Source organism: Mytilus trossulus, chromosome 3 (assembly GCF_036588685.1).
Source record: "Mytilus trossulus isolate FHL-02 chromosome 3, PNRI_Mtr1.1.1.hap1, whole genome shotgun sequence".
NCBI lineage: Eukaryota > Metazoa > Mollusca > Bivalvia > Mytilida > Mytilidae > Mytilus > Mytilus trossulus.
In genome coordinates, this window is record NC_086375.1 from 69,272,203 (window position 1) to 69,332,042 (window position 59,840).

Here is a 59,840-nt window from a genome sequence, read left to right on the forward strand (position 1 = left end):
CACAGAAGGAATGTGTTCAAAGTACTGAAAACATTGGGCTTTTACCTATTTATATTTCAATATAAAATATCTAAATACGCAGTTATTCATGAACATCAGAATCTATTTATTTATGTATTTGATGGACATAATAAGCTAACTTTTTAAAGGGTTCGGCCGTCGCCTCCAAAAAAAAGAAATATATAGCATTCTGCAAATCAAAATACACAGAATAACGAACACACCTACCATGAAGTTCATTAGATAAATTATAGAAAAGTGAGAGAAAAAACACTTTCAATTATATCATTCAAGATAATACAATGCCTTCGAAAATCTATATTTTTTTCAAAATATATGATATGAAGGAGTGGAGATGAACAGTTAAATTATTTATTTTAATGACGAACAAGAAGACTGATTATATTACTGACCATTGATGTTATGTTAGAAGTCTTAATGATAAAAGTTTTAAATAAAAATAACATAACCAATGTCCCACAAAGCAGTTGTGGCCAAATGAATCTTTCCCGACAGACATGTACAACTTAAAATCATTCCATTATATGACCTTTTGCCACAAGAAACAGACCAAACCACGAAAAACTAATTAAACAGGACAATGAGGCCAAGGTCAGATAAATCTTACTGACAGACAAGTACAAATTAAAATTATTCCATTAAATGAACTATTACTAGAAGAAACAGACCAAACTACGAAAACTAATGAATCATGACAACAAGGTTAAGGTCAGATATATATCATCCGACAGACATGTACAAATTAAAAAAAGACCAAACCACGAAAACTTTACATTGACTAATAAACCATGACAATAAGGTCAAGGTCAGCTAAATAATTCAAAACAAGCATGTGCACCTTAAAAGCATTCCATTTACCAAATATATTATGTAATAGTTGACCTTTTAGATTGTATCTGAGAAAAATACCAAACTAAAGAAACTTAAACATTGACCAATAAATCGTAAAAATGAGAACATTTTTGTCAGATGAAACCTGTCAAACTTACATGTACACCTTGCAATAATTTCAAACACCTGTTTGGTGCCCTTTTTAGCCTGTTGTTCGGTGTGAGCAAAGGCTCCGTGTTGATGGCCGTACATTGACCTATAATGGTTTACTTTTTTTTTAAATTGTTATTTGGATGGAGAGTTGTCTCATTGGCACTCACACCACATCTTCCTATATTTAATATATTTGACCTACTGCTAACAGTATCTGAGACACGGCCTAAACATGTAACTTTAGCAACCTTGACCACTGATCTATGAAATGAGGTCAAGGTCAATCGAGGCCCATATACTAATGCATACCTAAAAACGTTATGATCTCTTTGAAAATTAGACATTTTTTTCTGTATGTTGTGAATAGAGATTGCTAGGGTGCTCTTATTGATCAATAACAAACAGTAATTGGGTAACCCATGAACAGTGCAAGTTACACCACCTGATTGAAATCATGGTCATAATCATTTTGTACAAGTTTTAGAATATTTGGTTGTGGCAAGGTAAAGTTAAGTGCAGAAACAACAAAGTTGCTTAATTTTCCATTTACAAAGGAACATTACTGAAGAGGAGTGAAAGTGACGCAACCCAAAATAGAGCTTATATCTGTGTTTTGTGGCAATAAACATTATGTATAAGTTTCAGAATATTTTGTTTAAGAAAACTTAATCAAGTTCACTGAAGGGTATAGATAGCTTTAACTTATCAGTGGGAAGTAAAATTAAATATTGCATTGTATAAAGTTGTGTATATAGTTTTTGGACAAAGGAAGATAACTCCCAATTTTTTAAAGATAAATATTGATTTTTTTTTAAAATATAAATTAATTTCCAGCACCTTGCAAAAGTTATGTAATTTCTTGACAAGTTTATTATTATGTTGTGACTTGAATAACAAATATTTCATTAATTAATTTCTGGAAATAGCATGGAAATGATGTATAGAACGTTATGATCAATGCAATATATTTTTGGTTTCTAAAGGTAGTGGTAAGCCTTGAAAGATAAAAGATATCAAGCCAGTACCATAGGATTTGATTGCATTTCATGCAACCTTTACCCAAAATGAAACCAGTTTCAGGAGAGACAAAAGCGACAAGGGTAAACCTCAATACCAGTACCACTATGTAGGAACATTCTTTCAAGTATTCACTGAACCATAACAGTTAGGTCAAGGACAACATAAAAATGATAGATTGATTGATTGTTGGATGCTTAACATCAAGTGGCAAATATTTCATGCATTTTCAGGACTATACATATGAAATGACTGAAACTTCATAACATAAGGTATCTGTTTAAAAGGTATAGGGATATGAAATATAAAACTATATTCAAATATCTTATGGAACCATTGAACTGGGTTGCAATTCCCGGTCTAGCATTCTGTTGCAGACACATACTAGTAAATGATACTGCCTGCCTTTAGTATTCCTCTTACAATGCTAAGTATTGACCTCTATATTGCAGACAACTTTTAAATTTGAAACTAAGTTTGTGACCTGGACTAAGGACATTAAAATTTTATTTGTGATATGCAGAGCAACAATCCCTAGTATCATGAATTTATAAATCCAACAAAATTTTGTATATTTGAATGTCTGTTTAAAATGTTAACCTTCAAGACAGTCATTTCAAGTTTATTCAGGACACATTCTATGGTTAATATCCAAGGCTTTCAAAGTTTCTGAACCATTAATGACCTAAACAGACATCCTATATAAACACAACTGCAATACAGACTTTAGATATAAGTGTGTACTTTTGATTCCACTAGTCAATTTAGTGGTAAGGTATAGTGCTCTTAAATTACCGTTACCACTTAATCCCTGTGCTCAGGAATACTTTTTGGCATCTATTCCAAGTCAGGATCCTGTGACCTTTGTTAGTCTTGTAATTTTTTTTTAATTATAGTCCATTTATATGTTTTGGAGTTAAGTATGACTTCCATTTTCTCTGAACTAGTACACATTTTTATTTAGGGGCCAACTGAGGCTTGCCTCCCAGTGCAGGATTTTTAAGCTGCCTTGAAGACTCAACTGTTTTCTGCTCTTTTGTCTATTTGTTGTCTCTTTGACATATTCCTCATATCCAGTCTTAATTTGATTATCTATATATTTAAACTACTTCCTTATCCCTTTACATGTCTTTGTGGCAGCAAGATGGCAAGACAACAATAAAACAAAATTTTCAGCCCAATTTTTTTATTTAGATACTTTTCTTGTGTAAATCTGTTTAATTCATTTGTATGTGGTATTTGCATTCATATCTACATAAAATTTCCTTTTTCACAACATCAACTAAACAGTAAATTCTTCTGAAGTACCATACTAACATCCATTCAAACTAATTTTACTCGCATGCCAATAAAATTAAAAAATAAAAGGAAACAAAATAGTAACAATAGAGGTATCTCTGTCGACTAACCCTTTTTTGTCATACTTGATTGCATAAAAACTGTACCAGAGGGATATTTTTATGAATGAACATTTTCATATTATATAATATTAAAACATTAGAGAATTTATTCTGCAGTCTGCTAATTCTTAAAACTATTGTTGGTAACATTGAATGTGACTTAACAGTCGGTCTGTGTTTATCTAATCTGTCAATTTGACAAATCAGGCAAAATTTATTCTGGTGTGCAGATTTTTAAATCTTATTCTGGGACACAAATTACATAAGTATTTTTTTTTCTTTCTCTGCCATGCTAAATGAGCAATGGTCTTACAAATTTTGAAAGGCATGCCAAACCAAATTTAACATGTATTTGCATTTTGTAGTGTTGTTAAATTGATTGCTCACAAATAAAAATATCCCTCTCCAAACTGAACATCTTAATTCTTCATATTTTCTTAAACTCAGTATAATTATTCAGTGTTGGTCAGGTAAGCTTTTACACGTATGAACAAAAATAGTCCTCTACAAACTGAATGAAAACACTTCATAATATTTCTTATTAACACAACTATACCCAATACATTTTTTTTTTAATTTCAGCCACGTAAGCTGACCACTCCATTTTTTTGTTACTTAAACCAAAGTTTATTTACTTGTCAATGCAAGTCAGATAAATAGATTTTTTTCTTTACAGATTTAACATACATGTCTGAGTAGATAACTTTACAAAATCTATACATTAACAGAAGATTACTTTTTATTCAAATAATCTTTTAATTTGTTCAACAAATTCAACAATAAAGTGAACTTATTTCAAATAAATTAAAATTTAAATAATATACTCTCAGAAAACAAGAAAATAATAACAATATTAAGTATGGCATGCGTTTATGCACAATAAATAACACAAACTGATCACTTGAATGTGTCAACTAACCACACTAGCGTCCATTACACTTGTGTCTCAGTTGATTACATCAACGTGACAGTGACACACGAGATCATCACATTTGCTGTAGAAGATCTATACCTTTAAATAAATTATTTGGTGTATGACAAGGTTCAATTCATCCCCTCTTTTCTTCATGATAGTTTTGAACTCAATATGTTTGGGATAAAACAGTTAATATCCATGGTATAAAACAAACTTCTGTAGGTTAAAAGACAAATAAAACAGCTGATCTTTTTAAAACTAAGTTAAGATGTATTGTTAAAAAAATATTTCTACAAGATACAATACCACTTTCAATATTTTGGATGAAAATTACTTTTCAAAATCTTTTTTTTTTTAATGCTTCAGTATTCTTTTGCTGCATTCATCTCTTATGAACTGTTAAAAACGTTTGTTTTGAAGTCTGTTTGAAATAAATAATGATGATATAATGAGTATCACAGCACTTATCGGAGGAATATGATATAACCATGTGGAGCCCTCTAAGAGCAATTTGATGATTTTGCTTATTTCAATTTAAATAAATTAAACATTATGTGTGTTTTGACATAATTGCACATCACATTAAATTAATACATGACCAAACTTCAAATATCATGTCAGAAAGACTTTAAAATTCATGACAGTATGTCATAAATGAACTGGCTACTTCTCAACTTGTCTCTCTGCCCTGCTTAAAATAATCTGGTTTACAGGAATGTTTCTAGCTGAACTAAAAGTTGTTCATACCCAAAGTCTTTAAATCACATGATCAAATGTCCTATTTACAAATTCTCTCACGCTGCACCAATTACATCACCTGATGATTCATGATCATACTATGGAGATATCAAAGCAAATACCAACAGTAACTTATGCATACATTACATCTAGTGGCCAAGAGTACATACTTGTTAATGGTATTTAGATATAAACAAAGCAAATCAACATACTGAACAAATAAAGTCAAGTAATGCAAAACTATTATTTGGAGAACCATGCACACAAGTTAAACACTGCTTCTCTTTCCTTGTTTTTTTGGTTTTGAGTTTTCTTATACAAATTCTACAATGAACTCCAGTAAAATATGTACTCTTGGTTTTATCTAGTTGATTTAAGGTTACAAACAAGGACTTTCAGTGCTGAACTCATATAAATCCCTAAACCAACTACAGATTGAACAAAAATAACAGGTTTTTCTTACCAAATCATGAAATACCTTCAGACCAAGGAATTTATCAACGGCATTAACAGTTGAAGTTATACGAAATAGTGTAACAGTTAAATTTACACATTTTTTTTGTGGAATCACCGATTAAAAAACTGACAAAAGATGAAATTTTGCACTCTGTAATGGTATAATGTTAAAACACATGGAATAAAAACTAAATCTACTGTGATTCTACGAGATATATATACAAAATGGCTGAATGATATCACAGACATTTGAATAACTAAATTCATCTCCTCAATCCATAAATAAATAATTAATAATAATATATATTATGTATGTATATATATATATTTATATATAAAGTATCACCTTTTCTCATCAACTCAAAAAAGCACTCGGCAAAATAAATGAAAATTTCTAAAACTGTACAGAAAATAATGACTATGCGAAATAGGCTTAGCTTGAAAAATGGTGATTCCACGTTACATATAAAAAGTTCTATATTTCTAATCTATTTATAATGACTGAAGGTATTTCATGAATGGGTCCTATCAACTTTTCTTCAAAGTTATTGACTCTCTACTTAGATGGTGTTATTAAGAGTCCAGTTTTTGTATCATACAATTGTACCATAGACATATAAGTTAATTAACAACATAGAAATCACTAATTTGCATATCTTCATTAATCAACAACATTACCCATTACTTAAGAGGTAGTAGACTAGATTTCACTTAATGATTTTTGTAACAGATGAAACAGTAAACAAAATTCTCATGTTCTTCATATAGAATTACATCTGCAGTTTCTGTGCTTTGAAACAGTAAACAAAATTCTCATGTTCTTCATATTGAATTTCGTCTGCAGTGTCTGTGGTTTGATACACAGCTTTTTCTTTGTAATTTTTTTTAAATTTCCAAAGTAAGATGGGTTTAATATTTAAAATGTCAAATAGTAAAATAAATTCAATTTGAATTGTTACAGATAAAATTGTTTAAAACTGCAAAAAGTTTTTGATGTTTTTCTCGATTCTAAATTTTTACTCGTTTAAAACTTTAAATTTTTGTCTCAATGTCTCAAATTTACAAAAATCTTGTTGTGTAAAAGAAAAGAAATGAAATTTCTCTTCTGAAAATTTATCAATAATACTGAAATATATATAAAATAAATTGATACATTTAACTATACAGTTAATGTCCAGGTCATTTAAAATGAAACAAGTTTACCTATACAATATGGTCTGATGTAAAAAAAATCTGTAAAAGTACTTATTTTTTGCAGAATGAACGGTATTGTCTGAATGTTGTTTGCTAATGTTGAATGAAAAAAAATCAATATAAAAAGAATAATCAAATAATTGTCATCTTTTGGCCAATTGATTTTTACAAATAACAATATGGATATGTATTTCAGAGGGAAAAAAAATTAGATTGTTATATTTTCAGTCCAATTCAAAGCAAGCTCTGTTATTAGTCTATAAGACATGCTATTTGTGTGTAGGTTCTGTTTCAACAGTATAATAATTTTCATTAGAGCTCACCTATTTTACAGTGAATATAAATTTGATGATTTTCCAAGTCAATATCCTTTCATTACAGCAATAATAAGTACTTTTACAGTGTCTCATTAAATAAAAAGTTTAAAAACACCAGAATCATTCTGTTTCTTAAGTTACATCAAATATTTTTCAGATCTTTTATTCTCAACAAACAAAATTAGGTCACCATGACCATATTTTGGCCACACCTCAACTTAAAAACTTCCTATAAAACATAACTCGTACATCAGTTAAAACATACAAAAATAAAACTGCTGAACAATAAAAATCTCTTTCATAAAATGCATTTCCAGTAGAAAGTATGACATGCTTAAACTGTATAAAACTTAGGGTTTATCTTAAAACATTTGATCTAGTATAAACCTTGAAATGAAATGGTTATAATTTACACTGAAACTAGGATTTCATTACATAAAAAAGTGATTAACTGTATAAGGAATTTTCTTCACTACACTACACAAATCAAAGAAATTTGAAAGTGAAAGACAAAAGAAATGATGGATGATCAAGATCAGTGACCAAATTCTATGTGGTATCACAGATTTAAATATTCCATGAAATGAATGGTCATTTGAAAATGCTGTATGTTCTGCATTGAATACTTGCACCAATTTGATTGGCTGGAATACATTTGATAGATGTAAACTGTTAACATACAATTACAGGAAAGTTTTGACTTTCACTGTCAAATTTCATGATTTGAGAAGTATGAGTGAATATGGAAATAAATACTGTATGATATTGGCTAGTCTGGGGTTATATTAACCATGAAGTTTTGTACAGGAAACAATAGTTTATATGGTTTGAGATCAAAATTTACTAATCTAAAGAAGAAATGAATAGGATCCCTGCCATTTAAAAAAACGATGGTTGGTCTAATATTATGTTGATTTCCTACTGAGAATGAAAGTAGAATGACTAATAAGTTTTGAAAGTTTGAACATGTCATGCTTTTTAATGAAGATGTATGAATATGAAATGAAAAATTATATGCAGTTGCCTCGACCTAGACATTCATTGAATGCTCTATCCAACAATATAAAATGATAAAAAATTGTATCACTTTATGATCTTAAAGTTTTACTTCTGTGCCTACATAAAGGCTTGAGTAGCTATATTTTAAAGGTGAACATTATTTCTTTAATGTGAAAGTGTTGATGTTAACTGAAAATTGAAAGATTCAAGTTAAAGCCAACTGCACAAATTTTCCTGGACATTTAATTTCTGGCATAATTTGTATAAATAATGTACAATGTGAATGGGTAGAGTTTTTGAGTATATCTGCGATAACTCATCTGTCGTGAACAATATGGGAAAGATGATTCTCTTTTCAGTGTGCGAAGTTAAATAAATTATCACAGTTGTCAATTTTTCAGCACCCAAGTATTGACTGGTGAAGATATGAAAATTATGAAATAACTATGGACAATGTACTGATATAACAACTGGTCTCCCAAAAACACACACTTCATACAAAAAACTTAAATAACTAGGTCATAAAATCTCAGTGATTAATTAAATAACTATTAATTATCAAATCATCATCACCACACACTAATAAATAATAATAAATGAAAGTTGTTTTATTTCTGAAAGTAGGGTAATTATTTGAAAGACTCCGTAGCTGGCACATCATTGAAATAACGAAGAAAACCCATGATTGATGCCAAGATGATCTATATTCATACAATGGGGTGACAATGCACAAGTTTGAGTTTTGAGTACAAGATGCATAATATAAAATCGGTGAAAAAAAAGCATGCTCAATTTTCTTGTGATGATACACTTTGACAGATTTTTTGAAAGACTTGTCTTCACACAATGGGCTGAATAATGACAAAATATTTTATGTATTCAACAAGCACTGGGCAGGAAAACTCAGAGAGCAAAGAGAAGATAATAGATAGATCAGAAAATTTATACTAGCTCAGTTCACACCAAAAACAAAAAAATAAATATAATAACTAATTGTACCCGTTATTCAGGTAATTTTACACACATCTAACCTTCCACTGAATATTTTTATTTTATAACACAGCTAGCACAAAAAAGAAAGCTGTGAAATTCATCACCTACCACGCTAGTACAAATTCTAGAAAGTTATTCCTTTCCAGGTAAACCTGCCTTTTCTAATACATGTATATCTATGTGGTGTTATGGTATAATAAATTAAACGAAAAAATAATTCTCCATTGAACAGCTACAGATGTTAAATGACACATACATATAACACTACTTTAGTGTTAATAATTTTAATCCAATGATTTCAAATAACAAGCAAAAAAAGAATCTGTTCACCTTTGTACATAGGTAAAACTCTATCATCACTATACCTACTCGATGAATCATCTACATGATCAATATTAAAACTTATCAAAACATCTGTCACCTTTCAATGGAAAAATCTTTTTCAAAGACCATCAATCATTTGCCAGAAAATATTCTATAAAATAATCATAAAAGTAAATCAGACAATTTTACAAGACATTGTTTTCATTGTCAAATTGATTAAATCTAAGGATGTGGATAGAAGCTGACAACTTCATTTTCTTTCATTCAGTCTTGTTTAAATGATTATGGTGAAGTCAGCATTTTCAAATTTTACTGAATTGAATTGTGTTTTATCTATTTACAAATTTCATATTTACTGTCAGATTCTAAAATAAGCTACCTATCCCTGCAAGGAAGTCACTTATATGAAATATGTTTACAATGATCCATTGCTATCAATTATTTAATCAATGATTAATGTCAATTAGACAAATTTTATTCTTACATGCAAAATCATAGAGGCCAACCACATAATGTCATTATAATCAACAATTCTATTTCATGTAAACATTTTAGAGCAAATTTCCTCTGATTGAATAAAATGTTTTGAAATTTCACTTGTGCAACATTAATTAATTTCAAATATAAAACAAACAAAAAATTCTGGCAAATAATCAATGGCTTTCCTTTTTATAGAAAAATGTGAACATTATGTTCAAAGGGTGTTTTATGACTATACACACATACATCTATATAGACATATACATACAAATCGTTAACAACTTTTGAGTTAAATAATAATAACAATCAAATTTGACTAAAACATATGTCAACAAATCTTATCAGTCTGTCAAAAAGTTAATATAATATATATATAATTATATAATATTACAATATATCCTAATCACAATATAAATAGGGGAAACATTCATTCATTCCAATATAACCATAATATATAAACAAAACGTATCACCCTCCACGTATTCCATATCGTGCAATGTCTTGCTTTTATTTTTACTCCCTAAAAGAAACTTTTGAAAATCTCCATTCTGTCTTGTCTCACTATATATAATTTCCAATGAATTGAAATTCAACAAGAGTTGTGTCCCCTTGATCACCACACTCATTATCGAAAAGATCAAGAGACATTTTCTTTCACAAGTAAAATTTTGCAAAACATTGCCAAGATTGAAGTTAACCAATCACATTACTTCTGTTTCTAGCGAAATGCAATAAATATCAATGCTCTTCTGACTTTCTACATTTGAAATGACAATGCATGTATCACAAATGTGCTGTACTTCTATTTAGTATGCATGACTGTATCAGTAAATATATATATATATACAAAAACAAACACTAAATGTTATTAAGATGTTTCCTACATGCTTTAAAAATCCCATAACTTGGGAAAGAAAGACTTAAAAGTTCATGAAAAAACGAAAAACAAAAACACGTTAAAAAACAAATATGGGCATGCAAATTTCGTGTGAATTGTGATTGTTGATCAAGTCCATGTCTGAATACTACTAACATCACAAATGGGTGCTGTTACATCTCTTCAACCACAATAATAAAATATTAACTTAATAAAATTTAAAAAAAGAAAACAACAACAGTCTTTTTGGGGGAATAATAATAAATTTCTTAAAGCCACTAATTTCAATTAACGAGACGCTTGTCTAGCACGTTTAAGTTCTTCTTGTTGTATACGTTGTTGTATAAGATACTGTGCTTTTCCTATATTTGATGGAGTACCAGTTACTGTGACAATACGATTTCTGGTACCAGGTACGTAAACTCCTTTCTTGGAAATCTGGATGTTGGTTTGTGTAAACTGCTGTAATTCAACAATTCCTTTTCCACCTGGACCTAAAATAGCCCCTACTATACTTTCTGCTACTTCCAAATCCTGTTTAATGGTTTGTTGTTTATCCTCTGTTGGACTGTACATACTTGTTCCTAAACCAAAAGAATTTTGATTCAGTGCTATGTTTGGCGGTTTTTCAGTCTGCATGGCTGGTGCGGCAAATGCTGTTGGAGTGCTTGTGTAATTTGTTGCTCCTGTAAATGAGTCATTCAACATGGGGCTCCCAACGTATCTCTCATTGGCCATACTTGGTGAGGAGCTCCCAAACAGACTAGAGCCAGCTCCAGTTGATCCAGAACTCCCCAAACCAGATGACCCACTACCAACAGGTCCAAACAAACTACCAGCACCAGTTGAGCTATTGCTCGTATTGAGATAAGAATTATTCTGTGCTGAGCTGGCAGGCGTGGCAGCCATCATTCCTTGAGCTCCAAGGGAAGAGTTCATGTTCATTCCTTGCTGCATAGTAGCCTGCATATTCTGCATGTTCTGCATATTCTGCATATTAGCCACACCTGCTGTCATCCCTGGAGTAGGCTGTCCCATATTTGCAATCGTTCCCATATTATTTACTGTTGGAATCTGATTCAGTCCTATCATTCCTAGAATGCCATAACTTGCCAACACGTTCATAGCGTTACTGATATCCTCTGTAGCCTGTTCGGAATACCCGTTTCCACGTAATGTCATTTTCAAATTTTCCAATGCTGAACTGGTCATTTGTCCACCTGGTTGCCCTAATGCAGCATTTAAATTCAAATTTGTAATTCCGTTTCCTAAACTATTGCTAAAAGCAGTGTTCCCATTTATTCCTATGCCAAAAGCACCTTGGGTTGAATAATTGGTTGTGTTGACAACCATTTCTTGTCCTCTGTTTTGTGCAACATTAGGGTTTGCAAATGGGGAACCAGTAGGATTAGCACTTGCAACAGGACCAGTATAATCTGCATAGCTGATATTTGGACAACTCCCACTTTGTGGATCTTCAACAATTTTCTGTAAAATTAAGTCTACTGCTTTTTTGTTGGATTCAACATCACCTGAAATGATAAAATAAACATATTTGTGTCAGCATTAATATTATTTAGTAACAATGTTCACATATAACAAAATAAGCTTTGAACTGTATGTAGCATTTTACATTTCATAGTTGTTATACAATCTGAATAGAACCACAGTCTCATGTCCAATGCTATACTTTCTGTACATTCGATTAGCTGTAAGACTATTTCTTTTAACTAATACACCTTCTTTGGTCCACTGAAACTTAATATATTGTGAATTTATTTTGGATATAAATATTTGCAACATGTGACTTAACCACAATCCACTAATCAATCGCTTGTGTTATCGTTTGAACTTTGAACACAAAACCCTTTAGCAGGAATTTGATGAGTAACTTTTTTGTCTGGTCATATTTTTGGTTGTCAAGAAAGAAATGGAAGAATTGTAGGTGAGCACTTTTTGTCTGGTCATATTTTTGGTTGTCAAGAAAGAAATGGAAGAATTGTAGGTGAGCAGTGTTTTTCTATAGAAAGACAGTGTTAATCAAGTATGACATAGGATTTTTATAGTTAACTTGAAATATTAACCAAGATATATTATGTAGACATGTTCAACCTTACAGTGGCCAGACAAAGTAAGAATGAGACAGACATTTTCTTACCAGCTATTGTAACACATCTTTCTGGTAAATTAATTTCTTTAGACTTCTGTGATATCTGTATGTAGGCCCCACTTTCTTCCTTTATCTGTTTTATATAGTTTCCTGATTTTCCTATAATCATTCCCGCTGTGCTGTTTGGCACTAAAATTTTAACCTGTTCAGAGAAAGACAGATTTTTAATATATTTTCATTATAAGTTATGCAATATTTCATTAAACTGGAATTATAACTTGCACTTTCAAAAATAACTAACTTATAGCATTAAACCAATTTAAAACTACCATAAAATTAATTCTATAATTAAAACCAATTGAAAACTATCATAAAATTTATGCTACTATCAAAAACAATTTTAAGCTATCATAAAAATTAATTCTATCATAAACTTTCTTTAAAATATATTATAAGTTGATTGTAAAGTGTTCAGCTTTATTTTCAAACTGTATATCATCTTTAATTTCAACAAATATAAAATATGAAGGGTACTTAAGGTCCCCCATGATGAATGATGCATGATAAGGCTGAAGAAATCCCCTAATGAGGAGAAAGTTGGCTCATTTTTCACAATTCTCTGTACAGAACTCTATAAGGTCAATTTTCTGTTTTTTTCCCCAATATAATCTTAATTGGCTTCCACAACTACGGATAAGTATGAATATAAAAGAAAATCATTGAAATATATTAACTTCAGATATGGAATTTGAGTCAAATTTACCAGTTATAGAGTAAACTAGTCGGATCCTTTAAAACTTTTTTTAACTTTTGATTTTTGTTCCATTGTAAATATCTGACTTTGAACCTTTAAATATGGAAAAAATGCTGGCCTTATATAAAATACATCATTCGTGACATATTTGCACCAGATAAAATTATATTCTCGGGTAGAAAACTTGAGAACTGGATAAAATACTATCCCCATAATAAGATTGTCACAGAAATACATTCTTCCTTTTAACACAAATAGCCTTTAATGAGGCTTTTTTAGGGGATTTCTTCAGCCCATAAAATTAATAATGATAATGATATCAAACCGTGTTAATTGGACGATAGATTACTTCATTACAAACCTGTCTGTGCCTCTCAAAGTTTTTATTTGTTTCTTCTAACTTTGGGTTGGGGTCTGGCTTTTCTCTAATTTTTTCCATGATGAATGTGTGTATTTTTCTGACAGAATCTGCAGCACCCATTATTAAGCATACTCTTTCTGTTGTGGCTGAAATGAAAATTTACAATATTAAGTTTGATATAGAAACATAGCTTTTACTGCATCATCAAATGCAAGATTTGCTGTTTTATCTAGAGACCCCCCCTCAAACTTTCATTTAAATGTACAGATTTATGAGCTCTGCCTTTGAACAAAATCTACACCAACCCTTTTCCAGTTCAGTAACAGTAACAGAAATTTATATTAACTACAGTCAAACCTTTATGTAAAGATCACTCTTTGGACTAGAGACACCTGACCTTACAGAAGAGGTAACTTTTTTAAAATGTGCAAGTATTTCTAAAGCAGATCAAGAGAATGACCTCTGACAAAACTGGTTTCCACTAAAAAGAGGTGACCTTTAGAGCAGGTTTAATTTTAATTATTCATATATGTGGGCCTTGGATCTAGTGTTTTGGGATGGCATTAAAGTTTTTTTCCTGCATTTCAAATTAGTTCCTTTAACAAATATATCTTGATTATACAAATTCAATATACAAACTTTTAAAAATTTGATAATCATAAATCACATAAAGGCTATAATTTTCTCATAAGCCTGTAACCAATTTTGGACCAAAATTTTCAGACAACCTAATAATACTTCATCATTATATTAGCGAGCCATACTTAAGTACCCACATACTGAAGTTCAACCTCCTCACCTGCTAGATCAAAGGATTACCTGTGTAAAACCTCACAGGTAAACAATTTATCATCTATCTATGTGCCGACACCCACTTTATTTTACAGTATTAAGTAGTATACATTGCTTTTGGCAAACACATAGACAAGATCAGATGAGGACTACATTATTTGTAGATGTAATAAGTGAAAGAGGAAATCAACATTCATTCTGAATTATAGACTAACACTTGGCAATATAATTAACATAATTGAAGGTGGAATTAATTCTGAATAGGTAGAAAAACAAGCTTGGAAATTTACAATACTGCTGCATAAACAAATCTAATACATGTATTATAATGACACTAGACTATATGTGCATTTGATACTCTTCAGACAACATGATGAGATATATTAAGTTATAGAAAGATCCTTAGCAGCCCTGTTTGAAATGTTACACCAGATTTGTGTGGTTTGTGTCATATGAAGCCTCTCCATGTCAATAGCTTTCCCATGTACTATTTTGTCACCCTTGAATAGTCATTGAAACTTACATCACTAATATTATTATTGCATACAAGTATATTGTTTTTCCTTCCTGGTGAATTGTACAATATGTAACATATAATAGGTATATATACAAATCTATGCGACTATTCCATTTCAATGGATTCAGTCTGGATTTATTCAAGGAAATAGGTCCTTTGTAGATGATGTTCCTGTCAACACTCATTATGTGTAGCAAGGATATAATTTTATACATCAAGTCAGTTTGCTAGAGCCAGCCAATATTTCTACTCTGTCATGTGAGCTGAATATATACTGGATGTATAATCTTATGCCTGATTATGCTCACTAATTAATAAATAGTGTTGTATGTATTGTATGATTCATCAAATATCAAATTATCATCTAATACACTTGTTTTTCTTATTATAATAATGTTTTGTGTCCTCAAATCAGGCTTTCTCAAACATGCAACCAAAAGAACTCAAAAACAATGAGTATTGCTAATCTTGCAGACAAAAACTTGATAACACGGTCACCCAAAATAAGAATTTAAATTACCCTCATCTTAAAAAAAAAGATGCACAAAGAAAAATTAGCATCTAACCTAAGTGTAAAATGAGTGGGAAACTTGAGGGATATATTTGTTGTACTTCTTATCAATTGTTCCAAAAAGCAGTGAGCACTCATATGCACAAGTTAGATGTATGATGATCTTCCTACCAGTAACCAGAATCTCAATATACATGGGATTGTCTAACATATTATAGCAACATTAAACCTTCTAAGCTTGAACTAAGGAAAACTTGAGAACGTAACATATATCTTTAGGGAATATAATATGTACTGCACCAAACCACTTCACTCAAATCTGGTTGGGAGTAAATCCTGAGGTACACATGTTTAACATGAAAGTAACAATATTTCCACGGTTTTATTTTTTGTATTTTCTAATCCTATTGAAAACGTAACGTCTATGAAACCACTGCAGTAAGACTAATGAATGTTGAAAACATAATCTGCAAAGCCTGAAGTTATAAATTTCAACCTCAAAAATCTGTAAAAATAGTTAAAATGCTATTATTGATCAAAGGATGTTTTAACATACCATCTATCCAGGCAATTATGAATAGATAATTTGAGTTTATATACTTTGCCATCTTAAGCTTGCTCATGTGCAAAGGTACCAACACACTTGTAGGATATTCCCCTATGACACAGATATAACCTCAGTCTTACAAAACACAAAGGTTGGATAGCTTTGATGAGGAGACAAAAACATATTCCAGAATTAGACATCATATTCTTCTCTTGTCATTGATTCAACATTTCTATCTAATCAAATTAATAGCAAACATTTGCTTAAAACCTTTTAGCCGACATTCTCATGAAACTTCTTTTTTATCATTTCAACTGCATTTAATCATTTTTCCTGATTGAACATGATATTTAATCTAAATCTACAGGAAAGAAAAGACAGTTGGTTGATGCATGTAGACAGACAGACTTGCAACTAGAACTTTACAAACAAGGTTGAACAAGGGTATCCAATCTTATTATAATATAGTAAGAAGTAAAGCTTTTGATATGAATCACATTCTTCTTCCTTTAAAAACTTTTAATCACCAGAATACAGGTTTGAGTAACAAGTTTCATTAAACCTTTGTATTAAACTAACAGCTTGTGATGTAAGGGTTTTGTCTTTCAATTTGACTTACTATCAGTCAATTGTCACAGTAGTACATATATTTAAGGAGGATTATAAACTTTGAATATTTTGAGACCTGAAATTGTGAAACTTTAACCCTTCAATATTTAGTGAATACAGGAAGTTTCTTTAAACTAAACTGACGAAGCCTTTCCTCGTAATTGAAAAAATAACCAATTAATAAAATGACTGACGAAAGATCCAATTTAAAAACATTGGCTAATTGACCAACTTTACAAGTTTTAAGATACAAAAGAAATGGACATAATTAAAAATCTAATTAAGCAAGTCTTTCAGGTGTCAGAATGTCAAAATTTGTTCGGTGGATCATGACATAGGCTTTGTCCTTCCGTCTATACAGCTGTGATCTGATATAGACATTTAAAATTTATTACATCTCGTTGACCAGAATGGGCTAACACCTTCCAAAACATTACATATTTACCAGTAATGAGTACCCATTTTCATTTAACAACCTATTAGATAACCTTATCCTCCTTTGACATCAGTATTCAATTTACAAAATCTCCCGAACCTTATATGTCCAGAGCTACAAAATATTCAAGTATAGAACATTTAGTCTTGTTTTGCCACATTATCACACTTTCCCCCTTTTTTTTGTTCAAATGTAAATGAAATTACCTCTTCTTATGGAGGTTTTAATTTTAAATTTTGAAGGTCAATATCAACTTAGCAACTGGCATCCAATTAAATGCTAACATGCTCCAGCTTACTAAAATGTCATACTGATCCCATGGTTTGAAATGTCAGTTAACCACCAATACAATAGAAGATCTGATTTAGATTCAATTAAATTGACCAAGACAATGTTTTACATGGAACAGCCATAAACCATATCTGAACAAGTCCAATGCACAATTACAATGGCTACTACTAAGCAAATTCATAATTTATTTTCCAAATAATTTTTTAGGACATGCCCCCCTCCCCCCCCCCCAAAAAAAAAAAAATGCTTTAAAATTTTAACAATTATAAGAAAAGGTAAAAAAATGAATTGATGGAAATATTTCTAAGGTTCAATATTTCAAATTTCAATAAGGTTTATACTTGGTATGTGTTTCATTGGTTGCTGTTTCATGATTTTCCTATATTATCACTTAATTCCTATGATTTTAGAATTTATTTGGATTTTAATTCAAACATGAAATTATTTTTTATTTCATAATAGTAGTATATCGCTATAAATATCTTAACGAAATAAAATTGTTCAAGAGTTCAAGTTATTCAGACCAACTTATCCATGAAATGTTTTAAACTAGACAGATCTCGAATTTCTTTAAATTATACCCCTTTCAATCATAATTTCACAGAAATAGATGAAACCTACATATTTTTGTAGAGAAGTGAGATGTAAACAATTACTATTCACTTGTCAACAAAAGTGTGTTAACAGTGCATACTACACAGTCATTGTTAACAAAGTGTCTCCAGTAATACACACCATAAACTTTTACACCCCTAAACAATGTGTTATTGGTTTAAATGTTTCAATATTCTGATAAGATAAATAAAATATGTAGTTTCGGAACAATAACTGTTCATTTAAAAGAAGTTTTATGTATAATTTGCTGACATGAACGACTTTTAATTTTGGGACAAGAAAGCATTCATTATATAAATAGGCCTTTGTTAAGTTTTACTTAATTTAATAACAACAGATGGTAGTTTGTTATTTGTATTCAATAAATCTTTAAACTAGCAGTTATTGCTTATTAAGAATGCTTCTTTAGGCACAAAACATTATATATATATATTAGTTTTAAAACCCAAACAATATCTCAGTACTCATGGGAAAACAAATTCTGCAAGAAACCAGTCTAGCTTATAACTCATTGGCCACAAAATGTTCTCTGGGGGCCAATAGCTTGTGAGTTTTAATTTCAAATGTTTGAAAGAATTTTTTATTAAGATTTGAAGAGCTGCCACCTAAATTTGAACTTGATCTCCGTTTTGTGGTAATGAACATTGTGTATAAGTTTTATTGCATTTGGTTGAGGCAAACTGAAATTGGAGAATGTAATTAACCCTTGTCGTGCGGGGGCCGTAATATTACGGCCGTACCCAGAATACCGTTATTTTGGCATCAATGGCGCTCCATACATTTAAAGGTCATCGTAATACCATTTATTTCGTAGTGTATGCACGTTTCCTCAATCTGAAACTATTCATGTCATGTTTCTCACTTTAAATATTCATTTTGAGCTCAAATACGAACTTCAAAATTTGATATCGGACAAAATTGGGTTTTTTGGAGGGGTGGGCTTACCTTCAAGGTCTGAATCACGGAGTTCAGAGGACTGAAACCTTGACAAATACTGTTAACCTAAAGGCACATAACGACTGGTCGTGTCTATTATCAAAATACGCCGAGGAAACGACTACTTCCGGTTGCAAGTCCAGTTAAAGTTCAAAATTGGAAAAATTCCGAAATTTGGTGAATTTTGGTGCAAATGACCTTCTTTACACTGATGAACCCAGATCAGTTTCACTCCCACCTAACAACTGTTGTGATAAAAGTGTTCACTGGTGTCCACGCTACATGTAAACTACAGATGGATGCATCTATTAGCATCTCTCGGACTTACAGGTCGAGAAAAAGAACGAAAAAAGGTCAAAATTGACGCTTTTTGTACCTGAGGACCAACTTTGGGGCAAATTCCCGCCAAAAAAATTCTGCCTCCTCACCCCGACCACCCCACCCCGTGATCACCTATTTTAGATTTATTGTAATCAGTATGCATCAGCATCAGGGTACAGCTCATTTGCATATCATTTGCATATTTTTGCAAATACTCGTAATTTAGACAATTTCTGAAAACAACTCAGCATGGTAAGGGTTAAAATTTCAGCAATTTTATATATAGGGACATAAAAGTGATGTCACCTAAATTCCAACTTGTTCTGTGTTTTATGGTAATAAGCATTGTGTATAAGTTATAACATTTTGTAAGAGAAAGGAAACTAATTTTGGGATTAATATACAGACTTACACTGGTAACAGTTATTGTCCCCTCTATTACATTCATACAGTTGAATAAAACTTGTTGCTGTGGAAGATAAGAATATTGTTCACTATTCTTACTAAACTGATATGTTCAGCCAGTGGAGTATCTAGGGGGAGGGTTCTGGGGGGTAGAACCCCCTTTTTTTTTGACGATCAATGCATTTGAATGAGGACATATAGTTGGAACCCCCTTTTTTTAAATGGCTGGATCTGCCTCTATCAGCCATATTATAACAATCTAGTTACATGTGAGACAGTTAGTAGCAAGAAATAACATCGTAACTGGATACATTTCTGGTATTACTGTGTCTTCACCCTATCTATTCTTTGTTCTTACTCCTGAATGCTGTTTACTAAGTAAAGAACTGGCTAATGCCAACAAGTCTTTTGGATTATATCCCCATGACCTCCATTAGTCTAGGTTAGCAAACTATGACAAGAGCATCCAGGCAGTTGGAACAAATAGAAATTAAATGGCAAGACAATTCCATTCTGATAAGGAAAAGTTATAAAGGTGTAAATCAATATTAAGAAACATTTTCTAAATTGTTTTGTGCTTATAGAAGCATGCTTAATAAGCAATAGCTGTTAGATTTAAATTCATTTAAAGGTTATAAAGGAAACTACCAACTGTTCATATCAAATTAAGTAAAACTTAAAAGATTGCGTAAGAAGACAAAATCTATGCCAATTATTTGTTCTGCATTCTAATATAAATCACAGGTTCTCTTAGACTTAGAGATTTCTGAAATCCCAGTCATCTTCTTTAATTAATTCTAGACAGGGACAATTTGGACATGTCTTTACATCAAGTAAGGATGTGTAAAACAAGACAGAATGCACTGTATCCTTGAAAATTGCAACATAACTAGAAACACTAGCATATCAAGCCAAGAAAATTAACACCATAAGAATGAGTCAACTGAACAACATCAACATTGAAGGAAGCATGGCCTTGTTTAGTTTCCATTCTGGTTTAAAAGCTAGCAATCAAAAAGTCATACATGTACTTTTTTGAAGGCAGCCTTATATTTGTCTACTTTGTGGAATTCCAGACCATTCAAGTTCAATGCAGAAATTAAAGATAATATCATTATCATGTTATTTTTGTTGAAATTTACCTTCTAAAAATTTGTGTGAGCTTTCATTTAAACATAATTTTTTTGCTTTTTTTTTGGTTTGCTGTGTGCTGCATACCTGGATAAAAGTCATTAGCCTTGGACATTTTAACGCGGGCTCCAGCCTCTTTTTGTACTTGAGCGATGGTTTCTCCTCCTTTACCAATGATGGCTCCGGCGGCAATTGACGGCACTAAGATCTTTAAATGTATGTTGTCACCTACAAGAGAAGAATAGATCCATTAATGTTATATTCATGTGTACAAGTTTTACATACTATATAATTTAAATGATATATATGTATAATGTATGTATTTTTTACATTACTACACTGGTCCAACATGCTTGACATTCTTTCCAATGCAATGTACTTACACACAATAACATTGGGTTATTGAACATATTGCTAAAATTCTTTTTGAAATTAAAACCATGCAATAAATTCATAACATATTTTTGTTTTCAACCACAAAAGGATTCTCATGTGTTAAAAAATGGAAACTTTTTCTGAAACATTTGAAGTTTATTTATTTTTCATGCAATACATAAAACCAAGCCTTAGAATTTATTATCTGATGAGATAGGATAAAGCATCATCAGTAATGAAATGCTTCAAATCATCAGACATGTTTCTATAACCACTGCAAAGCATATCACATGATTTCAAATGTGATATTTATAGCTATAAACCACTACTTTATCATGAAATGTTCTTCAATAATCATATTTTCAACACATTAACCAGGACGAGATTTTCATTGATCAATAATATACAAGATTTCATTTTTTATCAAGTTATGAAATGTGTACATATAATTTCAGTTTGTAAGTTATCTATAAATGATCAGCTGATTTCTATATGAAGATAACTGGGACAAGATAGAAGATTCACCCCACTGGTCCCCTTCTTGCACAGCTGATTCCAGAAATATGCAGAAATCTACATTTCCTCTTGATTACCATGTACTAAATATAACTTCCTCCTTCACATATTTTGCCAGATGCTAGAAACTGTCTATACATTCATAAGCTCATCTTCAAACAATTTATCTCTCTCAAAACAGTTTTAATGAAGTTACATACAGCAAAGCAAACCCATACCATACATTTTTTGTGAATAAATAAACAGTAGAAACAATTGAAACATTATGAAACATATTTCAGTTCTACTTATCTGTGCATACCTTTGTAATTTATTATGGTATCTATAGAAGTGGCAACATTAAAATAGTTAAGTATACATGTATCCCTACTTTATTATTTGGCACACTTGTCATCTTTTTTTAACACAAACACACCTGAGAATTTGGAAGCAAAGCAAATTACCTTTAAGTTCTGCAAGTCATTACTTTGTAGACTAAATATAAATTCAGACTTGTTTAATTAATATACCAAGTTACCCCAACTTACTACATTATGTTCAAAGAAGTTTTACAGATTAATTCTTGATTTTTCAGTATTCTTTTTAGTTCTATATTGTTGGGGGACAATGACCTGATTGGCCCAGTATGAGAGTAGTAGTAGTTTTGGAACTTTTGAAAGTTTATTTAGATTATGTTCATTAGATTTTCACTGGCAATGCATTTTGTTCAACATTAATCATTCAAATATTCAATTATTTAGTCAACACTACTGAAGATTGTGAAATTCATTTATAAATTCAAAATTTGAAGAAAAGCTGTAATCACCACTCAATCTCTTTCTGTTTCCATTATTCTTTAATTAAATGTTCATGGTCTACTCAAATCCTAAATGGTTTCTAGTTTCCCATACTCAGTGGAAAAACAAATGCACTTGATATTATTTCCCCAACTAAAACAAATATCTGCTTTCCATCATTTTCCAAACTTATTGAAAATATTGATGTTTGCCTTCAGTCCTTGTCCTACAAAGTACAAACTAGCCCATCCTTTCCTTCATCAAACATGCATCATAAATGGTTAATAATTGAGCCAACATGGGATCTATAAGAAAGTACTAATCAAGATACCAACTGACATGAAGTATTAGCAATTAATACAAGCATTAATTAGGTCTCTCAGTTTTATTCCATGTGCCAGTACCCTCCAGCATATCGATATATAAATCTACTTTGAAGTCCAACCAATGATGTACTAAGGTTGATGTGGAGAAGACACAGAACTGAGACAAGTTTGTACCAAGGTGTACACATTTCTAAATAGACTGAAACAAGAGAATAATGGCCATAAATGACTGAGCATACCTAAGTTAAATCAATACAAACAAACACAGGATCTTAATCCATTCATGAAAGATAACCAAGCTTTTGACAATCGTAACAATTAAATCATCTAAGCATTGTGTGCCATAACATTCTACAGATGTGCAATTCTCTGCAGATTACAGGAATTAAGAGTTGTCAAGAATATTATTTGTTCTGCAAAAATGCATGTGCATTGATGAGAACTGGAACTAGAAAATTCACTCCAGATGTGAGAGTAGTCCATGTAACAAAGATATTATCTGATTTGAAGGAGATATTTCTCAAGACTTTGGACAATTGTCATTTATTTTCTAAATAATGCATTTTAAAACATTGGAATCAAGTGCTTTTTAAATCAAGACAGATCAAGACCCACATATCTGCATGCAATTGATTGAGGTTACATGGATGCATGTTGAACAATTACTGATCATTCCTTTTTATTGAAGCCAAGAAAAATTTGACAATTTTTTTTCTTTTACTGTACAATGAGTGTTGTAAAATATCAAACAGGAAGTGGCTGCATAGAAAATACATGCAACAACCTAGCAATATAAAGCTGCATGCAGACCAAATATAAACCCCATTCCCTTTCTGTTTCATATTAAAAAGCCAAGTAAGTTCTGACAAAACTTTCAACGCAAAGTTTTTCAGACAGATCAAAAGAGTAAAACCATAACTAGATCTGTTTTCATTCTTTGATACACAGGAAATAAATAAGACATGAATCCAAAGCATTTTAATTGACACTTCTAGTTGGCTTTATACATGTCACTTGTTTTTGTAGGTTAGTTTTGTGTACCCAGAGTTGTCCAAAAAATAAGCATACTGTTAGAAAATTTCAATTTCAATAAAAGGAAATAAATGAAATACCTTTTCCTGGTGTTAGCTTGATTTTGTAAAATCCACCCATATTCATAGCATCAAAATGTCCATAAAATTCATCCATATTTTCATTTGAAATCATACTGAAACCACCTGATGAAACTGACCACAAGTATGTTAAAGTATGCTCAAATGTATCCTGTTAAATACTTTTTTTCAATTTTAACCCCTAGATTATTGTAACACACAGGAAGTCCATAGCAAGGTTCAACGTAGATTTCTGCAGAAAGGGTTTTATTATATCCTGATAATCACAAGATACTAAATTTTTTATCACATAATTTATCCTGAATATGTAAAAAAAAATTCGAACAATTGAAAAATACTTCCTGTTTAATCCAAACATAATTAAAATAGGTGAGAACAATAGAGGAATGTGTGGTTTTCATTTCTCTCAGTTTTGTTATGAGGAAAATTGGTTTAAAATGTGCTTATATCAGCAAAAAGTTTTCCCTATTACCCAAAAGTCTCTTTATAAATATGCTAATAAATAAAACAATTTCCACTAAAAAAAAAAAAAACGAAAAAAGATTAGTTTACATTCAAAGACAGAGGAAACTATATATATGATATCTTTTCTTTTTTCCTTCTATTTCATTCATATATCCTCAATGTTTCCTTATTTGTAATGGTGGAAAATTCATTCAATTAGAACAAAATTTCTCCGAACAAAATCAGCTCTTTTGTGCAATACACCGGACATTTGTAAGTAGGTCACTATGACCTAGAAACCTTTAAACACGTACAAATGTAGCCTAGTTTTTTCTTAGAATGAACTGGGATCAGAAAAAAAGAACTATTTAGAGGAATAATTCAGTGTTTTAAATTAGATGAAAAATAGTCTGTTTATAGTTTGCAAGTATAGTCGTTATTCCTTTTTTCTTGTTTAAGAAGGACTAATATTACTTGATGGTCTAACTATTCGATTCCCCTTTCCCTCATAATATAACTACATGTATTTATCTAGTTCAAGGAAGTATCATTAAATTTTTGTAAATTGATCCCATCAAACCAAAAATAGATTTGTTCACCTCTCCTGTTTCTGTTTGGTATTTAGACTGACATGTCCGATTTCATACAACAATCAATTTCACTATGGTTATAGCAATCAGTGATCCCAGTTCATTCAAAGAAAACTTCGGATGAATGAAAATTAGCACATTTGCTATCAATATCCATTAAAAATTTATTTCACTAGTCGTTCAACTCCATTAATATTATTACTCTAAGTCAGCAAAAAATAAAGAAATGTCTAATATTGCATGCAAGACAAATTTTTGTTTGTTTTATTCTTACTTTTGAATTTTCACAAACAATTTGGTCTTTTTCGAGTTGTACTCGAGGTGGTCACTATTAGCCACTGAGTCACAAAAAGGTTTCAGAACATATAGGTATCCTTGTAAAACTCACTTAAAAAATATTCTATGAGTGGACAAATCAAAGATTTATCTATTGAATATATATAAAACAATTAGAAAAAAACTCTGCATTGAAATATTGTTTACATTTACTTCATAAATCTCATTTATAATGAACTAAGTTTGGAAGCTTAATAAGATATAAAAATTTATGGGAAGCTTTTTATATAAAAAAGGCCTACGTGGAAGTTAGTAAACCATATATCCTCAACTGTACTGGAGAGACGGTTTTATACAGATATATAGACCTGATCAAATTAATATCAAATTTGTCAATCCTATAAACATGATTACCAAGCAATTTGACAACCAAACCAAATCTATTTACACTTGGATTAGATTAAATACTTTTATGTACAAATTATATTTGACAAACAAATCCTATTTCTATCAAGAGTCAAATACATTATCATTTTTCTGCAGAAAATGGAAACATTCAGAAATTAGATAATAACCCTGATGGAATAAAATACTTAATAATTTTAAAATATCAGTTTAACCATTTACTTTAGGGTAAAACCAATTACTTGTAAAATTGACAATCCATTCCCTTTGTCAATCAATCCATTTAAAAGCTTGTCATCCAATGAATTCCTACTATCTGATCTAATACCTTAAATTGGTATTATTTGTGAAATAGGTCTAGTCAAATTACATGTTACCTATTAGTAAAGGTACATGTATACCCAAAGTATGAATATACCCCAACAAAAATCTCTAATGGCTACAAACTTAACTATGATACCAAATCTAAGTATTATTAAAACATATGCCCTCACAAGTCATGTGGAACATTATTAAAGATTATTACACTGTACTATAGAAAAATCATATTTCATAATTACAGTACAAAGATATTTTATTCAAATACATGTGTGTTTTAGATCGCTCTTATCACTTAAAGGTTAAATCATTTTCGTACCCTACATGTATATTCTTGCATACATACAGTCGACTATAATGCAAACACATAGCTTAAATTATAGAAAGAAAAAAATGTACAATAAATTATGGTGGGAAAATACATGCTGAATTTACATTTTTATCAGAAATCAGAAAATGTACCAGTGATACATTAATGGAGCTATGACTATTGTCAAATATTTGCCACTGGCCTACAGGTTTAATCAGGAGTTATACCTCTTAAATATAAAGATATTAATTGTCTGATGATCATGTGTAGAAATAAATTACCAGAAATTATACTGCTACTTTTCATTCATTTTTTATTTCAATAATTAAAACTCTGCAACTGAAGGTTTTTTAATACTTAGACTGACAATTGTAATAATATCTCAGAGAAGTCAAACATGGCATTATAATCGATGAAAAGAAATGTCATTGTAACTAAGTAACTTTACAGGCATCTGAAGACCTGAGCAACAGATTATGAAAAGGTAGAATTGTGAAAACTTAAGTCTGGACATCCATGATTGATTTATTGATTGTTGGCTGCTTAAGGTCCAGTGGCAGATATTCCATGCATGTTCATGTAAATTGACATCCAAGACCTTGAACTCATTCACTTGCATACATGTAAAAAAAATTGACCACCACTAATTTTGTTCGAATTTTAAAACATATTTATATGACCCCAAATATATTACATTTATTTCCACTGATGTGTGCTTTGGGACTAACAGGGTAAAAAAACCAGAAAACTCTTTTTGAAGATCAATCATTAAATTTAGCAATACTAAGCCTAAACCTTGGTTTATTACACTTCACAGTGTACATAACTATGCCAATAAAAAGTGTTCAGAAATAACAACTCTGAACCCATTCTATGTCATGGCAACCATTCAAGCAGTAGGCTAAAATTAAGGTTCTAAGGATTGATTTACTGCCATGCAAAAAAGGGCCGAATTTACATGTTACCCATTCTTTGGGGGGAGACAAATTCCAATTAACTGCTATTTTATATGTATTACATGTACCCTTATGTTATATTGAATTTATAGATTCTTTGGTGATTTTAAAAGTTAGAGCATAAACTTCTGTTACATGTTCAAGGTTCATGTTACCACAGATAATAAATCAAATGTGGTAACACTTATCAATTACATGTTTGACTTCCTTAAGAACTGGACTGCCATGTGACTGCCATGAACCCCTCATTAGCATGATTAAGGATTAATGCCAGTAAAATTGACAGACAATGGGTAATTATGGCTAACCAATAGATAATTAAAAAGATCAATGATTGCTTGGTTTCCTTCTCAAGCTAATATGGTTCTAGTTAATAAAGCTTGAACTCTTAATGACTGGCTACTGGCCTTATTACTAGGGGTAAATGATCCACAATCAAAATATTGACCATTAATTATTGCTATCAATATGGATAATGGATATAAATAAGCAACTGTAACCAATCTCATATTATTTGATGAGTTTTTCTCTCAAAACCACAATATCTAATTTGAATACATTGAACATCAACAATGTTTTTTAATGATTGAAATTGTGAGAAAAGGGGGGTCATCAAACCTGATAACGATGGGATTCTATTCCTTATGTAACCCCTAAAAAAAGATTGTTATTCAACAGAAAACCTTAACTAGATTCTTCTGTCAGTTAGAACCAAAAGTACAATAAAGCAAAATGGGATTTATTAACTGAAAAAAAACACACAAAAAAAAACACAATTAAAGGCAAAATTAACTTAGGTCAAACACTATTAAGGCCATGCAAACTGACAGCTATAAGATGTTGGATAGTGTTTTACTATACATTTGAAGGTGGGTCTGCAACATCAAGTTTACACAAAATAAACCCAAAGAAATCAAAATGTCATGTACAGACATGAAGATAAGGATACATCTATACACTCCTGGTAGCTGGACACAACCTTTTCTTACTTTATATAACCTTACAATTACAAGTATTGTATTTTTATCAGATGCATTTTACTTATTAGGATGCAAGAATTCTGGTTTTTCCTGCTAGTATCAAGTACAAATAATCAATTTATCCTAATATAAAAAACAGCATTATTTTCATGAAACCATTAAAACTTGGAAATATGAGTTTTTACTGCCAGCATTTCTTTGAAGGACAGTTGTAATCAAGGTGTAAACTGTACATTCAAATGATAAATGGATTTTTCTTCATAATGCTGAGCTGGCAATTTTGTATGACCAATCAATAATACACTATTTGATATACATTGATGTTGTCAAGCTATAATAGTATTATGACTGAGGTCAGAGTTCAATGACACAAAGCTGTCATTCCCTATGTAATTAACTATATCAAGTTTGGACATCTGTCCATTTCATATGTAACTCTCTGGACTGTAATTTGTGAAAAATTTGTTTCCTAATGTACAGTTATAAATCACTTTTTACCTACACATGTACTAAAAGATTATACAATTATTAGTCTAAGCTTAATGTGTCTTATTTAAATTGATGCATGTATATAATGCTTACAATTTATTCGGAAATAGGATAACACATTTGAATGTTTCCCCAAAATAAGAATGACTTACATTACTAAATATTCATTCAATATTCTTATGTTTAACTAAAATATATGTAGGAAGACAGTTTATTTAATACAAATACTGGTAAGTACACATATACATATGTGTTGAATGCTGATTAGTTTAAATGACAGAATTTTGTAAGGTCTCCTAAAGGGTTCAAACAGATAAAAGCTAGTTAAATGTATAGCTATAAAATGATTTCCATTGAATGATCTGTAAACTTTTATAACCTTAATGGATACTGCTTACTCCTGGTCATTGCTAGGTTTAATATTCTAAATTTTCCTTCCCAATATTATACATGTATAACCAAACTTTAAATTAGGACCTATTGGTGTCAAAACATGACAGGACCATTTGATACATTCACTTTATATATCTGCAAGTCACCCCTCCATTTTACCTCTCAAGAATAAATAAATATACATGTATGCTATAATAACTTGAAAACCTAAGTATAAACAGTATATATTTGTCATGAAGCCAAAATTTTGTAAAAAGACGAAGTAAAATTTCTACACACTTGGCTTTATTGTAGTGAATCAACATGGCTTGTGTGTACACACATACACATATATATATATCCTATATATTAAATACCAATAAAAATCTTTATTGTGAAATTTCACTTATCATGTTTCACAAGTTACGTCTTGTGTTTGAAAAAATATGTGACCAGATTAAAATAAAATACTCTTGTTGTCTGTAAAGACATCATTGTGGTTCATTTGTCAAAATGATTGATGGTAATGTTCTTCCCCTTTTTTAAAAGTTGTATTAAACCAACTAAAATAAATAAAATATTAAAAAAAAAAGCTGATTTGATGCACACACGCTTATAACTTAATTATAAACTTGTAATGTTTAAAATTGCATAGCTCCCCTCCATTTGTTTATTAGTTGATACAGATGATTAGGAAATTATAGTTTTGATGACTTTAGCAGGTTTCAATCAGTCAATAAGTATGGTTTCCAATACAAGAAAATTGATGACTTTGCATTTACACTTTGAGAATTTTCAAGGTTAGACAAGACAATTAATACAAAATTATTTTACGCAATTATTAGAAAATCATCATTGACTTCACTACAATATAACTTACTTTGTGGTGACGAATTAGTTTCAAATTCCATAATTTTCACAATGTCTGATGTTTCCTGTGTGGATGTATTATCCTCTACATTTTCACAAATTTCAATTTGACTGATCTCCCCCCCGGGATTAGTCCACATATTACTATTCCCAAAGTACTCTACTGCCGTATAGCCCCACATAGGTACAACTACCCTCGTCAATCTTAGAGGCTGATGTGGCTCATACAAACCCACCGTCCCAGAATGGAAGACTTTTGTTTCCATGCGAGTCAAGGGCGATTATTAAATATCTAAATGTTCTTAAAGAACACGTTAATATATAGTAGGTAGAAATTATAATCAATGGTTATTTGAATGTAACGTTAATATGATTAAAGAAAGAATGAATTTAATATGCATTAGAAGAATAGACCAATTACTAACATGTCTTAACATGATTATTTATACATGTAATAATCATAAGGTGTTATAAATATGGCATGAAGTAACAAGAGGCCTCAGAGGAGTTCTATTCAAAATTATTAGCAGCGAACTAAATGTTCCTCATGTATAACATTATCTGCCTTATTGATTTTAAAGAATACCATATTTTAATGAATTTGGCATATAGGTACATAAACCTGAAAATCAATGTTTTAAATCAGGATCATGAGTTCTAAAAGGTACAAAGTATACATTCAACATAATATACATTGATTATGAAGTCATTTTTTTCAGTATATTCCGTCTTGCTTGATCTTTTCATTTTTAATTTCTTGTTTTAACATTTACAAATATATACATTGGACACATTTCAAAAAGGAAGTAATAGCTCATTAACATCCTTCTAAAACAATGATCGTAGTAACCTATATTTCAAAACTAATTCAACGGAGTGAAGATTGAAAAGAAGGTATAAAATAAATGAGTTAAAATGACCCAGTCTTTCTAATTTCAAGAGACAAATTTAAATGAATCTTCTCTTATCATTTGCCATCATTGTGTGCATTAGCTGTGTAAATATGACAATATAAAATACTGTGAATTCATTATTATTCATTGGATACCAATTTTTGTGGATTTCGTGGGAACAGTTGAACCACAAAATCAAATGTTCAACGAATTACAAATTTTCTCAAGGCTTGTACCGGTATGCAGACTTCGGCAAAACCACAAAATCAAATATCCACAAACATATAAGATTTCCCCAATCCACGAAAATTGGTACCCACGAAAATAAATGAATCCACAGTACAACATTTCACTTATTAATTTTGCTCATATTATTAAAAAATTTGAAATTTGAAACCTACAGCATATTTGTCAATTCAATGCAGGGTTTTGCATATTTCTGAATATCAAAGACAAAACCTTCAAGGATTTATTTGAAAGCTCCAGATATCTTTTTTAAGGCTATTGGTACTTTACGGAACGGAACGGAACGGAACGGAACGGAACAGAATTTCATTTAAGGTATCCAAAGGGGGCATTTATCAAAATTTCGAAAAATCTTTAAAACAAAACAAACTTTAAAATTTCTGTGTTTTACGGTTTTCCATATACAAATAACACAAATGTATACTTAATCTCATCTTCACAGGTAAAATGTGCAATAATGTATAACATCGGGAACTATTCTGTAAATGAATAAGTCGGATTGTCCTGATAAATTATCATGAAATTAACGCATTTGCAAGTCATGCATTATGATATATAGACTGACCTCACGTCGTCCTTTCCGACAATGATTAGAAACATTGGTTCTGATTTTAACTTTTTAAATTTATTATTCCGTTCCGTTCCGTTCCGCAAAGTACCAATTGCTCTGAGGAATTGGTATTTAACGGAATCGAACGGAACCAGACATTTATAATGTAATAAAAGCAGTATGATAAAAAAAAAATGTGTCTGACACCCCTTTTTGCAGAAGAAATAAGTGTTTTAGATAGCATTCCCGACCAGATAAATAATTAAGAATTTAAAACAAAGGCAGCTTAGACAAAAAATCTTACTCCTTCCATTGGTAATTATATTTTTTAAAAGAGGCCTTCCACCTCTCGTGCCGACGAGGATTAGAATCAGTAATCAAGTTGAATCTGATTTAAACTTTTTAATTTATTATTCCGTTCCGTTCCGTTCCGCAAAGTACCAATTGCTCTGAGGAATTGGTATTTAACGGAATCGAACGGAACCAGACATTTATAATGTAATAAAAGCAGTATGATAAAAAAAAAAATGTGTCTGGCACCCCTTTTTGCACGAGAAATAAGTGTTTTAGATAGCATTCCCGACCAGATAAATAATTAAGAATTTAAAACAAAGGCAGCTTAGACAAAAAATCTTACTCCTTCCATTGGTAATTATATTTTTTAAAAGAGGCCTTCCACCTCTCGTGCCGACGAGGATTAGAAACAGTTATCAAGTTGAATCTGATTTAAACTTTTTAATTTATTATTCCGTTCCGTTCCGTTCCGCAAAGTACCAATTGCTCTGAGGAATTGGTATTTAACGGAATCGAACGGAACCAGACATTTATAATGTAATAAAAGCAGTATGATAAAAAAAAATGTGTCTGACACCCCTTTTTGCAGAAGAAATAAGTGTTTTAGATAGCATTCCCGACCTGATAAATAATTAAGAATTTAAAACAAAGGCAGCTTAGACAAAAAATCTTACTCCTTCCATTGGTAATTATATTTTTTAAAAGAGGCCTTCCACCTCTCGTGCCGACGAGGATTAGAAACAGTAATCAAGTTGAATCTGATTTAAACTTTTTAATGTATTATTCCGTTCCGTTCCGTTCCGCAAAGTACCAATTGCTGTGAGGAATTGGTATTTAACGGAATCGAACGGAACCAGACATTTATAATGTAATAAAAGCAGTATGATAAAAAAAAAAATGTGTCTGGCACCCCTTTTTGCACGAGAAATAAGTGTTTTAGATAGCATTCCCGACCAGATAAATAATTAAGAATTTAAAACAAAGGCAGCTTAGACAAAAAACCTTACTTCTTCCATTGGTAATTATATTTTTTAAAAGAGGTCTTCCATCTCTCGTTCCGACGAGGATTAGAAACAGTGATCAAGTTGAATCTGATTTAAACTTTTTAATTTATTATTCCGTTCCGTTCCGTTCCGCAAAGTACCAATTGCTCTGAGGAATTGGTATTTAACGGAATCGAACGGAACCAGACATTTATAATGTAATAAAAGCAGTATGATAAAAACAAGTCAGACCATTCTTTTTTGAATGAGTGGTAGGTGTTTTAGATAGCATTTCAACTTGATCAATATTTAAATAAACAGCTGCGCCATGAGCGCATGATACGCCCGTCGTCTTGTGAAAAAACATAAATCTTTTTTGAATAACACAGGGTTGTACAGGATGTCATGCTTAGTATATCCTGACTCCTTCCTTATTCCCGCTCAATAGGAAGATTGTACAAGATGTATTTGGAAACCCGACGCAACATTAGCCTGTTAAGTTTTAAGCAATAGAGATACAGCGCAACATGTGAAAAAACCCCTCTTTTTTTTACAAAAAACTCAATAACTCGAAAATATAAAAATGAATCATCACCAAAAAGTATACAGATCTTTAGATTAATATAACAAAGAAGTGTGTAAAGTTTTAAGCAATAATCATAAATCGTTTTTGAGATATGGTGCGACATGTAAACCCCCCTTTTTTTTTTTACAAAATACTCAATTACTCAAAAATGAAATTTTGAATCATCACCAAAACGTATACAGATCTTAAGATTAATATAACAAAGACATGTGTAAAGTTTTAAGCAATAAACATAAATCGTTTTTGAGATATGGTGCGACATGTAACCCCCCCTTTTTTTTTTTTACAAAATACTCAATAACTCAAAAATGAAATTTTGAATCATCACCAAAACGTATACAGATCTTAAGATTAATATAACAAAGACATGTGTAAAGTTTTAAGTAATAATCATAAATCGTTTTTGAGATATGGTGCGACATGTAAAAAAAAACTCCCTCTTTTTTACAAAATACTCAATAACTCAAAAATTAAATTTTGAATCATCACCAAAAAGTATACAGATATTAAGATTAATATAACTAAGAAGTATTTAAAGTTTTAAGCCATAATCAAGAATCGTTTTTGAGATACGGTGCGACATGTGAAAAAAACACACACCCCTGTTTTAGTTACAAAGTGCCGTAACTCAAAAAGTTGTAATCTTATTTTCACAAAAAAAGTATACAGATCATTTGACCATCATAAGAAACAACTATGTTAAGTTTCATGAAATTTGGATAAGTCGTTCTCAAGTTACGGTGCGACATGTTTACACCGGACAGACGGACAGACGGACAGACGGGCGGACGGACAGACGGACGGACGGACACTGGACATTTGTATACCATAATACGTCCCGTCAAAATTGACGGACGTATAAAAAATAACACAAAGACAGGTTAGACAAAAGGTCTTTCTACTTCCATTGGTAATTATAAATTAAAAAAAGGGGCCTTCCGAAGATGATTAGAAACAGTGATCAAAACTTGACAGACAAAAGATTGACGTGCGAGTTTAACACAATGTAATGTGATGCCTGAAACACTTCTCAAGCAACGTGGGTCCTATTTGGCACCAAAAATAGCAGAGATCTACAAAAAGCTTGGCTGTGACAAAGAGACGTCTGCAGTACTCAAACTTTATTTATAGAACGAACAACATAAAACAAGTTCACAATCCCGAACCTAATAACCGTTACACTATCCCCCCTTTTCTTTATAAACAGACAGTTCTCAATAAGAATATCTCTTATTTTTTTGCACAAATGTTTTTGTCAATCTTTGAAACGTAAGGGTTGGTTTATTTTGCGTCCATATCGACTGATTTTAGGTGGGTGCTTTTCTTTTGTCATCTGATGATTCCCAGGTAAGTCTGGAGCCTGTGTCCTCGACTCACTGGAATCTGAACTGTCATTCATCTTGGGTGAAATCTTCGGATTTAAGGCATCATTGAGATACCCTATCTTCTTGGTTACGTTTGCATGGGTCTTACTACCACTTGAGACTGGACTCAGTGTCCCCGAATCACGTGATATAATCTCCTTCTGTTCTGATTAATCATCTTGTTTGGTTGAATTCTTGTCCGAATCTAAACTTTGTATCGTCTGTTCTAATGAACATATGATATAGTCTTCAAATAGTGAATTCTCTTTCTTTGAACTATCAGATTTATCGTCGTTAGCCGCATCATAAGCATCTGAAATTTCGACAACAAATTCTTGCGATAGCTTAATATTCTTGTTCTCAAACCCACCTGAATCTGGAGCCTGTGTCCTCGGCTCATGTGGCACATTTGAACCAATCGCACTTACCTCGTCCATGTCTGAAACATTATCTTTTTCAAGATTATCCTGTAGGCGAGTTTCCACTAAAACCGACCCAGTGTTGTTATTGTCTTGTAAGGAAGCTGGGTCTAAAACATCAACAATACTTTCTTTTAGACTTTCAACTCCTCCATATACATCTGTCTCGTCCATGGGCTTTAAAGTATCTAAAGTGGGTTCCATTTCAGCCGTCACTCTTGATATTTGGCAATCATTTTCTTTTCGATACCGTCCTGGTATCAGCTCATTATTTATCAGCAGATCACCTTGTTTGGCCATTATGATACTATCTACTTCTTTCAGTACGTCTATTCCAATCAAAATATCATCTCTTATGGGGGCAATACATACTTTCCAAATTATCTCCTTTTTACCCAGTTGAAGCTTTGCAACAATATTCATGTCAGCCTCCATTTCTTTCCCATTTTCTGCATTCAATAAGCAAGCTTTTATACCGGTAGTACCGCTCAAACCAATACAATTTGCAAAGGATCTTGAAAGTACCGTTACATCTGCTCCTATATCAACAATAGCATCGACCTAATTGCCATTGACTTGAATTGGAATGAGTAAATCTTGTCCACTGCCAATTTGATAATATATCTCCTTTCACAATCAGCACCAGTATCTTGTCTTCTCATAGGGCTGGGGGATCGTGATCTTTTTGGACAATCACGTTTGAAATGGCTTTTATCGCCACAAAAATAACATCCCGTTGACTGTGCTGTCAAGGCAGCTGGTTTTGAATCATGCAGCATGGCCCTTTCTAAAAGATCTCTTAGTGCTTTGATTTCATTCTGTAATGTTTGATTATCTGGTTTCCGAAATGAATTTACCAACTGCCTAACGCTGTCCATCCCTTCATATTGGTCAGTACTGTTTTCCTCTTCATCTTTCCACGTAACGCGTCTGGTCCTTTGTTTTGTATTATAATCAACATCCCTGCCCAACGTAGCATGATAATTGTGTTGTAGTTGTACAACAGGTGGTTTAAAGCTTCATATGCTATTTTGGCGTTCTTGTGGCCCTTCAAAAAGTGTTCCGCTGCAAGTTCCTCTTGTAACTCGATACTACTTGTTGGGTATGCTCTTGAGACTAATCGTCTTACTTCTTCAGCAAACTCTTCATTCTTTTCATTGTGTTGTCTTAAATCAGATAGTTTTTTTCGTGCAGTGGATGGGGGCTCTTTTCGGTTGAACCTGTTTTCCATGTGACGCGAAATGGATTCAAAACTATCTCTTTCCTGTCGAGGAATTGCGGTCATAAATTTACTCGCCTGTCCTCGCAGGCATTCAATGTACCTATCTAACTTTTCCTCCTCTGTCCATTCGTTTCTCCTAGCTGCCCTGTTGAATGGGATAATAAACCCCTCATAATCATCCTTCCCGTCGAATGTTGGAAGTTTTTGGTGGGGAACGTCACTCTTTGGTACTTTTTTTCTTGTCTGCTGTGTATTGTTACTACTGTGCATAGCTTCAATATCACTAGAAAACGAAGGTTGTATGTTTCTTATCAAATCTTGTCTATTATTTGTGTTCATAGAACTCGACCTAGACTCCCATCTTTCTATAGTGCTTAACAACGGTTTAAAAGGGGGGAGTGTTGTGGTATCCCTTGGTGTTGATGACAATGGTGTGTGTGAATTAGCATTTGGTCTGGGACTGTTCCCGCGACCAAACTGCAAACTCCCGTTCTGTCTGTCATCATCTAAATTCTGTGTTGTTGTATCCCTTTGTGTTGATGACAATGGTATGTGTGAATTTGCATTTGGTCTGGGACTGTTCCCGCGACCAAACTGCAAACTTCCGGTCTGTATGTCATCATCTGTATTCTGGGACGATGGCCTGGGACTGTTCCCTCGACCGAACTGCAAATATCCTATTGGTTGATTACTAGTATCTAAACTAAATGAAGGTGGTCTGGGACTGTTCCCACGACCGAACTGTAGATCCGATTTCGGCTTGCTATCTTGACCGAACAGAGATTGTCTGTGACTGTTCTCTTGGCCAACCTGAAAACTGTCAACTGGTTTGTTTTCGCCTAACTTAGGGTCTAGGTGTTCATTATTTCCATCATATAATCCATACTTTGGACAAATAGAAGACCCAGAAAAATCGTCAACTGTGTAACCGGAAGTATTAGTTCCTGTGCTCTTAATGTCGGATTTCGATGTCTCCCGGTTCTGCAAAAACGTATTGTTCAATTCTTCTATACTTCTACTTTGTTGGTAGAGTAGCTGCATTGTATTGGCAGAAACCTCATCCTGTTTTCTAAACATATGTCATGGTGTCAGCCAAGGTTCCCATGTCGTTCCCCATTCTTTCTAACACGCTAAGCATTTTTATGCCCAACTGATCACCATTTGGCGGGGAATCTTCGCTGATTTTTCTATCAGAACCCGTCTCTACTACTGTATCGTCATTCATGTTTATTATTAAATTGCAATTTATAAAAGATTGTAATTTTCAATCCTGTGGATCGACGTGTACTGAAAATGATTCCCTATCTAACCAATACTCTTGGCATATGTCAAGTGGTAATCTTCTAAACCACTTGTGTGCCCATATTCTTTTAGGATGAAGCCCGTCTCTTAGCAGGTGAAAATTAATATTTTGTCTGTTGTGTGATGACGAGTGGAATAGACCTGAGATAGTTGTGTAGATCAGTTTCACTCATAAGTCCTTTATTTTCTAAATTCGATCTGTAATACTTAAAAAACACGTATTACATGAAACAGTCTAAAAATATAAAAAATTATTATAATACAAAATGCAAATCTTGACTAAAATAAAATAAAAAATAAAAAATAAAAATGTTTTTGTGTCCGGTAATTTGGTGACGAGGTCGGAGCCACCGGAATTATTTTTTTTCAAATGCAAATTTTCGTCTGCTAAATTTTTTGTAAAATTAAAACAATTTTCAGTATTTAAAGTATAAAAATCATACGATCTCACCGGAATAATTATGTTTGGGTTGTGATTGACGGGGATCCGCTTCTGGATCGCCCAATCGTCGACTCACGTGGTTTTCCAAACTGGCAACTTTCCGATGAATTTCCAAACTTCTCAGTCGAATAAATTCACAATAGTCGACACTTCTGACACCAGTGTGATGCCTGAAACATTTCTCAAGCAACGTGGGTCCTATTTGGCACCACAAATAGCAGAGATCTACAAAAAGCTTGGCTGTGACAAAAAGACGTCTTCAGTACTTAAACTTTATTTATAGAACGAACAACATAAAAACAAGTACACAATCCCGAACCCAATAACCGTTACAGTAATTAAAAAATTGACACTGTCATAGTTTAAGTACACTTGTATTTCTACATCAAAAGCTTATATCATTCGCACTGTATATTGTCAAAGTTGCGGACTTCTAATTTAATAAAAGGTTGATTTTGATATTTTCATTTGTAACCACTGTAATGACGCCGGGTATAATTGACGAGAGCTTTGTTTTTATTCAAGACATTTTTTTCATTTTTTTTTAACTTAAATACACATGCATGATATTCATTAGCACAATTTAAAACTTACATTCAAATGAATTCCAAGAGGATCAACATTACTTTAGACATACAAATGTAGCAACTCATTCCGAACTTTAATAATTAACGACAACTTTTTTTTGCCCATTTCATAATTTTTTTTCCCGAAAATTTTAAAATATAATAAGGAATGAATGGATTTTGGGTAACCTGCATTTGTGTTAAATTATTTATTAATGATCAGGTCGAGAATGCTATCTAAAACAATTACCACTCATTCAAAAAAAGAAGTGTCAGACTTTTTTTAGCATACTGATTTTATTACATTTGTAGATGTCTGTTTCCGTTCGATTCCGTTAAATACCAATTCCTCAGACCAATTGGTACTTTGCGGAACGTGCAATGTGAAAAATGCCCGGCAGGCATGGCTTTTTATCAGGAATTTAATGTAAAAAAACTCATCAAAATCGGACTTGAAATAAAAAACAAATATTTTTTTTTCAGGCCCCCCCCCCTTGGCCCTCTTAATCTCGGGTCCCATAAGAGCAATATAAATCCGTAGGAAGTCTACAAATAGAAAATTTATAAGGAATATAAAGAACAGGTTTTTATTACATTATAGATGTCTGTTTCCGTTCGATTCCGTTAAATACCAATTCCTCAGAGCAATTGGTACTTTGCGGAACGGAACGGAACGGAATAATAAATTAAAAAGTTTAAATCAGATTCAACTTGATCACTGTCTCTAATCATCGTCGGAACGGGCTGTTGAAGGCCTCTTTTTTAAAATATAATTACCGATGGAAGGAGAAAGACTTTTTGTGTAACCTGCCTTTGTGTTAAATTTTTTATTATTGATCAAGTCGAAAATGCTATCTAAAACACATACCACTCATGCAAAAAGAGGTGTCAGACAATTTTTTTTATCATACTGCTTTAATTACATTATAAATGTCTGTTTCCGTTCGATTCCGTTAAATACCAATTCCTCAGAGCAATTGGTACTTTGCGGAACGGAACGGAACGGAATAATAAATTAAAAAGTTTAAATCAGATTCAACTTGATTACTGTTTCTAATCATCGTCGGAACGAGAGGTGGAAGGCCTCTTTTAAAAAATATAATTACCGATGGAAGGAGAAAGACTTTTTGTGTAACCTGCCTTAGTGTTAAATTTTTTATTATTGATCAAGTCGAAAATGCTATCTAAAACACATACCACTCATGCAAAAAGAGGTGTCAGACAATTTTTTTTATCATACTGCTTTTATTACATTATAAATGTCTGGTTCCGTTCGATTCCGTTAAATACCAATTCCTCAGAGCAATTGGTACTTTGCGGAACGGAACGGAACGGAACGGAATAATAAATTAAAAAGTTTAAAACAGATTCAACTTGATTACTGTTTCTAATCATCGTCGGCACGAGAGGTGGAAGGCCTCTTTTAAAAAATATAATAACCAATGGAAGGAGTAAGATTTTTTGTCTAAGCTGCCTTTGTTTTAAATTCTTAATTATTTATCTGGTCGGGAATGCTATCTAAAACACTTATTTCTTCTGCAAAAAGGGGTGTCAGACACATTTTTTTTTATCATACTGCTTTTATTACATTATAAATGTCTGGTTCCGTTCGATTCCGTTAAATACCAATTCCTCAGAGCAATTGGTACTTTGCGGAACGGAACGGAACGGAACGGAACGGAACGGAATAATAAATTAAAAAGTTTAAATCAGATTCAACTTGATTACTGTTTCTAATCCTCGTCGGCACGAGAGGTGGAAGGCCTCTATTAAAAAATATAATTACCAATAGAAGGAGTAAGATTTTTTGTCTAAGCTGCCTTTGTTTTAAATTCTTAATTATTTATCTGGTCGGGAATGCTATCTAAAACACTTATTTCTTCTGCAAAAAGGGGTGTCAGACACATTTTTTTTATCATACTGCTTTTATTACATTATAAATGTCTGGTTCCGTTCGATTCCGTTAAATACCAATTCCTCAGAGCAATTGGTACTTTGCGGAACGGAACGGAACGGAATAATAAATTAAAAAGTTTAAATCAGATTCAACTTGATTACTGTTTCTAATCCTCGTCGGCACGAGAGGTGGAAGGCCTCTTTTAAAAAATATAATTACCAATAGAAGGAGTAAGATTTTTTGTCTAAGCTGCCTTTGTTTTAAATTCTTAATTATTTATCTGGTCGGGAATGCTATCTAAAACACTTATTTCTTCTGCAAAAAGGGGTGTCAGACACATTTTTTTTTTATCATACTGCTTTTATTACATTATAAATGTCTGGTTCCGTTCGATTCCGTTAAATACCAATTCCTCAGAGCAATTGGTACTTTGCGGAACGGAACGGATCGGAATAATAAATTAAAAAGTTTAAATCAGATTCAACTTAATAACTGTTTCTAATCCTCGTCGGCACGAGAGGTGGAAGGCCTCTTTTAAAAAATATAATTACCAATGGAAGGAGTAAGACTTATTGTCTAAGCTGCCTTTGTTTTAAATTCTTAATTATTTATCAGGTCGGGAATGCTATCTAAAACACTTATTTCTCGTGCAAAAAGGGGTGCCAGACACATTTTTTTTTATCATACTGCTTTTATTACATTATAAATGAGGGTTTGGATGGGGTTAAATGATTAAAGAATAATGCCCTTAAAAAATGAAGATTAGAGAATAATGAGCCAAAATATAGAAGATTAGAGAATAAAAGGGTTAATTTTTTGAAGTTTAGAGAAAAAAGGGGTTAATTTTTTAAAGATTAGAGAAAAATGGGGTGAAAATTAAATGTTTACAGAATAACAGACCCCCCCCCCCCCCCCCCCCATTCATACCCTCATAAATGTCTGTTTCCGTTCGATTCCGTTAAATACCAATTCCTCAGAGCAATTGGTACTTTGCGGAACGGAACGGAACGGAATAATAAATTAAAAAGTTTAAATCAGATTCAACTTGATCACTGTCTCTAATCATCGTCGGAACGGGCTGTTGTAGGCCTCTTTTTTAAAATATAATTACCGATGGAAGGAGAAAGACTTTTTGTGTAACCTGCCTTTGTGTTAATTTTTTTATTATTGATCAAGTCGAAAATGCTATCTAAAACACATACCACTTATGCAAAAAGAGGTGTCAGACAATTTTTTTTTATCATACTGCTTTAATTACATTAAAGATGTCTGTTTCCGTTCGATTCCGTTAAATACCAATTCCTCAGAGCAATTGGTACTTTGCGGAACGGAACGGAACGGAATAATAAATTTAAAAAGTTAAAATCAGAACCAATGTTTCTAATCATCGTCGGAAAGGACGACGTGAGGTCAGTCTATATATCATAATGCATGACTTGCAAATGCGTTAATTTCATGATAATTAATCAGGACAATCCGACATATTCATTTACAGAATAGTTCCCGATGTTATACATTATTGCACATTTCACCTGTGAAGATGAGATAAAGTATACATTTGTGTTATTTGTATATGGAAAACCGTAAAACACAGAAATTTTAAAGTTTGTTTAGTTTTAAAGATTTTTGTAAATTTTGATAAATGCCCCCTTTGGATACCTTAAATGAAATTCTGTTCCGTTCCGTTCCGTTCCGTTCCGTTCCGTAAAGTACCAATAGCCTTTTTTAACTCAACAGTCTGTCCCTTACTTGATTGATAAATAAATTATGATACATCAGTTTTGTGTAATTAAATAAGGGTCATGGGGTTAATTATACAATACTTGTTATATAACATGATCATAATCACTTACATAGAAGGGATGACATAATGTTAAGTAAAGTTTCAGTAATATTATTAATAAACAGTTGACACAGAGCCATGTCTTCCTCTATACAATTTTGATAGATAAATGCAAATGTAGAAATTAAAATAGCAATACTTTATAAACATCCTTTGTTTCTCTATTAAATAATGCAAAATACCCAGTCAATGACTGTAAAGACATGGGCAAATAATTTCTTAAATATAATATATGCAAATGCATATACTTTCATTGACTTATCATAACTGGCCTGACGCTTAAACTGACAAAATCCCCAATCTTAACATGTAAACTATGGAAGAGTTTAAAGTCAATATACTATGACTGAGGAGGCAGGGACAAAATTATCCATGTATGAACCAATGCTTATAAATACAACTGGATACCAAATATAAATAACTTTTCATAAGGGGTTTCTTTAAGATTTTTATTTTGGTGATCATAGATCTGTTTTTGTCTTTCTTATATATAAATATCAATAATAGGGATTAAAATCAAGAAAACCAACAATTTCAAATAACCAAGAATTTAGATAGACATCTAGAGGTCACTTATATAATAAAATTTACAATGGAAAAATACCCACATCATACAATATAAATAACCTCTAAATGTCATTGGATAATACAATTGAACTGACAACTAAATAATAAGCAAGCACCTTATAATATCATAATTTCAACAAGTTAGTTTTTAGCAATTTTATTGGGGGAATCATTACCAACCCAGTTACCATGATATTTTCATATTGTTTATCCATTTCACCTTCTGCTGGGTAATTTTTCATGATATTCATGTTAACATGTAATCTTTTGCTTGGTGCTGTGAATATTACACAATCTGTGCATTTGCATTCTTTCTTTAAAGAAGAGGATAACATGTAAAACAGTGAACATTATCATCCTGTCACCAGGGAGAGCTGCTAATAGAAAACCAATGCATGTCCTTCAATGTCCTGGTCTGATCAATAACATTTAATAGGAAATGAAAAACTACAACATGATTGTGGTTATTTTTGTATGAACTTGAGATAAATCAGTATCTATTTGTGGTGAACATATATGTAACTGAAATTTAGAATTTAGACTCAGTTTGCATACAATAGAATTCATGAGGTGGCCACAGAACCTTGTGTCTCATCAGCTTTTATAACTGTTAATAAATCTTAAGGCAAAGACTTTCATGTTTTTTTTATGATGGATTTCTTGACTATGAGAACGCCATATTCAGATTTGCCAAAGCTAATAACCTGGGTTATCAAATGTTGAAAGTGTCAGAAAACTGTCAAGTTCAGTGAAAAACTACAGAAAAGTAAAAAATATTATCAAAAATTTAGACAAATAGCACTGTCAAAAAACAGGAGGATCATTTTTTTGGCAGATTTTTTTTAAACTTAGATGTTTTAGGACTGAAATAAAATGGCCACCAGAAATTTGAAAATACTCCTGTGTAAATTTTCATGAATCGATATGGTCACATACTAATTACTCAGTGTACCATGCAAACCTTACGGTAAAGAGGACTTATCACACAAGCACAAACTTTATGATGGTTTTCGGCTTTTTAGACAAATATCATGAATATGGATTGAAAAAACTTTTTCACATACACTAGATTTTAGAGTTCTTAACCAAATTATTAAATTTATTTCAATTTCATAAACAAGTATCCAACTATATATAATCTATAATAACTTGAATAAGGGATGAACATTTGACCCAATCATTTTGGAGTGGGGTTGTTCTTCAAATTTCAGTTAAGGATAATAGTAATGCTCCATGTTTCATTGCCACCACCAAAGTGAATTCTGCATTATATACAGGTGTAAATTAAAACTTTTTATATATATATATTGAACTATATTAAAGACAACGTAAAGAAAACTGTCAACATCTAAAAATTCTTTATAGACTTGTATATAATCATAAACTGGTTTATTCATTTTGTCATCAAATAAAATAGTACATGTTAAGCTTTCAAAGTGTCCAAAACGAAGGGAAAAAAACACGAGTCAGTCCTCAGCTCTCTTTTTTATTTTACAAGCTACAAATGTAGATGACAAAAATGAGCATGTCAATCATATATACATATTATTTTGACTATTAATGAGATTTTGTGTATTATATTATATAAATATCACACCAAAACATAACAATGTTACACTAAACCACTACACTAAACAATGTGATGGAGACAGCATACAAAAGTGATGGCTGAATTGTACTTTAGAATCATTTGTCTATTTAACACTACATAGGAATGTAAACCATCGAGTTTTTGTTGTTTGTCCAAAATTCCTTAACCATGTATGTAAATTCTTTTTACTTGTACAGTAAATTGAAACACTGAGCACCATCCCACAATTTAGTTATTAGGTAGCCTTCATTATAACAAAGTTCTTCAGCTCCATTGTCTCAAATATTGACTGGCATATTTCAAACCTTGCACCTATAGCTGACTAAGTGGTACAGACCTGAACTCACAAGAATTTATGGAGTTCCATGGTATAATAAATTGAAGGACCACTCCATGTCACAAAAATAAAATAAGAGTATGTACTTATTCTACTTAAGCTTATACATAGCTTTTACATGTAAAATAGTGTTTTTTTCTTATTTTAACAACATATGCAACGAAAAGTCCATAAATTTAAGTGTTTGAAGGTTGATATTGGCATGTTAAACTAGTTTATATCGCCACCACTTGAATAAACAGCACATGCCTTTTTTGAAAAAAAAAAAAGTTCTTAAAGGGTGGAAGTTTTTAATAAAATGTTTTTACAAATAAATCTAACTTTACTGACCTTAGCATTTGTTCATTCTTGGGACTTGGAGAAATTTAATTAGTAAGGTTATCCTTAATTTTATTGAATAAGTTGTGTCCAGCAAAGAACCAATTAAGATGAAGCCAACAACATGCTGGGCTGGAGCCAATCTCCAAACCAGTACTACAAAGACCTCACACTTTTTCAAGTTTTTTAATAATTCAATTAAATCTTATTGGGCCAGTAAAGTACATGTATATCTTGATAAAGTAATCTGGGTGATTCTGGTTTGTAGGCAATGAATGTTTAGCTTACAGACTGCCAAATACCTGTACAATGACAGAAATGATGTATTTTAGTCTGCTTAGTTGGTAGGATCTGAATAACTTTAGTACAAGTGTACATGAATACAATCGAAAACAAATATTTTACAGTAACCAGGAGTGTCTTTAACAGAATTTATACTCATCAAATGCACTAATTTTAACTTTTTACAAAGAATTTCAATTTTCCAAAGCACCTGAAACTACTCATAGAATACATTAATCATGGTTTTACAATGCAATAATTTACTTTTCAATAAGCCATGCATTGAAGTTTTGAATATATAAATTCTAAGAAATGAAAAAATATGCAGAGGATGTAAAAATTTGTATTTTAAAGATAATAAACTTGCAGACATGTCTCTTCTAAATCTGGTTGCAACCTTCATGAAGATTTTTATTTGAATGTTCTTGAAATCAGTACGCTCAAAAATATATTGCTGTAGGTTGGCTTTCAAAAGATTTTGGCAGACAACTGGTGATTATAATTGCTTGATCTTAAATCTGTATGTATGAAGCCTGGAAAAGCCATCTTTGTGATGGCCTGTCTTGTAATCTCTCAAAAACAGATTTAACATTAAAGTAATTTTCTATCCATTATAATACCAAACATGAGGCTCCAAGGAGACTGAATTTCTCATCTGGATTATACACATACCAAATACTCAAAACAAACAAACTGTTCGCATGGACCATGGTAGCAGCCATGCTCAACACAAGTTGGGGTTTCAAAATCTTGCTCAATGTGAATCAAAATTTAGTTTGTTAGACTGAATGTTAGGTTGTAATTCTAAATTTTTTTAAATTTTGAACTTAAATATTTTAGTGCATTCTCCAATGTAAAGACCACGTTTGTAAGTTTTTGTGGTCAGTAACCACAGTAATACCATTCATTCAGATTAGTTAAAGCGTTTACAAAAGTTTTTGAAATTTTCATAGAAATATTAGGCAGAAAATTACAGTGGGTCAGGAAAACCTCAACTCATATTTTTTGGCCTAGTTGAAGCTATAAATTCTTAATATTTTCAAAAATAAGTGAGCTAATGGTTGACATAAGTCCTTAAATGAAGATTGTGGCATAGATTTTATCTTACAAAACCTAAGGGTAGTATCATTTGTTAAATCAAATTTTGTGATAACAAGTGAATTAATAAAATGTTTTTTTACTTCATGTATTTACAAGTATAGAACGTTAAAACTTGAATCAAAAGTCCAATTAAATCTGCCAATTTGACCAATAGAAATGAATTTTCATTGAATCTATCAAGGTATGATTTTTAGGGGTTCAAAAGGCAAAACATTTCTGGTCCTCAAACTCCTGTTCCCGCATTTGGTTACCTCATTTGGTTACCTCTCAGGTAAATTCATGCCAACTTATTTGATAAACACTAACAGTTGTCTGTTCTCAAGGTTTTAAAATTTTGATATATGGAAAACTTATTTGAGGTTTGGTTCAATAACTAAAATATAAAGCAGGATATTATTTTTTGGGACTTTCCTACAAATTTATTCCAAAAGGTCAATCCTGCAGTCCTACCAGCTGATGTTTGAAATGAAAATATCTTTGTCAAACATCCTGATTACAAGTAAGAACAAAAATTATGTTCTCAGATGCTGTGAGAGATCTTCAAAATATATCCACATTTGTACATTTATAACTTATTCTTTTAAAATACTAGCTACATATTTTCTTTTTTAACCTTTCACACAAAGAAGCCAATATTAGTACAATCAAACCAATCTTTCCCCTTTATAACCGTACACTAGGAAACATTTTATTTTTACTTTTCATTAGTACAATTCAGCCATCATTTTTGTGGAGAAAAGCATTAAATGACAATATATACCCATGATTGCGTCACCGTTTGATTCTTCGGTCATCATGTGCTGCATCTGTTCTGGGGTGCCTACAACGAGTGAAGGTTGATGATGATAGGATAATGATTAATGATGTGAGTATATGAAGGAGGAGTTAACCTTAAATCAAAATAAATCATATGGTAATGAGCAAATAAAGCCCCAATAAGCTAACATGGTCTGAAAATATTAAACATGGAGAACCATTTTGATCCATGTACATACTGTAAGTTTAAAATGAATGTGTGCATTTATTAATGTGCATCTTTTTATAATTGTTATGTTGTAGAAGAATACAATTGCAAGTACATTGTAAATGACAATATTTCAGGTATTTTATATACACATTACATTTTCCCTCTAATAAACCAAATATAATTGTAATTTTCTAAACCCATGAATCTTGAAATTAGTACATTTTATAAAATTGAATTCTGAATGTATTTATTCATCTCTCTTGAAAGACTATTGGTGAAAAATCTACTGTTAGTTTGAGTGTCTCTGACAACATACATAAAATGATAATATTGTCAATATTTCCGGTAATTATACAGTTTAGAAGAACCTGTTTTTTGTATTCTTCTACAACATTTGTAACTGTTTTTAATCTTATAATATAGCATTTGACACTAGTATTAAAATACTTAAATTAAACAAAAGGTACATCTATTCAAATCAAATCAACATTACTGATTATTCAAAGTATTTTTTTTTTTATTCAAATTTTGTTCAGCTTAAAGAATAAGAGATTATGAAGAGCCAATGCATGCTTCACCTAAGGTCACTTTAAATACTTTCACATTGTCACAAAAGTACAAATACTGAATTGTCTTGCCTGCTTTATTCAGATCATTAATGGATTCAAAGTGCAAGAAAAAAAACCCCACAAAAACAGAACAATAAAGGTCAAGGTCACATGAACTCTGCCTGAAGGACATGTGCACCTAACAATCATTCCATACACCCAAATATAGTTGACCTAACATTTATCTACAATATCTCTTTATTCTGATATATGGACATAACCAGGAAAACTTAACTTTGACCAATGAACCAGGGTCAAGGTCAGCCAAACTGCCAGATATACATGTGCACTTAACAATTACATTGTATTCCACATCCTATATATATTTGACATATTGCCTTTAGAATCTGAGGTATAAAATTGACCACAAAAATAGTAACCTTGATCCAACATAAAGACCTTACAAGGTTCATATAAAGCACTATTATTTATCTCTATACAAATAGTTTGCACTGTTCAATGCCACCAGATTAGCATCCCTATGTGTTGCATTTACTACAAGTTAAATATCCCAAAAAATTATATATCTGACACATTTGGTTTTGAATTTACAGTTTATAGTCTGAAGTTCAACAATCAGACAACAATGATTCATTGATTGAAATACTATAAATATAATTTCTGTTTTTAATATTTTGTTTATCAGTTTACAAAACCTAGCATCAATGCCGCCATCATGTTTAGTAATGAACTATTCAACATGGTAAAGATCATTCTTGGTCAGTGAAGAAAATCCTAATTGGAAATATTCTTAATTTCAAACATGACCCTAAAATTTTTAATGTAAGATGGGTTTCATGTTCAAAATATTCAGACCAGTGTTAGCTCATAAATAATAATAAAATAATAATGCACACAAACTATTCTCTAATCTCTCTTTAAATCTACATGAAAATAAAATAAATATAACAGTACCCTCACTTGTTTAACTTGTCTTTTATTTTTAACTTTTTATTAAAACTCTGGCTACCAAGCAAAGATCACCAAATGCATGCTATTTTTCTGATAAAATTCACCAACACTGAATGAACAAAAATACATTCCACTAATGTGTCAACCATACATGTATATATACCAATTTGGATATAGTAAGTATAAGATACATTCATGTACAAATATTTAAGGCGGTACCCTAGTTGGGTGTATCTAGTTTACACCAAGTTTTTATCGGTTAGATGAGGAACTTTCAGCAATCTGTCTTTTTTTTAAAGTGTAAAAGCATGATTGATGCAGGATATTCAATTTCTTCAAATGACAAAATCCATTATATTTTTTACTAAAATTTAAACTAATTTTACATGAACAAGATTATATGTATGCTTCTATACAATGTAGCATATCAACTCATCTGACATCAAAAGATAAAGCACAGGTGAAAAGATCAACTTGTATACCAGCTAAAACATTACCGTCTATTTCCCCCTTTAACACAACAAAACTTGTTCATTTCGTAAAAACTAAACAGAATTTCAGATATCTGTTGAGATCTCCGCACTTGAATTATTTCTATTAGATATTTCCTTTTTCAATAAATATTAACTGCCATATGTTGAAACTTTCATAAGAAATACTTTGAACTGAACACTATTTTATAAATCAATTTCCTATTGTACATGTAGGTTAAGATTTTTTATAAAATTTTCATTGAGAAATCATATATTAAGTACATTTAATGTATACTAAATTAACATGTGATGTACATGTAACATGTGATGAGTAGTATGTTTTACAAATATACTCATTTTTAAAACATCACTTCATTTACACATGATCAAATCCTTGAATCACACGAACTATCTTGTTAATGAATAATTTCAGAAAAACAAAGTTATGGCTATGAATGTTTATAACTTTTTAAAATACATGTATATTAAGTTAACCAATGGAACCAGATTATTTTTTATAGGAATGTACATTGTATGTCTAAACTGATGGTCCAAAATCTATGAATATGTAATTATTTCAATAGGATTTATGTCCAATAATAAAGTAATTATAAAAAAAAATATTGGTTTAGAAATAAATTCAAATCTATAAGTACATGTAGAATAAATATATGTTACATGTACCATGTACTTGCATGTAGGAATGTTTTAGTAATTTACTAAATTTGTTATTTCAACAATTTTTTTTAAGAATATGTATTAAAAAACAACCACATAAAGTGTAATACATTGTACATGTACATCTATCAAGATTGATTCAACTTAAACAAAACATTAGTAAAATGTTTTCATTTTTAGGGTGGATCTACCTCACAAGTACATATAATAATGTATGTTTACATGTATATGTATGTACTATAGAATGTACACTTCAGTAAATCAATGTTGAAAGCAGAAAACTAATTGTACAAATCTACTGTGTAATTAAGAATTTATATTTATAACACTTAGGTACAACAATAACCAACTGTGAAACTATTTTGAAAGATTTCATCAGTAATGTTACCATTATTTATATTGTGCAACTCCCACACAACCTAGTGTGTACAAGTACAATGTAAAGCGTAAATTTCTGATTTATTTTGGAAGGTACAGTTGTATGAAACTGCGTCATTGAAAACATTCCTGACTTCTGATTATATGAATTTAATAAATTAACTAGATTGAATCTATAAAAAAAATTGTGACACCTTCCACAAATTTTGGTGGATGTGGAACACTATGCCACATTTTGCACGCCTTATAATGTGTATTACTTTACTCTTATAATTATTGGATAGGTACAATGTACCTGTATACAGTATAATTGATTTATTCAAAAGTAAGTTTATTCCTAAGGCAACTTGGTGGAGACCTAATATACTTAACAGGGTTTATCTAATCATTATACATCATACATGTACATGTACATGAATCCACTTTATCTTACATTATAAACTCTTTATACAGAGATATATAATATCTAAGATGTCTTGGCTGCTTTCAACAAAATTTTAAGAAAAGTCATAGCAGATTACCATTTGTTGAGGAGTACCATTACCTACTAGTAGGAGGTACCTTTCCATGTATTCATAAAAAAATCTGAATTCTGGAGGTACTGAGTCTGATGTAGGGAATATACTGTGTATAGGCATAATCATTGATATACTATATTTTTATGAGGTACTGATATACAATTTATGCTTTTGAAGGGCTCATTACCATGATTACATATGTACCAGTTGGACTTAATCCACAAGGAAATAAAAACTTCCAACTGTACAGAAAACAAAATATTTTAGCCTTTCAAATTGTACCAATTAAAAATTTAGTTAATGGATTAAGACCAGACATAGACTGATATATATGAAATCAGATTATCCACTAATGCAAATGAATTCCAAATATCTGATCCAATAAAAAACTTTAACATTTAAAATAAGGCAAAATAATCTCCATGGAAATCAGATCCAGCTACATGTATTTGAATGCATCTCCATTGGTGTACCAAATATAATTGACTTTATAATAACTGATTTCTGTTACAAACTGTAGTCAGTAAAATTTAACATGGAAAATATTCAAAAAAAAAATAAAGTCTAGAACCATGAATGAGGTGCTAAATAATCTCTTAGAGGTGTCCTGTGGCGTTACTTCTACAGCAGTTGCATATGCATTAGAACATGTGCACTGTACACATGTTCTTAAACATTTGCAACTGTTGCAGAAGTAACTCTCTCTTATTTATAATGCTGATATGATGAGAAAATTTTCTAAGAAAAAAAAGTCTTAGTTTTGACAAAGTTATCAGTTAAAAGGTAATAACCTGGTTCATACTACCTACTTATAAGGGCATTGTATGGTAGTGGTAAGTATCCATTCATCAATAGTGTATACCTATAAATTATTCCCAACATTTAAAGATTACATAATGGTAATCAACATCAACAAAAAAAACTCAAGAATGTTAAGCATACATCAAAGACAATCAGAACTGGTATTTCCAGAATCATCAAAGAAAATGTAATATATGACATTGAAATAAAGTTGCTACATTATGATACACACATTATAACTAATCAATACATTTTACAAAATGTAATAGCCTTTATTACTTACAATATACATATGGTTCAGCAAAAGAAGACATCTCCCCTATTTGACCAGAAAGAATGAACTCTGAACTGAATGGATGCATCATCTACACACAACAATATCCTTCAAGCTATCTAAAGCAGCTGACAGATGTGTAATGAATAATAACTACACATACCAGATAGATATAGATGTAAGTAAAGCCCTCCCATCTTTATCTATCATCTAATTATCTATGTTAATAATGATGATATGTAGAAACTATATCTATGGGTAGTTACCTCAGGGGACATTAGAGCTTGGTAACCCAACACTTTACACTGACATTCGTCACACTTCACTGATTTTAACATGTTTGTTGGAAGTTGAGTGTTTTAATAAAAATATTTCAAGTTTGACAGGATGAAAATAATACCATCAATGTGTATGGAGGATGATTAAAATTCCTTTTAAAGAAAATATTTCCCCTGGTTAAGTTAGGACCATGGTTTAAAACACCCATGGACACACAGATAAACACATGTAAACTTGTCAACATATGCTTGTCTCAGCAGTTCTAACAATCCTGAATTACAACCATATAAGGCTTCAAAATAAGTTGAAGCACCTACAAATAAGTCATTCAAACATCAATACAAAATTATTAATTAAAAATGATGTTATGAAGTAAATAAAAGGACTGTATGACACGTATTCATTTTCCTCCATTCCCAATAGCAACGGTAAATTTTCAACGTTGATTTCAAGGTGTTCGGAAGTGAAAATGAAAAAATAAAAGCATGAAAGGTTAAACCGTAAATTGAAATACCTCTCCAGACGTTAAAACTCATGTAATCTTGGGTTTCAGTCATTGGCTCGTCCAAATTATTAAGACCAGGAGACCGATGAAGGTCAAGAAGGGTCATTCTACAACTGTGTCAGACGAAAGAGAAGTTCCAAGAAGTTGACGTGTTCTTTGATGAAAGTCGACCACTCTCTCCGTTGTTGACCAAAGCTGTTTAGACCTATCCCGTCTCTAGTCGCACAAGGGTCTGTTTGTGTGTGCCAGAGCCGGTTAGTGAGAACGAATGCCCGGATTGGTGGCTTTCAACACATGTTTATACATGCATGCCTCCACTTGAAATCGATGTATGCCAGCTTGTCATGTGAATACATCGCCGATACGAGGCGAGTTAATCCTTCAAACAATTGCAAATTCCACAAATAAATAGTTCAATCATTAAATTTAATATCTGAGGCATTAAATGTAAGAAACGACTAAGAAATAAGACACCTCTCGAAAAATTTCAAGGCTAGTCAATTTCCTACCGGCTGTCAATTTGCAGCCATATTGATCCCGATCGTCTGTGCAATTTTGCTGTTTATATTAAATAATCATGTAAAAATGCTGACCTGCACCTTGGTTTGATCTCTTAGGTACCCCATTATCTATTTCTGTGTCCAATGGCCTTTTTCTTGAGTCGGAAGTGTCCATGTCAGTGCCATTCATGCCGTCGTAATTCATCGCCATTTTCCACTTCGTTCAGTTCTCGTGGGGTAACGTTTTGTATACAGTCAATGTCACGAGATTTGGTCAAGCGGAACAGCTAGATAAATATTGCTTATTTTTATATGAATTACAATTATTTCACTTGTGTTTTATAAAAAGTACCGTTAGGTTTATAATCGGTACCCGAAAGGTAAAGAAAGTATGCACGAATCTATCTATTTCCTAAGATATCCGATTACACATAACAATGTCAGAGCCACGCCCCCCAAATCCACGTGTTGAACTGTCAAACTGACATTTAAATTGTCAAAACATTCGGCAATACACAATTTACACATTTGCGCATGTTACAGTTTGGATGCTTTATCAACTTTAGAGATATGATTGATAAACCCAATAAATATGTTTGAAGGTTGGAATTATTTATATTATATATATTTTATGTTATTAAACGCTAAAAAGTTTGACGGAAATAACAAAAATTATATAAATAAATTAATAAACAAAAATCGTTTCCTCTCTATTAAATTCAATAAATAAAATAAAAGTGAATTAATAAGATGAAATAAATGATGATAAATTAAGCAAATACACAAAGCCAATTATTCAATTAATTTTTTATATCAATTTTTTTCAATGTTTCTAAACTTTGTGCCGTCTACAGCGTAAACATCGATCATGGGAACATACTGTTATCTTGGGGGAAATTCTGAATTAAGCCAATACATGCAGGTATATCCTTATCCAAGATGTTTTTACACAGGGACCCTGTAATATGAAATTGGATAATGTATATTGTTTCAAAGACATTAAATTTTATATATCGTGAAAAAAATGTAATTATTTTTTGGGGGCAACCATAGCCATGTGACACAAAGCCTTAATTCATATTGAAGATTTTGTTAATACTCTTTTGCTTTTGCAGGACATTGAATGATGAAGGCAAATCAAAAGATCGACATGTTGGCGTAAGATGTTACAATATTTCGATGTACAACACCCGCACCCGAAAAGAATACTACTGAAAAACCTGGGTGGTGAACTTTAGATATAAATCATTATAAGAATAAGGAGCTGAGTTTTATTGCCAATGAGCCAATCATAGTCCAAACGAGGAGAATAAAATATTGGTCACCGTACGAAATTCAACAATAAGCAAAACCAAAATCAATACATCATACAGTCCCTTTAAAAGCCCTCGCCATGACAAATGTAATACAATTCAAAGAAAAAACAAACTGATGGCCTGATTTACGACAAAAACAATATACGAAGCGGATGTGTCTCAGATAGAATAACATAAGAACAAACTGAAATCAATTTGAAAAGGCCTAACGCAACAAACTGGTACAAAAATAAATAAGAAGACATGTGATATGAGTGCCAATGAGACATCTCTCCGTCAAGCCTCAATGTATAAAAAATTAACAAGAAAGGTCAACGTACCGATCTCAACACAAAGCCTGAGCTCACACCGAACAGTAAGGTATAAAAGACACCAACATGACTAGTGCAAAACAAAGTAAACATGAAAACCAACGGTATATAATTTATTTATATGATATAAAGAGCCGTGACAAATATGAACCACACCAACAAACGACAACAACCGAACAACAGGCTCTTGACTTAACAAAGCACTAAAACAACTAGCATAAAGCTACATACACACATATTACCAACCCAAGTGTACTCGCATTTACTGGAACCTACTACATGTAGTACTCGAGTATCAATCATTACGCATCCAACGGATTTACAGCCGATTTCACTGAGTGTGTAGGCAAAGGTAATATTTTTGGTTGGCTTGCTTGCTAGCTGAACCGTGAAGTCATTATTAGATAAGGTATACTACCCTCCTTTTGAAGTAGCAAGCAAGCAAACCAAAGATATTACCTTAGGCTATACACTCAATGCAATCGGTTGTAATGTTAAAGACATGCAGTCTGAGATAAACATGAATTTGTGTAATGCTAACATACCAGTAAATGGTATCGACAGGATGTAAGAACACAAGTTTTCAAAACTGTATAGCAGTACAGATCAGTTCATATAAGAATCTTGAAGTCTATAAAAATAATGAGCCTCACATTACTTTAAACATTTGAACGTGGTTTTTTTTCAAATAAAATACAGTTGCAATAATGCTATGGGAGAAAGTGATATAACCTTGTGCCTTCTTTGACATAAATTTCTAACCTCAGTTTAAAAAGGGTCCGTGTTGCTCTTGCTTTGGTTTTCAGTTTTTTACTAAGTACTTTTTGATTTACTAATATCAGCAATGCTTTTACCGGGAACAGTTATGTCTATCCTTTGCTCACACATCATTTTCAATATAATGGAATTTGATGCCACTGTCATACAAGTGAGAGATATAGCTAGCTATAAACCCACTAATTTCTACAAAAGTAAATACATGTACAAAGTCAGGAATATGACAGTTATTATATAAATGTTTTGTTTGAGCATTTAATGTTGCCATTCCTCGGAGTTCAGTATTTTTGTGATTTTACTTTTTGAAATGAAAAATGTGTTTCAATTAATAAAAAGTTCACGATAAGTTCACAATTAACTTCATGTTATACTTATAGTGTTAAAAAAATAACATGACAGACCATGGTTTGCGAATTTGGTTACTAGTATGTTTTGGAGTGTGATAATAGTCTGTTATTCAGTGGTTGTTGATTTCTTGCTGTTTTCATTTAGTTCGATTATAAGAAGACAGCTGTTTATGGTAAGTATAAAGACCTGGACGTCCGGAGCTTAGTTCTTGTCGGTTTAGCAAGTACTTATCCTATTCTAATCTCTGGCTACAAGGTAATCTGTTACTTTGTCACACATGATGTGCCGTGATTCTTGTTGCTTCGTTTGTACCCGTTTCCATTCTAGTTAACAGATTTTTTGTTATATTCTTAATTAATTTTAGGTACTAGTATTTATTGCTTTTTTTCAGTTAACATTACCATATGTACTATTATATTATTAGGACCCAATCGAATGGGGGGGGGGGGGGGGGGGGCGTGGGGGCGCCCTTTAGTGGTCAATCTGCCCGTCTGTCTGTCCGTCCGTAGTAAATTGTGTCTTCTCTATATCTAAAGAACCGTTATGATTTCAAAGTTTACACTTGACATGTCTATTAACCAACACAAGAGGGTGTGTCATTATGTAAATACCCCTTTCTAGGTCAAAGGTCCAGGTCAAAAACTTTTAGTTGATAACCCCATGTTCTATGTGAAGGTTGTGTCCACTTTATATTTTGAAAACCGTTATGATTTCAAAGTTTATACTTGACATGTATTTAAACCAGCACCAGAGGGTGTGGCATAATTTATGAACAACTTCCTAGGTCAAAGGTCAAGATAAACACTTTTGTTTCAGTTGACAACCTCATGTCCAATGTAAAGATACATTTTTTTACCACACATTATTTACAGCGGGTCACACAGAGATAGCTCTTATCTCAATGATATCTAGTTTATTTATGTATTTCTCTGTAGTGAGTGTTGTTGCATTTAATTGTTCTTTATTCCTATCATTTAACGGCGCGAGGTTTGGATAGCCTAAAAACCAGGTTCAAACCACCATATTTTTTTATCTAATAGTTCGTTTCTATGTATGGTGCATTGTCGTGTTTTTTGTTTCCCTCGGCTTTAGTCACAATTTCTTGTCTCAGAAAAAAATAGTTCGGTTTACCTTAATACATCAACACGTATATAGGAATTATTTTTACTGAGACAAGTGCCTGTGGTTTTAGTTTGTAACACGGATTTTTTTTCTCTCAATCGATTTATGACGTTTTAACAGCTGTATACTACTGTTGCCTGCATACTGCAATACCCTGACCTCAAACCTTCTCACTGTTGAGTAGCAGTAGCGGGCTTGTGGTAAGTCGTTAAACAAAAAAGGAAAAAGATCAGGTTCGTAGACTGATCCTTGTGGTACTCCCTATTTTACTGTCAACTCAGTCAATCTTATGATTCACATCTCATTTCTGGCCACCATTTCTTGTGGTATATCAATGAGAACTTCCGATTCCGTTTGACCATTTTGCTTGTTTGATATCAGATATGTTCCTTACGTCGTAACTCTTATCCCCTTTCCTTTCATGAATGTGACCTACCGAATTTGACTTTTTATCGAATTTTTTATCACATAAGCAACACGACGGGTTCCACATGTAGAGCAGGATTTGCTTACCCTTCCAGAGCACTTGAGATCATCCTTTTTTTATGGGTTTCGTGTTGCTTATTCTTTAGTTTTCTATGTTATGTCATTTGTACTATTGTTTGTCTGTTTGTCTTTTTCTTTTTTAGCCATGGTGTTGTCAGTTTATTTTCGATTTATGAGTTTGGCTGTCCCTCTGGTATTTTTCTCCCCTCTTTTACTCGTTAAGCCATGTTTGAGTGAGACACCTACAAGAGAAAAAGTGATAAAGACGATGTAACATCACTAAGAAAAAATAGGAAACTAGAAACTGGATACAATAAATAAGGCAATTCACCAAACGATCAATTCTAATATGACTTCTTCTAAGAGCTCTCAAATCTCTGCATATCCGACATGACAGATCTACCAGAAAAATATCAAAACCATCGTTAAAGGTCCAGATACCTTTTGTTAAACAAGTGTCTTCATAACATCCCATAATTATATTTCCTCTAAATATTTCCAATAATCTTGTTTTGATATTTGATGTCTTTGATATAACATATTAAAAAGTTATATAAAGGTGTTTTGTTGTTGTTTTTTTTTTTTACTTTAGAGACAATTGCCTGTGTTTATTTGGCTTTTTATGAAACATTTTTTTCAAGCGTCACTAATGTGGTATTTTTTTTATAGATTGGCGAAACATGCGCCTGGCGTACACTATTTAAGCCTGGTATCTTTATTGATTTTGTTTTGTTATCTCAAGTAGTTGTTCTGTTCTCTATATATTTCCAATAAGCTTGTCTTGGTTTTCTTTTCTGTTTTTTTATTCTTCATTTGGCAACTTGCATAGATAATTTGCTATCAGTAACACGGTTTACTCTATATACCCATACCAAAATCATTCGACAAGCTATCACATAGACGACTTGTGCATGAATTACATCAATATGGAATACGGGTTAATCTTCCTATCTGAGTGAAAAACTTTCTAAACGAAAGAACACAGCACGTCGTCTTCGAAAACGGAAGATCAAACACTGCACCTGTCTCATCAGGAGTTCCTGCGGGCAGCGTCTTGGGTACAAGCCTATTTCTTTTATACATAAAAGACCATCCAGATTACACTGTCAACAAATCAACAGTTAGACTATTTGCAGATGACACTGCGAATCTGCAAAATATCCTGGAGGCAACATCTTCCATAAGTGAACTGGAGTACCTACATAGACCAAGAATTAAGGCCTGAAAGCCAACAACACTAGGGTTTATATCAGGTTTATTAGTGTAAATGTGTATTCATGTGTTTTTTTGTTTTTTGTTGTTGTCTAAATGTACTTTAATCATTCTAATCATTTTCTGTGATTTATTTTGTAATTCCTTCATTTGATTGTATAGCTCAAATTTTGGGCACCATGATTGGTTAATATTTTTTTTTTTATCTATCTAGGGTTTTTATGCAGTGAAGTATACCCAAGCAAGACCAAGGAGCTCTGCTACAAGACCCTTGTGAGACCACAGATGAATATGTCAAAATCATTTTGGATCCACACACAGCAGACAACATTCATAAAACCATTTACACCAGCTGCAATAGCCAACCCTAAAAATACCGCTGTCGCAGAGCTACGAACAAATTCA

At 31.8% G+C, this 59,840-nt stretch overlaps 1 protein-coding gene across 13 annotated transcripts; it reads right to left on the minus strand.

The window, feature by feature from the left end:
- Positions 1-3,191: 3,191 nt before the first annotated feature.
- On the minus strand, positions 3,192-54,283 carry LOC134712249 (RNA-binding protein Pasilla-like). Of its 13 annotated transcripts, none has more exons than XM_063573602.1 (6): positions 53,963-54,283; positions 47,731-47,790; positions 21,140-21,280; positions 13,930-14,087; positions 12,875-13,028; positions 3,192-12,248 (listed from the first exon to the last, which is right to left on the minus strand). In XM_063573602.1, exons 1-6 carry the CDS (start codon positions 54,072-54,074, stop codon positions 11,005-11,007), a joined length of 1,869 nt encoding a protein of 622 aa, XP_063429672.1. In that variant the 5' UTR covers positions 54,075-54,283; the 3' UTR covers positions 3,192-11,004. The 13 variants fall into 13 exon arrangements, with proteins under 13 accessions (XP_063429672.1, XP_063429671.1, XP_063429673.1 ...); XM_063573601.1 differs by having other exon boundaries at positions 53,957-54,283; XM_063573603.1 differs by having other exon boundaries at positions 13,942-14,087; positions 53,957-54,282.
- Between the last annotated feature and the right edge of the window lie 5,557 nt (positions 54,284-59,840).

Coding starts and splice junctions, on each gene's coding strand:
- LOC134712249 (XM_063573599.1), bottom strand. CDS start 30,433: ATGGAAACAAAAGTCTTCCATTCTGGGACGGTGGGTTTGTATGAGCCA. Junction 14,088..21,139: donor GGCTAATGACTTTTATCCAG/GTATGCAGCACA, acceptor TTTTCATTTCAG/CCACAACAGAAAGAGTATGC. Junction 12,249..12,874: donor AAGATGTGTTACAATAGCTG/GTAAGAAAATGT, acceptor TTATCATTTCAG/GTGATGTTGAATCCAACAAA.